The 56575-nt window shown below is 54.2% G+C and overlaps 2 protein-coding genes across 2 annotated transcripts; both read left to right on the forward strand.

Moving 5' to 3' along the window:
• The first annotated feature begins 11947 nt into the window (after positions 1–11947).
• Positions 11948–14430, forward strand: RHEBL1 (RHEB like 1). The gene is made up of 8 exons (XM_065887990.1): positions 11948–11999; positions 12614–12685; positions 13017–13084; positions 13361–13443; positions 13533–13589; positions 13791–13838; positions 14101–14182; positions 14341–14430. The coding sequence occupies exons 1-8, from the start codon at positions 11948–11950 to the stop codon at positions 14428–14430; spliced, it is 552 nt and encodes a 183-aa protein (XP_065744062.1).
• Positions 14431–23467: 9037 nt separating this feature from the next.
• On the forward strand, positions 23468–54724 carry KMT2D (lysine methyltransferase 2D). The gene is made up of 54 exons (XM_065886570.1): positions 23468–23516; positions 23777–23903; positions 24084–24307; positions 24422–24531; positions 24707–24869; positions 25208–25373; positions 25473–25587; positions 25734–25891; positions 26098–26243; positions 26382–27785; positions 27880–28988; positions 29702–29815; positions 30166–30276; positions 30811–30915; positions 31662–31843; positions 31993–32157; positions 32253–32362; positions 32461–32508; positions 33174–33395; positions 33625–33744; positions 33834–33938; positions 34168–34298; positions 34383–34530; positions 34730–34795; positions 34974–35084; positions 35286–35423; positions 35528–35612; positions 35843–36084; positions 36183–36256; positions 36466–36516; positions 36643–38454; positions 38563–38742; positions 38821–38957; positions 39195–41053; positions 42584–42707; positions 42854–42938; positions 43048–43114; positions 43215–43447; positions 43548–46211; positions 46345–46485; positions 46609–46776; positions 46936–47095; positions 47757–47832; positions 48004–48179; positions 48288–48418; positions 49107–49239; positions 49318–49445; positions 49594–50734; positions 51601–51737; positions 51837–51967; positions 53655–53940; positions 54183–54256; positions 54384–54492; positions 54632–54724. The coding sequence occupies exons 1-54, from the start codon at positions 23468–23470 to the stop codon at positions 54722–54724; spliced, it is 16344 nt and encodes a 5447-aa protein (XP_065742642.1).
• Positions 54725–56575: the final 1851 nt, after the last annotated feature.

A 56575-nucleotide genomic window follows, 5' to 3' on the forward strand; every position in this document is an offset into this window, starting at 1 on the left:
GAGAAAGCGGTATCTTTAATAAGGGTTTACTGAGTGGCTACTATGTGTCAAATATTGTGTTGTGCCTTGGGCATAGGACAATGAAGTCAGGCATCGCTCTTACAGGTCATCTGGTGAGACAGGCATAAGTGGTTAGAAGGTTGTTGAGTGTGGTAAAGAGATGAGAAGTGGCATTTAAGCTGAGACCTGTACGATAGGTAAGAGTTGTTCAAGCCGAGGGAACAGCATGTGCAAAGGCCTGGAGTTGGGGAGCAACAGTAAGATGAATCTGAGGAGCATCGACAAGTTCAGTATAGTGAGCGGGAGATGGGGTCGACTTTAAGGATTTTCAATCCTGTCTGGAAGTTGAAAGCAATTGCAGGATTTGAAGCAGGTGAGGGGAGAAGTCAGACTTGCATTTTAAAAAAAGGAAATTGGGGCTTCCCTGATTTCGCAGTGGTTGAGAGTCCACCTGCCGATGCAGGGGACACGGGTTTGTGCCCCGGTCCGGGAAGATCCCACATGCCGCGGAGCTGCTGGGCCCGTGAGCCATGGCTGCTGATCCTGCGCATCCAGAGCCTGTGCTCTGCAAAGGGAGAGGCCGCAGCCGTGAGAGGCCCGCGTACTGCAAAAAAAAAAAAAAAAAAAAAAAAGGAAATTGCCAGGACTTCCCTGGTGGCCCAGCGGTTAGGACTCCTCACTTCCACGGCAGAGGGCAAGGGTTCCATCCATGGTCGGGGAACTAAGATCCCACATGCCATAAATAAATAAAAAAGGAAATTGCCAATTGGATGGGTTTTTTGGGTCGTCTTTATCCCTAAGTAGGTTGGTTCTCATCTGAGCATATGAGTATCTCTAATTCTGACCACAAGTAGGAAATGCCCCCGTCCCTACAGAGAGCGTGTTATGGGAACAGATGGAGGTGGGGGCAGCGTAGGGAAACTGGAGCAGGACAGGATAAGATAGAAACAGAACTGAAGGTGGTACCTCAAGCCCTGGCTTTGCTTCTCTCTGAAACCTGAACCCCAACTGTCTCTCAACTTCCCTCCTTGAGACCACATAACCTAAGAACACAGTGGTCTGCTTTCAAACCACATGGTGTCAAAAAAGGATTTATTGGAACTAGGGACTCTTTTTCTGCTATTCTCTTTTGCTTTCCAGCGATTCTTTCCACGGAGCCTTGACTTTACTTGGAGCTGATGGCCCTAAGCTGAGACAGAGCTGCCACCCTGAGAGCCAGGTCTGGGCTGAACATTGCAGCTGCCCAGGGAACAGCTGGTTAAGCCCTCAGCAGCTGCAGCAGCTGGGATTCCACCCAACATGTGAGCTGGGATTAATCCCATTTCCTCCACACACATCCTTTCCTTGTTCTAGTCCCTGGCTAGGCTATAGTAGCTCGTAGAATCTTTGAGGCTAGATATCATGAATCTCTCCCTGAACTAAGCTGGAGTCAAAGTCACCCACCTTCCTCTTCTCTTGGAGGCAGCTGGCCCAAAGCACCTTAGCACCACCACATGAGGGAGGATGTGGGTCTCTCTCTCACACACAACCTCCTTTCCTTCCTTATCTCTATCCTTTGATAAACTGGCTAGGTTGGATTATTCTCTGAAAAGTCTCATTTTCAATAACTTGTAAAATTGTCTAAAGATGAAGGGGCTTCTTTGGTGGGGTAAGAAGGTGGATTTCCTTTATCTTTGAAAGACTCTATACCGAGGCCTGGAAACTTGGTGGGAGTGTTGCAGGAGGATCAAGCATCCTACTGGTGGTTGTCACTTTTCAACTGTGATTGCTTCTCACATAATGGTGGCTCCACAGTGAAGAATAATAGGGCTGTATATTCTATTTGGTGCCTATGCACCAGCTGTGTGACCTTGAGGAAAATCACTTTGTAAGAGATGCCAGAGGCTACTACAATGAGGTGTTTCCAAGAGGTTGGAAACAGGGAGGTACTCTGAGATTTAAACAAGTCAAATTAACACACAAAGGGACAAGGCAGTTCCTCTCAGGTCCAGAGACTTGACTCCCTCCCTTCAACAAATATTTATTAAAGCCCCTGCAAATACTATTAGGCATTGTACTATGCTGGGGATTTTTGACAGTTTTCTAGAGAAACAGGCAGTCATTTTAATGGATTAAGTTAATTAGGTTTTAGCTTAGAGGAGTGGCCTGATCAAATTTGGGTTTTAAAAAGATCACTCTAGCTCCTAAGTGGAGAATGGAGTTAGAAGGGAGTGGGCCCAGGGAGGAGAGCAAGCAAAAAGGATAATGAGATAATGAGAGATGATGTTGGTTGAGATAAAGAGGTGGCAATGGAGATGGAAAGGACAGTTTCAGGAAATATTTGTATTTGTGGGATTGATAGGACTTGGTGGTTGATTGGACAAAGAGGAAGTGAAGATTAAGGTAGAAGAAGAAAAACATTTCTTTCAACTTTATTGGCTTGATATTAATGTATCTAAAATGAAAGAAAAAGTCATTGATCAACCAATATCAATCTATTGATCCAAAATGGAATGTGGCAAATGGGAAACTCAGTCAATCAGAATTGTTACCATGTGCCCAGAATTATCTTGGGGAGAGAAGTGCCGAAATGTGGCAGGGATGGTTCTTTGGGCCTCCACGTGTCCTGGCCAAAATACCTTCACAGAGTCAGTCCTCTTCTTTTATTCTAATGTTCTGCTCATCAGACACCAAATTGATACCTCGCTGAAAAGGGAGTGCCCTAGATAGAGGATGCGCAGACTTCCTCGGTAGTGGAAAGGGAAAGCAACAAATACATACATTGGCGAATTGGTTCCCTGATTTGGGAACCCAAATCAGGCGTTCATGAATTATTGTGAGGCTTCCCTAGCACGTGAGCATTTGGAGGTCCTGAGCAAGTCCAGTTCCCAAGTTGTCTAGACTGAGTGCTCTTCCCAGCGGCATCTTTCCCAGTGATGTCCAGGGAGGGATCCAGACCATCTGCCTCTGGGCATACCTCTCTGGCCAAACTGCGAATTCATTTTCAAACTAATAACGATAATTACTATGATGGCTTCAATGTAATGAGTACCAACTATTTTTTAACAGAGTGATAGGGATATCACATACATTATCTCATTTACTTCTCACAACAGTTGTGCAAAATAAGTATTTGATTCCAGAAAGATTTAAGCAGGTCACAGGAGGGCTGGGGTTCTGGGTTCTAAGGTTGTACAGCCAGAAACAATGCCTCAAATCATAGAACCAAGCCAACAGGGGCACTGTGGCAACTGCCACTAAACACTAGACAGTGCAATTTGCAGACCAATGCCCTGACTGGGTGCTGGAAGGCACTGCTGACACCATGGCCAGTATCCACCCTGGAACTCGATCTTTCTGTGGCAGCCGGAAAGAATGACAAACATCTACTATCTTGTTGTTCTAACCATTTCATAGAAGAGAAACTGAGGCTCAGAGCAGTTAAGTACCTGCCTGAGATCACACAGTGAGTCAGCCAGGATTTGAAACCGGGTCTGATTGACTGCAAAGTCCATGTTCTTTCCAATATGTTTTGCTGCTATGATGCACTTTACCTCTCCAGGCTGCAGTTTCTCAGCCTGTAGTCTGGAGAAGTTGTGTTACATCAGTGGTTCTCAGAGTGTAGTCCCCAGACCAGCAACCTCAGTATCACCTGGAAACCTCCTCAAAATGCAAATTCTTGGGCCCTACCCAGACCTACTGAATCAAAAACTCAGGTGTAGGTCCCAGCAATCTGTGCATTAACAAACCCTCCAGGTGACTCTTATGTGTCCTCACCCTTCAGAATAACTGTACCAGATGATCACTAAGGTCCTCCAGCTCTAATATGTTATAATTCACTTATTTTGGAAGTTGCTGGTTGTGATCTGTGGATCGAGAAAGGTCCCCTGAGAGGAGCTAAGTACTTCTCATTTTCCTGAAATGGGTTGGTGTTTATCAAACTCCATGATAACAGAATTCAAGAATAGGTGTAAGAGTGAGGAAAGAACCACACATATGGAACATGTAGGGAACATGCCTGCACGTGTATCCTGGCTATTTTTCTGGGCAGTGCCTAGAGACACATATCCTTAAGTGGCCCATCGACATGTGAACATCTGGGAGGTGCCCCCAAATCCACATGTCAAAAATAAGTGCATTGGGCTTCCCTGGTGGCGCAGTGGTTGGGAGTCAGCCTGCCGATGCAGGGGACATGGGTTCGCGCCCCGGTCTGGGAAGATCCCACATGCTGCAGAGCGGCTGGGCCCGTGAGCCATGGCTGCTGAGCCTGTGCGTCTGGAGCCTGTGCTCCGTGGTAGGAGAGGCCACAACAGTGAGAGGCCCGCGTACCACAAAAAAAAAAAAAAAAAAAAGCATTAATTCAATACTCTCCCCATGTCCCCACTAAGCAATTCTCGTTCTTCCCCTGTCCTCTAAATCTATAAATGGAATTTTGTCTCTATTAATCAGGTCATCAACTTTTTAACTTGAATCTGGAGTGCACTTTGTGTGAGTCCTCACCATCCTCTCTCTTGCTACTGTGGTCCAGGCCCTCATCTTTCTCCTCCTGGGTATCAGCTTCCTAACAGTGCTCCTGCCTCCAGCACCAGTCTCTCTCGGTACATCCTCCTCCACAGGTTCGCCAGCATGATCCTTACAAAGCACAGCTGTCTTCACGGTACTGCCCTCCCCATAACACTCCCACCAAGGCAACATCAAAGGTCCCTTTGCTCATTGCAGTGCTTCCCAAACCTTGTACTATTTTCATGACTATGTCCATAGACCCATTCCACCCATATAATTGTTGAATATTTTTCTCTAATTTCACTGGCTTCTCTTTCTACCAATTTCAACCTCTTCTAAGCAACAATATTTGTGAAGTCAGAGTTTTGGCATTATAGCTCTTGTTTTTCCTACCACACATTAAAATTTACATAACAAAAAAAATTTCTTTTGTGTATTACCTAAGTCATCTTACATAGCACTAGTTGTATATTTGGAAAACCCTGGGGTACAGAATAAAAACCAAATTCTTTTTTTTTTTATTTTAAATTATTTATTTATTTATTTTTGGCTTTGTCGGGTCTTCATTGCTGCACGCGGGCTTTCTCTAGTCGCGGTGAGTGCGGGCTACTCTTCGTTGCAGTGCGTGGGCTTCTCATTGTGGTGGCTTCTCTTGTTGTGGAGCACGGGCTCTAGGCACGCGGGCTTCAGTAGTTGTGGCATGCGGGCTCAGTAGTTGTAGTTCGTGGGCTCCAGAGCACACAGGCTCAGTAGTTGTGACACACGGACTTAGCCGCTCCTCGGCCTGTGGGATCTTCCTGGACCAGGGCTCGAACCTGTGTTCCCTGCACTGGCAGGCAGATTCTTAACCACTTCGCCACCAGGGAAGTCCCAAGACCAAATTCTTAAAGCTGGCATTCATAGCCCTCCCTGATCTGATCCCAGTCAAATTTCCAGCCTGAATTTCCACACGTAGCTCCCCCTCACAGAATGCTCCAGGGACAGGGTCCACTCTGTATTTCCAGACACACTGTGCTTTCACCCTTCTCTGAGCATTTTGCCTTAAAAAAATTTTTTTTATTGAAGTATAGTTGATTTACAATGTTGTGTTAGTTTCAGGAAATCACAGCAAAGTGATTCAGTTGTGTATGTATATACATACATATATATATACATATATATATATATATATATATATATATATATACTGATTCACATTTTCAGATTCTTTTCCATTATAGGTTACTACAAGATATTGAGTGTCGGGACTTCCCTGGTGGCACAGTGGTTAAGAATCCCCCTGCCAATGCAGGGGACACGGGCTCGAGCCCTGGTCCGGGAAGATCCCACATGCTGCAGAGCAACTAAGCCCGTGCGCCACAACTACTGAGCCTGCGCTCTAGAGCCCACGAGCGACAACTACTGAGCCCACGCACCACAACTACTGAAACCCACGCGCCTAGAGCCCGTGCTCCGCCACAAGAGAAGCCACCACAATGAGAAGCCCGTGCACCACAAGGAAGAGTAGCCCCCGCTCGCCACAAATAGAGAAAGCCCGCAGGCAGCAGTGAAGACCCAACACAGCCAAAAAATAAATAAATAAATTTATAAAAAGAAATACACAAGTTATTGAGTATAGCTCCCTGTGCTATACTGTAGGTCCTTGTTGGTTATCTATTTTATATATAGTAGTGTGTATATTTTAATCCCAAACTCCTAATCTATTCCTCACCATCCCAGCATTTTGCCTTTGTGCTTAGGGCCTTCTTGAGCTTTAAGGCTCAGCTCAGTTATCATGTGGAATCTCTGATCCTTCCAGACAGAATCAATCAACTTTTCTTTTCTTTCTTCCTTCCTTCCTCCCTCTCTCTTCTTTCTTGAAGAAAAATTTCTTCCATGCTTCTAGCTACTTATACTGTAATGTGAGATGATATAATTTTGCCTTCTAATCTTTTTTTTTTTTTTTTTTTTTGCGCGGTACGCGAGCCTCTCACTGCCGTGGCCTCTCCCGTTGCGGAGCGCAGGCTCCGGACGTGCAGGCTCAGCGGCCATGGCTCATGGGCCCAGCCGCTCCGCGGCATCGGCAGGTGGACTTCCAACCACCGCGCCACCAGGAAGCCCTGCCTTCTAATCTTTTGCCTGATAATTTTCCCTACTATAACATTCAGAGGTGTATCATTCAGAATCCTTGGAGGAAAGAGATTGCATACTCAAATGGGAAACTGAAGATAATATAATGAAAGGGATATTCATAAAGGTGTGGACAGAGTAATGAAGTATCTACAAGCGTGGTGAAGCATTCAGTCTGGCATCAGTGGGGAGTCATCAGAGGTGCTAACCCCTAGGCCTGAAGGGGCAAGGGAAGGAAGGATTACAAGAATTCAAGGGAGCTGCAACTGTGTCTAGTTGAAAGAGAGGGCTACCCAACAGGGTCTGTGGCCTCTGGTAGCCCCATGAGTGAGTCCAAGAGAGATGACAGAAGAACTGCCAATTTAATCCACAAAATCATGAGAAGTAATATATTGTTTTTGTTTTAAACCACCAAGTTTTGATATAGTTTGTTATGCAACAGTCGATAACATACATCAGCAGGGAGGTGAAGCCTTTCTCTACCAAAACTGTGGAAAACCAAGAAACCCTGAAGACCTGTAAAATGGAACCCATCATTTCAATGGAAGCATAGCAAAAATGTTTTCACTTTTCATAGAGATAATTAAAACAGTTTTCTGGGAGCATTTCATCTTTATTTTATCTCAGTTGTTTGAGACAGAGCAATGTATGATGCTGTCACTAGAAATTTTATTCTAAGCTTATTTACCTAACAGGATAGTTTGCTTCCTTTATTTTATCCTATATTGGTGATCTTTGCATATCTGTGATTTTTAAAAATTAATTTATTATTTATTTATTTTTGGCTGCGTTGGGTCTTCGTTGCTGCATGCAGGCTTTCTCTAGTTGTGGCTAACGGGGGCTACTCTTTGTTGCAGTGCACGGGCTTCTCATTGCGGTGGCTTCTCTTGCTGTGGAGCATGGCCTCTAGGCTCATAGGCTTCATTAGTTGTGGTACACGGGCTCAGTAGTTGTGGCTCACGGGCTTAGTTGCTCTGTGGCATGTGGGATCTTCCCAGGCCAGGGCTCCAACCCGTGTCCCTTGCATTGACAGGGGGATTCTTAACCACTGCACCATCAGGGAAGTCCCTACCTCTGATCTTTACAAAGTAACCGTTTATGCCCTACCTTTCACGGTGACATATTTAACAAGCAAATATCTTGGTCCCAAGATATGCAGGTCTTGTAGAATGGCTCTGTAAAAATTTGTTCCTATTCTCTTTTACCTTTCTATACTATAGAGGGTGGAAAAGAAAATGCTAAAATTTCCAGGCTCTTTTGCAGGTAGAGATGGCCACATGATACAGTTCTGTTCAAGAAGACACAGGTGAAAATCTTCTGTGAGATCTTCTCATCCAGAAAAAACTACAAGAGAAAGCCCTTTGCCTTAGTCCTTTTGCCTTCTTCTTGATTGGAAACAAGAGAGTTTGAGGATGATTTAATAAAGAGATTATTTACAAAGGTGTGGGCAAGGTGTAGGGAAGCAAAAGGGATAGAATAACACCTCCGGGTGAGTATCAGAGAGGCTGTTATTACTGTAGGCCTGAAGGGTAAGGGGAGGGAATTACTGGAAACAGAACACTGAGAGCTGTCTGTGTTAGGGTTGGGGGAGTGCTTTGAGAGGTGCTGTGACCTTCAGTGTGGGAATAGAACTTCTCTTCCTTCCATTTGATCTTCTGTGAGTACTCCTCTTTGGCTGAACCCCACTGGAATCCAAGGGGCAAGGTCTACCTCCTGGACACAGATCTGGGTGGAAAAGAGTAGAGAGTTAATGTGGAAAGACAAACAGCATAAAAGGCATCTATCAATATTATTTATCTTTATATCCCTAGTGTGCAAAACATGGTAAGACTGCCTGGTACAAAGTAGGAGATGAATAAACTTTTATTGAGTTGAATCCAGTTCTTTGTTTTATCCTACAGTGCTTACAACCTAACCTGGAACTACCGCCAACCTCATTCAAGCCCAATAATCCAGCATAAAATTGCTGGTCTGCAAGGAGCTTCCTTTAGCCAGTAGAAAAGGTATTTGGGTTCCTTTCTGAGGCCAGATTAAGAAGTGGCTCTTTGGGGCTTCCCTGGTGGCGCAGTGGTTGAGAATCTGCCTGCTAATGCAGGGGACACGGGTTCAAGCCCTGGTCTGGGAGGATCCCACATGCCGCGGAGCAACTAGGCCTGTGAGCCACAACTACTTAGCCTGCGCGTCTGGAGCCTGTGCTCCGCAACGAGAGGCCGCGATAGTGAGAGGCCCGCGCACCACAAAGAGTGGCCCCCGCTTGCCATGACTAGAGAAAGCCCTCACACAGAAACGAAGACCCAACACAGCAAAAATAAATAAACAAATTAATAAACTCCTACCCCCAACATCTAAAAAAAAAAAAAAGAAGAAGAAGTGGCTCTTTGGGGACTTCATTGGTGGCACAGTGATTAAGAATCTACCTGCCAATGCAGGGGACATGAGTTCGAGCCCTGGTCTGGGAAGATCCCCCGTGCCGCGGAGCAAATAAGGTGTGAGCCACAACTACTGATCCTGTGAGCCACAACTACTGAAGCCTGTGTGCCTAGAGCCTGATTCCGCAGCAAGAGAAGCCTCCGCAATTAGAAGCCCACGCACCAAGGAAGAGTAGCCCCAGCTTGCCGCAACTAGAGAAAGCCTGCGCGCAGCAAGGAAGACCCAATGCAACCAAAAATAAATAACTAAAAAAAATTTTATTTAAAAGGTGGCTCTTTGAAACAACTTTTGTAGATCTGGACATTTTTAAAGAATTAATTTTATTTTGGCTGCGTTGGGTCTTCGTTGCTGTGCGTGGGCTTTCTCTAGCTGCGACAAGCAGGGGCTACTCTTCGTTGTCGTGCGCAGGCTTCTCATTATGGTGGCTTCTCTTGTTGTGGAGCATGGGCTGTAAACGCACGGGCTTCAGTAGTTGTGGCACGTGGGCTCAGTAGTTGTGGCTCACGGGCTCTAGAGCGCAGGCTCTGTAGTTGTGGCGCCCGGGCTTAGTTGCTCTACAGCATGTGGGATCTTCCCGGACCAGGGCTCCAACCTGTGTCCCCTGCAATGGCAGGCAGATTCTCAACCACTGCGCCACCAGGGAAGCCCCAATCTGGACATTTTAAAGAATGAGATGGTTCTATAGTTTTATAAAGCCTGTCCTCTAATCCAGTCTAACTCCTACACACCCACCTCATCAGGGCCTTGCAAAAGAAACAACTTCTGTGTGCTACCTGTATGACTCTCAGTTTCTACAACTGAGAGAACAGTGATAATAGCTACCCATTACTCAAGTCTCAGGCACAAATGTTACCTCCTCAGCTTCCTAGGATATCATATAAAAAAAGAGGAGTAACACCCCAGGTTACTCTCAGTGGGTTAGCCCACTAATGTCTTGTTTATTTTTTCTCATTGCAGTAATTACTTTTTTCTTTCTTTCTCTCTCTCTTTCCCTACTTCGGGTCTTAGTTGCAGCATGCAGGATCTTCATTGCGGCACATGGGGTCTTTTTTAGTTGCGGCATGAGGGATCTAGTTCCCTGACCAGGGATCAAACTGGGGCCCCCTGCATTGGGAGCATGGAGTCTTAACCACTGGACCACCAGGGAGGTCCCTGCAGTTATTACTTTTTAACTGTAACTCATTTATTGTTTGCTTGTAGATTGTTGGTCTTCTCCCCAAAAATACTTGCTCCTTGTAAGCAAAGACCTTGTCCCTGTTGTTCATGGCTCTATTTTAAGCACCTGGAAGGGTGCCTGGGACGTGGTGGTTGTGCGATAAATATTTGTTCATGAATGAATGAATAATGCAAATTAACAACCTCAGGCTGTGGAGAATATTAAATGAGATGACAATGAAATACACCTGGCACAAAGTAGCACTCTAAATCTAGGTCTTTCCTCTTTATCTTCCCTCACCTCCTGTATCCAATCCTTCAGCAAGCAAGCCAGCTTAACCTCAGCCTCAAAACATAAACTGAATTCTCAGCTTTATTCATCTCTACTACTCTAGTCAAGCCACCCTCACCTCTCACCTGGACTACAAGTAACAGTCTCCTAGCTGATCTTCCTACTTGCTCCACTTGCTCCTGTTTCTCTCAAACCCCGATCCATTCTCTACAGCCAGGGAGATCTTTTAGAAACACAATTCAGATCATGTCATGACCCAACTTACTTAGTAACATAATCAATAGCTTTCTAGGTACTTAGAATTAGTCCAAACTACTCTACATAGCCTGGCCCCTGCCATCCTCTTAGATTTCATCTGCTTTAGGCTAACTGGCTTTCTCTCTCTCTCTCTCTTTTCTGGATTTTAACAAATTTATTTCCACCGTAGCGCCATAGCACGGATGGATTCTTCTGTCTGAATCTTTTGCTAGCTGACTCCTTACTGTCATTCAGACTTCAGCTTAAATGGGGCTTCTTTTGAAAGGAAGTGTCACTGATCTAAACTGGTTATTTCTTCTCACACTGCTCTATATAGCACTTAATACTATCTAATGCTTACTTGTTTGTTTCTTCCCAACTAGGTTTTAAGCTTTGTGAGTTCCGAGACCTCACCTGTCATGTTCTTCGCTCTATCTTCAAAGCTAGAGAAATGCCTAAAACATATAGTATACGCTTAATAAATATTTGTTGAATAAATAAAACACTGTGATAATGATGACAGCTAAACCTCAGAGGACTTGGCCACAAATTCTAACAATTTTCCCAGGAATAAGATTTGCAGTTCCGAAGTTAAATCCTGGAAGACTGTGGAAACCCGACAATACAATATCTGGGGCTGAAGTCTGGGGGAATCGGAGGGAATATATTGCAACTTTGGCCTTTTTTAACCTACCCAAGGACGCCGGAGACCTTGCAAAAGGGAGGCCTAGAATCTTTTGACCAGAAAATCCAGCCCAGCCACAACGGGTATTATCCATCCATGATTCTTTGCAGCCGCTTTTACTGGGTTGCAAAGGCGCAAACACCTCTAGGACCCCGGGTTCCTTTCTGTTTCTTTATGAATGAACCGGGTCTAGTCTGCGCACGCGCAGCTCCTGGTTCTCCCGCTCCACGTGAGGCCCGCCCTTTGCTTCTGCCAACGGCTCCGCCCCTATCCTTTCTAGTGGACCAATGGCGAGCGGCCTGGGGGGCGGAGCCCTGAGCGGCGCGGCAGTGTAGTTCCCCGGTCGCCCGGCTCCCTCGCCTTAGTCTTGCTGTGTTGTGATCACGTGGCCAGCTCCGGGCGCGGCGCTTGTTTTGGTTTCCCTCTATCTTGCCCCTGGCAGCTTCAGGGTGAGCGGCTTTCCTGTGCCGGTTGCTACACCTGCCTGCCCTCGACTTTCTCTTCTTGGGGCTCTCTCAGCCCCAAGTTCTGCAAGCCCCTCGGGGCCGGTTCCTGCCATGCCGTTAGTTCGCTACAGGAAGGTGGTCATCCTCGGATACCGCTCCGTAGGTGAGTCTCGGTCTTGGGTAGAGCACGGATGCACCGCTGCTTTTTGGCCAGAGGAGGCGCACTGCCGCGGGTACGCGACCCAGGGAGAAATGGTGGCATCCTTAGAACCAGCTTGTAGAGCGAGGATTGAAAGGTTGGAGTTGAAAAGGCTGGGGTGGTGGTAGTGTAGAAGGCTGCAGGAAGCTGGAGCATGTAAGAGTTAACGTGGGCTTTACTGCTGGATCACCGCGGCGGTCCTCAGCGTTACTCTGGGGGGATGGAGGTGGGGTCAGGATTTGATGGCGGGGGCGCGGTCTGGGTGGGGCAAGTCTCAGGTGTCCGGTGCGGGACTGACTGGGTCCTAAGGAATCCCGGATCTTCCCAGGGGTGGGGTGGGGTGGGGAAAGGCGGCGGGAAAGGCTTCCTGCGGCGCTACTGTATGCATCCGGTGGCCAAGGTGCAGCGACCTAGGGCGAAAAGAGGGTGAAGGTAGCCTAAGGGAAAGCATTGCATGGGGCATTCCCAGGCTAGGATGCTAATTTGGGGTCCCCTTTAGTCCAGGGCCACAGCCCGAAAGGACAGAGGATGTGAATATGGATGGGTGATTTGGATAAAATTACCTCTGCTTCCCACAGGGAAGACATCTTTAGCACATCAATTTGTGGAGGGCGAGTTCCTGGAAGGCTATGATCCTACTGTGGAGAATAGTGAGTAGACTTCTCCCCTAGGGATTGGGTAGGGAAGGCTTGGGTGCCCCGTCCAAGTCCATAGTTTGGGATTTTCCTGGTGCCAGAGGGATGATTTAATTAGACATTAAATCTAATCTCCTCTAGCAATCCTGTTCTGAGTGGAGCTAGAGTGTGCATTTCCCAAGATACTGCGTCCAGGATGGTGTATATGTAGACAATAAGAAGCCTAACATTGTCTCTCCAGGTTCCTGGAGAGCTCTCTAGACCTGGCCCATCTATGTCAATATATAGGGGCACAGATTGCTAGTCCTACAAGGCACCTCACAGTCAAGTTTTCTTTTCTTTTCAGCTTACAGCAAGATAGTGACTCTTGGCAAAGATGAGTTTCACCTACACCTGGTGGACACAGCAGGGCAGGTACCAGTTTGGGGTAGGGTATCTAAATGTGGCAGTTCAGTCCTGGGAGATGAATTCTGGTAGCCTCTGAGGCTCATCTGTAAAGTAGGATTAAAAGAAAAGCATTTTAGCAGCATTTCAGTGTGCAGCGCTGATTGGAGCTACTCTATTAATACTTGTTGAACAGAAGTGACTGGAGTAGGGAGTGCCACAGGGAGGGTCCCCAGGATACAGCCCACCAACCTTGGCTATCTGAGTGCTGTGGATCTAGGTATTGATGTTTCTATTTCTTGTCAGGATGAGTACAGCATTCTGCCCTATTCATTCATCATTGGGGTCCATGGTTATGTGCTTGTGTATTCTGTCACCTCTCTGCATAGGTAAGTGACCAAGGTTGTGAGTGGGAGACTTGGGAGGATCTGAGGGCTGTCCCAGAATAAAGTTATAGATTCATTTCTTGTGTTTAAAGTTTCCAAGTCATTGAGAGTCTGTACCAAAAGCTACATGAAGGCCACGGGAAAACCCGGTATGTGGCTCTGGGGGATAAAGACATAGTGTGGACCCGAGGGGAGAGGGAGGACAGAGGGGCATATTGATCCAAATTAAGGAGGAAGTCAGGACATAGATCGTGTCTGGTTTGATGGGGAGTTGTCCTGCTCTGATTTGAAGGAGGTTGGGGTCCGTGGGGAACAGAGGGGCTCCTGTAGTAACTGCTGTTTCCTCCCAGGCTGCCAGTGGTGCTGGTGGGGAACAAGGCAGATCTCTCTCCAGACAGGTATGGAAATCTCTGTAGCTTAAGGCAAAGGAAAGTGAGCTGGACTAGGAATGAGCCAGGGTCTTGTCGTGGCTCTGCCACTGATTCGAACCAGTCATTTTACCTCTTCATTTCTAACTTGAAGGGTAAGACAAAACAACCCTTCTATTTCAAAAACTATCATTTCATATTTCAAGCCTCAGTCCTAGGCTCCTGTAAAGATTTTGCAGAGAACATGGGGCCATTGCTGTCCTTCATTTTCATGTCCCAAATTTGCTTCTAGGGAGGTCCAGGCTGTTGAGGGGAAGAAGCTGGCAGAGTCCTGGGGTGCGACATTTATGGAGTCATCTGCTCGAGATAAGCAGGTGCTGGGCCTGAAGATTAGGAAGGTGGTGGCGGTAGCAGTGTTATGGCACTGCTTGGTGGTGGGGATGGTGGGGGAATGGGGTATTCACCTCAGAGTTGGGTGGTATTGGCAGTGAACTAAACGATTTTTTTTGCCCTGAATCCTTATCTCTTGCAGCTGACTCAAGGCATCTTCACCAAAGTCATCCAGGAGATTGCTCGGGTAGAGAATTCATATGGGCAAGAGCGCCGCTGCCATCTCATGTGAGCCCTTGAGCATGGGGTAGCTGCCTTGATTCTGCCCCTGGCACTTGCCAGGCTCCAGTGGGGGCTTGGGGGGGGCAGGCCCTCAGGACTTCACGGGTTTGTTCGGTTGCCAGCTGTGTCCCTTGCCCTCTGGGCACACAGTGTGGTACCCTCATGTTTGCACACTTACCTGGGCTCCAGTGGCCTGGTTGTCGATGTTTACAAAGAGGCAAGGATGTCTCATGGGCACTGTCCTCTAGCTCTGTTTTTGCTAAATAAATGAATTGTTATAACCTATGGAGTTGGGATATGAGTCCTGGGCATTGTTTATTCAGGACCCAGTCTCCTATGTAGGTTTTGGGTATTGGCTGGGTGAGGGGAGATGGGGACTCCTGAAGTGGAGCTGGCTCCCTGGAGTGACAATGTATATATGCAAATAAACTGATTAATCTTTTTGTAGTTGACTTCTCTGTATCTGGGGAGAGCTCAGGGCCAATGTCTCCTTTTCTAAGGAGTGATGACTATGGCCTTTGGTAGAGAATCTTTCCTCCCACCTTGTTCCTATTCCTTACCCCTCACTCATTCAGGACCATTACCCTAAGACTTACTACTTATCTTTCCCACCTTTCTTTTCGACTCTCCTCCTATACAGGTAACCTATTGACTGCCACTCCCATCCAAATTTGTAGGCTCTCACAACCTCCTTAACTACAGAAACACTACCCTCTAGTGGCCAGCTGCCACATGCTGACATAGCTTCCCTTGCGGGGCCTTGGCATTTGCTGGAACTCAGAGAGGATAGGGTTTGGGTGGAGGAAGAAAGACCCTTGTTCCTAATGATGTAAGAATTGTGAAGTAGTGTGAAGGCAGGGACCAAAGTGTTATGATGATTTCAGCTTTTTAAGAGTTGAATAAAGTAAGAAATAATGCCCCTGCTCAATCCCCACTCTCCCCTCTCCATCTCCTCAAGTACCTTTCATTAAAATGGATGTTCTTTGCTCCTTTCATACCTTTCACACCTTTGGAGTTGTGCTACCTTTTTTGGTGTCAAAGCCTATTGCTTCTGCTCTTTCTTATTGACCGGCCAACTCGGTAGGAGGATGGGTTTGGCTAGGAAAATTTGGTCCTACCTGCCTCTACCCCCCACTCCTCCCCAGCAGCCCTAGGGCCTAACTGGCCTAATACCTCCTCCAAGGACTTATAAGGGTTACCTGAATGGTATCCTTCACAGGAAGGGCATAGAGTTCTCCTGCCAGCTGGGGATGCACTCCTGCCAACTCTGTCAATGCACTTAGTTGGGGAAAATGGACAAAATTTAGGTGTGATATTTAGCTGTGACCTTGTTATTGCCTGGCTCCAGGCTAGTTGGGCTTACAGTTGGGGATGACGGTTTGTCATGCTGGTTTTCAAAAGTCCTGCCAGCTGCTTTTGCATCTCTGATCTAGAATCTAAAAAGAATTAAGGGCTGCAGGAAGGAGCATATTCCAAAGAGCAATCTCTCGGGGGGCTTAGGAGTCTCTTTAGGGTTGTAAACACCCTCTCTCCCTACACTAAAATTAGGTCCTTTTATACATCTGACTTGGAATTCTCATTAAGGGTACCTACACTCCTGTTATTTCCATGAGGTCTGAGATAGAATAACAAATGTCTGAGGTTTTCTAGAAGTGTATCAAACAATCTCAAGGCCTGATAGTAGTAAAGAATAGTGGTTAATGGCTGGGTTAAAAGAGTTACTCTTCCACTTAGCTGTGTGACCTTGGGCAGACACTTAACCTCTCTGAGCCTCTGAACCTCTCTCAGTTTCTCATTTATGAAGTGTAGTTAAACCTTCCTCATAGGACTGATGTGAGAATTAAACTGAAGTGATTTATGAAATACTTAGCATAGATCCTCATACATAATAAACCCTTAAGAAATAGTGGCTATTGTGTTATTTGAGGTCTTTCTGGTGAGGGTCTGCCTCTGGGTGCAGAGTAGGGAGAGGCCTTCTATTTTCCAACTTCTGACTCTTGGTGAACTCATTCCACTATAGCTGGGACAGGTGTGGGGTCAGTGCTGGACTTTTTTGCTGAAATAGACCTGAATGGTCAGTGAAGAGCATATGTCAGTGTGTGGCTAGCACAGGACATATCTGATCCCTCCTATGACTCTGGCCAGTAGGGATTTAGGTCTCCTGCACTGTCCAATATGAAAGCCGAAGGTCACATATTACTATTTAATTTAGTTTTTAAATTAACTAAAATTAAAAGTTCCTCAGTTGCACCACCTACATTTCAAAGTGCTCAATAGCTACATGTGGCTAAACCGTATTAGATAGTGTGTAGTGCATTTCTATCATTGCAGAAAGTTCTATTGGGCAGCACTGTAAACCCTTTCCCACAAAACCAGCCCTGCACCTGATTTGCCTGCCTCTTTCTCCATATCTTAAAAATAATAATAATAAAATAAATATACATGAATACACACACATATCCCAGGAAGAACATGGCCATTGTTTTGCATCATGCATGGCTCAACTTCTCACTTCATGTGGTTTGTTGAGCAATTTTACCTATTTCAGTCTCAATCTCATCTGTAACATGGACATGATTACATGTAATTCATAACGAGGGCGAGGAATAACTAAGAATATATATAAAGTATCTAGCACATTTGTTAATTTGTCTCCTCCTGTCCATCCCGTGGATAGAGTTAATGCAGAGAAGTCATTTCCAATCCCTTCTCATCCAGACTAATGGGGGGGGGGGTGTCTGTATGCTGGGATCTTGTCCAGAATAACAGTACTCCGGCCAGGTAGCAGCAAGGCTACAAGTTACATGCTCTCTAAAAAGGGGTTACATGTTTATTAAGAAGGGGGACACAGGCCCTGAAGATTAGGAAAGAAGGGCTGGGGGTGGGAGCACCCGGCAAAGGAGGGGAAACTCTACATTTATGTTTTGATGGGGGAGGTGATTGTGGGGGCACTAACAGTCCTCTTTCCTCTCGAGGGGATTTGAGAGTCAGAAGGAACGACTAGAGACTCGTTCCGTTTTTCTTCAGGCCCCCGAACGTGGCAGGAACCCACCCTTTGCAGCGCCAGGCGCCGTGCCTCACTTTCTCCATTTGCGGACTCCAGTTCCCAGGATGCAGAGCAGCGGCCAACCTCCTGGCTCTTCTTCCATCCCCCTCCCGGGAAAGATTGCTCCTGGTCAAGGCAAGGGGCAGCTGGAGTTTCAGGGTCCGATAACTCCAGGGAAACGGAATTAGAAAGTGCACGGAGTCCTAGTTCTACTAGCCGGTTGGTAAAGGAGGCAGTTCTAGGGCCGGGGCGAAGAGGAAGGGGTCTTCTTTCCCACGTGTCTGCACAGCGGCTGGCCCGGCGCAGTCGGGGTTAACCCGTGGCGGAGGGATCCCTTAGCGTGTGCGTAGAACTGCAGAGTCACAGCCTTTCCTCCGAGAGGGCCGGATCCCTCCGCCGCTCCGCTCCAACACAAAATAGGGCCGCGTCTTCTCCTTTCTCCCCCTTCTGGAGTGGGGTTCACCAGGCAAAAGGGCCACCCGGATCTCGCGCCGGAGGCTTCCTGAATCTCCACGACCATTGCCGAGATCTCGGGCCAGGAAATAGCCCCTTCGCAGGAACCACCCTACCGGCCGAACAGGAGGCGGAGGGGGGGGAGGCGGAGCGGCGCCGCGCTGCACTACTTTCCTCTCCGGTTGCAAATGGCTGCCTCGTTCCCCACTTTCCGCTCAGTTTCCTGACCCCCCGGCGCCGGGAGCCGGGGTTGGGCCATGCACCTCTAGGCCCCCCGCGATCGCAGCCAGCCGGGGGTCGAGGGGGTGCCGCCGATCAGAGCCGGCCAGGCCGGGGGCGGGGCAGCTCCTGAGGCCAGAGGGGAAGGGAGGCGAGCGCAGGGCCCGGAGCGGCCGGAGGGGAGCGGGCAGAGGGCTCGCACCGCCCGCCCCTTCCTCTTCCTCGCCCACCTACCCTCCTCCCTTCCCCGGGGGGAGCAGAAGGTGGGGGGCTCGAAGCCGCCGAGGGCGAGCGCTCGGGGTCGAGGAGCCCGGCGCTGGGGTGTGTGTCAGGTTCAGCTCCGCGGCCCCGCCGGCTCCGTGTCGCCGTAGCTCGCGCGGCCCCGGGGCGCCGGCCCGAGCGGGGAGAGGGGCTCGGCGCTCCTGCGAGGGTCTCACGTTCCATCCGGGCCCGGCGCGAGGCGGCGCGGCATTCCTTCCGGGCTGCTGGGGAGGCGCCTCGACGTTCCATCTGGAGAGCCTCGACGTTCCGCCCGAGCCCGGTGCGGGCGGCCGGGGCGCTGGCCCAGCCCTAGGACTGAGAGGCCGCCCGGCGACGCGGATGCGGATCCTGCTCGCCCAAGATCAAAGCCACCGGTGCTCTCTTTGTGTCCGCTCGGGATTCGCCGCCCAGGGGCTGTCCATGGAAACCTAAACTGCTGGAACCCGAGGCAGAGAACCCTTCTTTGGCTTCTTGCTCTTTTGGGGCGGGGGAGGGTGGCCACTCCGACCTGGATTTACCGTTCTTGGCCCCCCTAAGCCCCCCCGTGCGGGGGGCGGCTGTGATCGCTCTGGCGGTTGGAGGTCGGGGAGCGGCCCGGGCTCTGGCCATGTTCTCGGATGAGGATTTCTGGATCGCCCTGTGAAGAGGTGAGTGAAGTCCGCCCGGCCAGGGCCCAGAAAGGGTTGGACTGGGGGCATAGCCAGATGGACTATCTTGGCCGGAGCTGGCCTGTAGGTTGGAGAAAGGGGTGCCAGAGCTGAAGAGGGTTCCTTTGGCAGGGTCTGTCAAGGGAACCCGAGCCAGTCGCCAGAGCACAACCGAGGCCTGGTGTCCTGGGGTGTGCCTCTTTAAAGACTGGGGGGTTCAGGGAACCACGGGAGTTTGGGAACCTGGCCAGAAAGCCTCTCTGCCTGTTTATTTTTGTGTTGGGGGGAGCTCTACCAAACTAGGACCCAAGCCCTGATGCCAGCACCAATCCCAGTCAGCTGCTTCTCCTTCAGGGTTCCTTGTGGGCCTTGGGAATAGAACAACTTGGGAGCGGGGGTAGGGTGGCACTGCCAGGTCCGATTTACTGCCAGGTTGGACTTTAAGGTTGCTCTTGCCCATCCGGGCACCCAGAGCAGTCTTTGGGAGACTCAGGGAGCCCTAGATCCTTCACTAGGCCTTATTTCACTGTGCAAAGGGGAGAGTGTGTGGAAACTGACCATTGTGATGAAGGGGTGGCTGGGGCAAGAAGGAGGCGGGGCTGGGGGCAGCTGTGGCCTTGCTGTTCAACTTTCAACTACCCCTGTCTGGCAGAGTGACCCTAGCGAGGCCTAGTGCTGTCTTAGCCTGCTTTGCCTCCCCTCCTCTCCGGATGGACATAATCTCTAGGGGATTATAGAGGAGGCCGTTGAGATTTGCTCCCTGCGAATGTGGGCTGCAAAAAAATGGCTTTTGTCTCCCGCTTTCTCTGGGCCTGGTGTGGAGAGCTGGTTGCCCATAAGTCCCTGGCCGATCTTGCAGGCTCCTCCCAGACCTCTCCAACCTTTTTAAATCAGGGAATGTTAACTGGTCCTCTGATCCTGTCCCAACTCTGCAGAATAGGGGGGCCTATATCTCTTTGGAGGAGAAGTGACCTGAGCAGAGCTGTGTCTGCTGAAGCCAATGTTTTCAGCCCTGGCAGGAGGTGTTGGGGAGAAGTGGTGTGTATGTGACTGCACGAAGGGTGCAGCATGAACCTCATGCCTCTGACCCTGGGCTGGGACAGCCCCTCTCACAGCTGTCATGCTGCCCAGCAGGGATTTGGCTGGTGTATTTTGCTCCCTCACTCTACTCCCTCCACCATATGAGGGCTAGACCTCTTTGAGCCTGGTCTTGGAAAGGAGAAAATAGGGATTTGCCCTTGAAAGATTTCTGGGTGGTAATCCTGAGGTGAGAGGTGGCACAGGGGTGCTGGAATGAGGCTAGCTGTCGCCCATGCTGTCTGCCCTTGCCTCCTGTGGAGGGCCTCTCCTGTTGTCTGTCCCTGAAGAACTTCCTTAGATACCTCTCCTTGTTAGCTGTGGCTGACCCTAGGATGACCCAGGGAGTAGTCCGGAGGGTCTACAGGGCCACTGTTGCCATTTGGATTCTTCCCTGGAGGGCCAACCCAAAATGGGGGTGGGGAGAGGTGTGGTTTGAGTTTCAGGCTGGGAACCAGGAAGTCCTGAGTCCTAGAGAAGAGCTGTTCACTCAAGGGCCTGCTTCAGCCTTTCACCTCTCCAAGCCTCCATTTCCCCTTTGGCTGGGAAAATGGAGTTAAAGCTTTTGGTCTGGGATGGAGGCAGGGAGGAAAGTGGGTTGAGATGGATCCCTGCTTTTTTCCTTGCTGTTCTGGGCCTCTTTGGCCTAGGATTAAGGGGACCCACCACGGTTTTACTCCCTAGATCTGTATTTCTCTGGGATCCCTAGTTCCCCTGAGGAAGCCTGGCCGGGCATTACCCCAGTTTAGATCCAGGGAAAAAACCCTTGGTGTGGATGTGTGGTTTCTGGCTGTGAATGATGGGACAGGGGAACCTATGGTCTTTATTTGTTTAGATCTGTTTAAGGAGGGGCCTGACAACTGGTACTCAGCATTGGGGTGCAGGCGCTAGACTGCAGGGTCGTGAAATAGGGCTTCTTGGAAGTGCCTCTAGATTCTTTTTCCTCAGCTTGGAGGACACTCAACCCTTTGCTTATCTCTCATCTTCCATGGTGCCGTGAATGAGGCTGCCGCTTTGGAGGATGTTGGTACTGATTCCCAAGGCTAGACGAAGGTGGTTTCTGTAGCTCCCCAAGCAGTGCCAGCATTACCAGCTTGAGAGGGCTGCGCTTGGGGGAGGGCGGAGGAATTTGTCCCTCTGGCCTTGTGTGAGGCAGTCCTCCTCCCACCCACTGTACTATCACTGTTGCTTTTCATTTCTTGATGTTTGTGACTCCTTTAGCCTTAACTTTGAGAGCACAACAGTTGGAAGATCTTGGCGGCATTTAGTGGTAAGGTACAGCAAAAGTTGCACACATTTAGGAAGCTTTGAAGCCTTCCGGGTGTGGTCAGGCCTTGGATAACTGAATAGGAAGAGGAGCCTGGCTGGTGCCCTGACCTCCAACCCCTAATTCACATAGGAGGCTTCTAGGCGGCCCCTTGAAGTTCCAGACCAGCTTTTCTGTGGGCTGGCTAGATGACCACTCTGCTTTCCTTTCAGGTGTGATTGTGTGGGTGGCAGCTTTTCTGTGGGCTGGCTAGATGACCACCCTGCTTTCCTTTCAGGTGTGATTGTGTGGGTGTGATTGTGTGGGTGATTGTGTGGGATGCTATTGTCCTGGGAACTCTTAGACAGGAGGTGGGAAGTGGGAAAGGGCACTGGATCCTCTCTTTACCTCTTTGGTAAAGAGGTGATCTGGGAATAGAGGTAACAGGTATCAGGTGATATTTCACTTTCCCAATCTAGTAGAATCTAATAGTGTGAGGGGAAAAAAGTAAAGTAAAATTTCCCTTCCTGTGACATGCTACATGAGGCCCACTGCCAGTGTCTGGAAATGGAGTGTTAGCTCAGGGAAAGAGGACTGATAATGTGGTTCTTAGGTAATTGATTTATGGATCCTGGGCACCTTTGAGGGTTCCCCACTGTCTCATCTGCCCCAGTCACTCAACCCCCAGTGGCTGACTGGGGTATTTGGTTTGGGAAGAGAGGCTTGTCCTTACTAAGGTTGGTGTGGTTCTTCTGGTTAAACAAGAGGAGTGGAGAAGGTGAGAGATACAGTTCTCAAACTTTTATTTAGAGTTTTGTTTTAGGGATTCCCCTCTACCTTCTGTAGGAAAACTATACTCTCTTTCTCTGCTTAAGCCCCTACCCTTCCCACTAAGAGCTGTTTATACCTGTCCTTTTCTCCCTTCTTCTATAGGACCTCTTTCCTCTTCCTCAGCTCTGTAATTCTTATTCTTTACTTCTCTCTTTTTGGTACTGTGTTTAGTTTTATCTGAGGTTTAGGAAAATATACCCAAAGGTGTGGGTCTTGACCTTCTTAGGTATAACTTTAACGTGTTTCATTTGGCTCTGGGATAGGCAGGCATATCTTAGAAGAGGGGACCGTTACCCGCCACCCCCATAGTGTGTGTTGAAACCCTGCTTGATGGAAGAGGAAGGAAGCTACTTTGCTCTGTCCTGCCCCGTTTAGAACAGCTCCAAGTGGTGGTGTGCTTCCTGAGACTACAACTCCCAGCATGCCTAGCCTCAGGCCTGGCTACACATGCTCAGTAACTCTTAAGGCCCACTTCTGTTAACTACTAGGGACATCTGAGGAGGAAGGGCTGTTGGTGTTGCTAAGGGCAACGACCTGAGGCCTTCAGGCTGGATGAGATCCTGAGCTCAGTCATGGCAAGGGCCAGGGGGTGGGCCTGGGTTGGATTTAGATGGGCAGTGGTGGAAATTGGGGAGTTTCTTCTGTTGTGATTGGGATGTTCTGGTTGAAACCAGTGGAGATGGGGGAGATCCATTCAGAGATGCGCTTTAGTTCCAGTAATGTGTTCTACGTCCTGCAAGACCCCAGGGAGAGGGACTTCGGCTGGACTCAGACTTCTTGTTATGACTGCCCCTGGGTTGGCACTGAAAGGCCTCTAGGATGGTAGCTGACTTAAGACCTGAGGAAAAAGTCCAAGGGATAGGGCCCACCAGAAGCCAGGAACTCAGTCATGAGGCAAAGAGTGATACTGGATGTAGATTGTATGTGCTTCTAGTTGGAGGCTGTTGTCCTAGGAACTCTTAGGAGGTGGGAAGTGGGAAAGGGGACTGCATCCTCTCAGAATTCAGCGTAGGAGAAGATGGTATGTGTTTATCTGGGGAGGAGGTAGGCAGTGGGACAACAGTTGGGGAGAGGGACTTTCCTTGTCATTAGTGCAGGAATTTGTAGGTATGTCTTTGCTCTGATTTCTGTAGGGTCTAGATAACATTAGATGCCTTCTCCCTAGGATTTGGGGGAAAGTGTTTAGTGGGAAGACTTACTAGACAAATAGATATCTCTTGGGTCTGACAGGTCTCCCCGAGAGGGCCCTGCCCAGTCGGAGAGAGGGATGGACAGCCCGAAGCCGCCTGGTGAGGATAAAGATTCAGAACCAGCAGGTGAGTAGGGCACATTCTGGGTTTGCTTGGCAGCTTTCTGTTCTACCCAGACAATCTTAGATTTCTGGTCCTAGCACAAGGACAGGAGCTAAGTCCCTCTAATAGACAGGTAATTGAAGGACTTTGTTCTTTGGGACAAAAGTTGAAATGCCATCACTGTTATCCACCAAGGGTTTTGGATAATCTCACGGGTCTGAAGAGTGGACTAGTGCTAAATGGAGGATAATGGCTGATGCGCACTTCTCTGTCTGTTCATTCAGCTGATGGACCTGCAGCCTCCGAGGAGTCAGGTGCCACTGAGCCAGACCTCCCCAAACCACATGTGGGGGAGGGCTCTGTGCCCAGTTCTGGGGGTCCCAGGCTTCAGGAGCCTCCCCAGGACTGCAGGTAACTAGTTTGGGGAAATGAGGATGTAAGGACATACGAGGATTTGATTTGAGAGTCTGGGGCTTTCAAGGTGGAAAATTTAGGAAAATGAGTGGGAAGCATAGGTGAGCAAGTCATGGGGTTGTTTAGGGGTACCTGTGGGCAGGGGGCAGCGTGGTGCTGATGCTTGTGTGTTCACAGTGGGGGTCCAATGCGGCGTTGTGCTCTCTGTAACTGCGGGGAGCCCAGTCTACATGGGCAGCGGGAGCTACGGCGCTTTGAGTTGCCATTTGACTGGCCCCGGTGTTCAGTGGTGTCCCCTGGGGGGAACCCAGGGCCCAGTGAGGCAGCGCTGCTCAGTGAGGACCTATCACAGATTGGTTTCCCTGAGGGCCTGACACCTGCCCACCTAGGAGAACCTGGAGGTAAGTGGAGGGAAGTGGGGTAGCTGACTTGGGCAGGAAACAGGGAAGGGGCTGAGTGGCCCTGAAGCAGTGACGACGTTCTTGTTAACTCTTTCCCCCTTTCCCCCTGTGAAGGGTCCTGCTGGGCTCACCACTGGTGTGCTGCGTGGTCGGCAGGCGTGTGGGGGCAGGAGGGCCCAGAACTATGTGGTGTGGACAAGGCCATCTTCTCAGGGATCTCACAGGTGGGGCCGGGCCAGGGGATTGTGTAGGCCCAGGGCAGGGTGGGCAGGGCTGGTGGGCTTCCGAGAGTCAGGGTGGAATGAGGAGGGCAGGGGGCATACTGGGACAGAGCCAGTGCCTGACGTGTTGATCTGGAGAGAGCTGGCTAGCACTGAGGCTTTGTCTCCACCCTGGCAGCGCTGTTCCCACTGCACCAGACTCGGTGCCTCCATCCCTTGCCGCTCGCCTGGATGTCCACGTCTTTACCACTTCCCCTGTGCAGCTGCCAGCGGTTCCTTCTTATCCATGAAAACACTGCAGCTGCTTTGCCCGGAGCACAGTGAGGGGGCCGCACATCTGGGTGAGAAGTCCTGCCCTTTGGACGGAGGGCAGATGAGGGTCCAAGGGCGCTGGGGGCTCCGTACTCTGCAGAGCACTCAGAAGTCTACAGTTACATACTGTCTGTCTGCCCCACTAAAATACGTGTGGCCTTTGTGAGTGCAGGGGCTTTGCCTGTCTCGTTTAGCATGGTGTCTGCAGTGCCTAGAGCAGTGCCTGGCATATATTAGGCAGACACTTAGTAACTTTTTGTTATTCGTCATTCTGTGTCTGTGGAATGCCTGTTATGTAGACAGCACCGTACCGAGTCCTGTAAGGAATCCATAGCTGACCCGTGTCCTCTGTCCCTTCCCACTGCAGAGGAGGCTCGCTGTGCCGTATGTGAGGGGCCAGGGGAATTGTGTGACTTGTTCTTCTGTACCAGCTGTGGGCATCACTATCACGGGGCCTGCCTGGACACGGCTCTGACTGCCCGCAAGCGTGCTGGCTGGCAGTGCCCTGAATGCAAAGTGTGCCAAGCTTGCAGGTAAGAGTGGGAGGGCAGGAGAGAACCTTAGGCGGGGCACAGGTTAAGGTTGAAAATGAGGGCAAGGAGGACCCTGTTATGTGCCCTGTGCCCCTGCAGGAAACCTGGGAATGACTCTAAGATGTTGGTCTGTGAGACATGTGACAAAGGATACCATACCTTCTGCCTGAAACCACCTATGGAGGAGCTGCCTGCTCACTCTTGGAAGTGCAAGGTGAGTGTCCCCTGATCCTCCTGCCTTACTCTCCCTAAGTCTGCCTCCTACAGCATCCCGGGTTTCTCTGTTGTGACGAGTCCCGTGTTCTCCTCCAGTCTCTGGCTGTCTGACAAGTGCCCGTTTTGCCCGTTCCCTTCCCCTAGGCGTGCCGGGTATGCCGGGCCTGTGGGGCAGGCTCAGCAGAGCTGAACCCCAACTCTGAGTGGTTTGAGAACTACTCGCTCTGTCACCGCTGTCACAAAGCCCAGGGAGGACAGCCTGTCAGTTCTGTTGTTGAGCAGCACCCCCCGGTCTGTAGCAGGTAAGTGGTGTGGACTGGCAGAGATCAGGCTGGGGGATTGGAAGGGCTGAGATTGGCAGGGCTCGTGTTAAAGCAAGCTGACTTTGAGAGGAGGGCCCTCAGGGGGCAGTACAGTCCGTAGCACTCGTGCCTCGCCCCAGTGTGCTCTCGTGAGGAGCTGATAGCTGATGAGAGCCATGGTGCCTGCTCCCCTGTACCCTCTGCAGATTCTCACCCCCAGAGCCTGGCGATACCCCCACTGATGAGCCCGCTGCTCTGTACGTTGCATGCCAAGGGCAGCCAAAGGGTGGGCACGTGACCTCTATGCAACCCAAGGAACCGGGGCCCCTGCAATGTGAAGCCAAACCACTAGGTGAGTAGGGTTTGAGGGTCCCTGAAAGTAATCCCCTTCTGTCGTGTGGCAAGGGACAGTTTCTGCTTTGCCCCAGACCCTGTACTTTCCGTGGAGTACAGCTGAACTAGGTAGGAACATAGTGTGTTATGTCTGCAGGTAGAGAAGGGGCCCAACTTGAGCCCCAGTTGGAGGCCTCCCTCAATGAGGAGATGCCGCTGCTGCCCCCACCTGAGGAGTCGCCCCTGTCCCCACCACCTGAGGAATCACCCACATCCCCGCCGCCTGAGGCATCGCGCCTGTCCCCACCGCCTGAGGACTCACCCCTCTCTCCACCGCCTGAGGAGTCTCCTCTGTCTCCCCCACCTGAGGCATCACCTTTTTCTCCACTGGAGGAGTCACCCTTCTCTCCCCCAGAGGAGTCCCCCCCATCTCCCCTGCTTGAGACACCCTTATCCCCACCGCCTGAAGCATCACCTCTGTCACCACCATTTGAGGAGTCTCCCCTGTCCCCCCCACCGGAGGAATTGCCTACCTCCCCACCACCCGAAGCATCGCGCCTGTTCCCACCACCTGAGGAGTCACCCATGTCCCCTCCACCTGAAGAGTCACCCATGTCTCCACCACCTGAGGCATCCTGTCTATTCCCACCATTTGAAGAATCGCCCCTGTCCCCTCCACCGGAGGAGTCTCCTCTCTCCCCACCACCTGAGGCATCACGCCTGTCGCCGCCACCTGAGGACTCACCCATGTCCCCGCCACCTGAAGACTCGCCTATGTCCCCCCCGCCTGAGGTGTCACGCCTGTCTCCCCTGCCTGAGGTGTCACGCCTGTCCCCACCACCCGAGGAATCTCCTCTGTCCCCACCACCGGAGGAGTCTCCCACATCCCCGCCACCTGAGGCTTCACGCCTGTCCCCACCGCCTGAGGACTCACCTGCTTCCCCGCCACCGGAGGACTTGCTCACGTCCCTACCCCTGGAGGAGTCACCCCTGTTGCCACTGCCTGAGGAACTGCGACTCTGCCCCCGGCCTGGGGAGCCGCGCCCGTCCCCTGCGCCCGAGGAGCCTCGTCTGTCCCCTGCGCCCCAGGAGCCGCGCCCGTCCCCTGCGTCCGAGGAGCCGCGTCTGTCCCCTGCGCCCCAGGAGCCGCGTCTGTCCCCTGCGCCCCAGGAGCCGCGCCCGTCCCCTGCGTCCGAGGAGCCGCGTCTGTCCCCTGCACCTGAGGAGCTGCATCTGTCCTCCCAGCCTGAGGAGCCGCGCCTGTCCCCTCGCCCTGAGGAGCTGTGCCTGTCCCCCACGCCCGAGGAGCCGCAGTTGTCCCCAGTGCCCGAGGAGCCGCGCCTGTCCCCTCGACCTGAAGAGCCCCCTGAGGAGCCAGGCCTATGCCCTGCACCTGAGGAATTGCCCTCGTTCCTCCCACCTGGGGAGCCACCCTTATCCCCTTTGCTTGGAGAGCCGGCCCTGTCTGAGCCTGGGGAGCCACCTCTGTCCCCTCTGCCTGAGGAGCTGCCGTTGTCCCCATCTGGGGAGCCATCTTTGTCACCTCAGCTGATGCCACCAGGTACGGGGATGTTAGTACCCTCTTGCTCTGGGACAGTCTTAACTCTTTATGGCACATCTAATCTAAGAGCCTCTCTTTTCTTCTTTCTCTCCAGATCCTCTTCCTCCTCCGCTCTCACCCATTATCACAGCTGTGGCCCCGCCGGCCCTGTCTCCTTTGGGAGAGTTAGAGTACCCCTTTGGTGCCAAAGGGGACAGTGACCCTGAGTCGCCATTGGCTGCCCCCATCCTAGAGACACCGATCAGCCCTCCGCCAGAAGCTAACTGCACTGACCCTGAGCCTGTACCCCCTATGATCCTTCCCCCATCTCCAGGCTCCCCGGTAGGACCGGCCTCTCCCATGCTGATGGAGCCCCTTCCCCCTCGTTGTTCCCCACTCCTCCAGCATTCCCTGCCTCCCCCAAACTCCCCTCCTTCCCAGTGCTCTCCCCCTGCTCTGCCACTGTCTGTTCCTTCCCCACTGAGTCCCATACAGAAGGCAGTGCAGGTCTCAGATGAGGCTGAGCCACATGAGATGGAGACTGAGAAAGCCCCAGAACCTGAGTGCCCAGCCTTGGAACCCAGCCCTACTAGTCCGCTCCCCTCTCCCATGGGGAACCTTTCCTGCCCTGCCCCCAGCCCTGCCCCAGCCCTGGATGACTTCTCTGGCCTGGGGGAAGATACAGCCCCTCTCGATGGGACTGACACTCCTGGATCACATCCAGAGGCCGGACAGACCCCCGGCAGTTTGGCTAGTGAACTTAAGGGTTCCCCTGTGCTCCTGGACCCCGAGGAGCTGGCCCCTGTGACCCCTATGGAGGTCTATGGCCCAGAATGCAAGCAGGCAGGGCAGGGCTCACCCTGTGAAGAGCAAGAGGAGCCACGTGCACCAGTGGCCCCCACCCCACCTACTCTCATCAAATCTGACATCGTTAATGAGATCTCCAATCTGAGCCAGGGCGATGCCAGTGCCAGTTTTCCTGGCTCAGAGCCCCTGCTGGGCTCTCCCGACCCCGAGGGCGGTGGCTCCTTGTCCATGGAGCTGGGGGTATCTACAGACGTTAGTCCAGCCCGAGATGAGGGCTCCCTGCGACTTTGTACGGATTCGCTGCCAGAGACTGATGACTCGCTGTTGTGTGATGCTGGGACAGCTATCGGAGGAGGCAAAGCGGAGGGGGACAAGGGGAGGCGGCGCAGCTCCCCGGCTCGTTCCCGCATCAAACAGGTAAGGGGCTATCCAGCCACTGATGTGCTTGGTGTCATGCCACTGTCAGAGGTGTAGTCCTGTGTCGCTGATGCCTTCCTGCCTGGCTTATTGCTTTTTTTTTTTTTTTTTTTTTTTTTTTTTTGCGGTACGCGGGCCTCTCACTGTTGTGGCCTCTCCCGTTGCCGGAGCACAGGCTCCGGACGCGCAGGCTCAGCGGCCACGGCTCACGGACCCAGCCGCTCCGCGGCATGTGGGATCTTCCCGGACCGGGGCACGAACCCGTGTCCCCTGCATCGGCAGGCGGACTCTCAACCACTGCGCCACCAGGGAAGCCCCCTGCCTGGCTTATTGAATCCTGGACTGTCAGAGGTCCTTGAGTGCGCCTTCTTATTTTATCAGGGGGAATACTGATACACAGGGGGACGCGACTTGCCCAGGTTCATGGTAACTCGGCCATAGAATCGGGACTAGAAACTCAGGTCTCTCAGGCCGGTATTGTTTCTTGTTGTACCACGTTGACCACTCTTCTTGGAAGATGTGGAGTGGTTTGGACCAGAGTTACCTACCTGTTGCTATCTGAGAGCTTGGCTTTTTCCCTGGCCCTGACTGGGACTTTTGGGCCTTGTTACCTGCCGTACTCTGTCCCTTCGTCTCTTCTCTTCCCTCCAAGCCTGTGGATGCAGCATATTAGCCCTCGACTTTTCCTGTAATCGTCCCCTTACCTCACTCAGGGTCGCAGCAGTAGTTTCCCAGGAAGACGCCGGCCACGTGGAGGAGCACATGGAGGACGTGGGAGAGGACGGGCCCGGCTAAAATCAACTACTTCTTCCATTGAGACTCTGGTAGTAAGGAGAGGCCTCCCATCCCCCAAACATGCTTCAGCTGGCCCCTTCAAGATTAAACACCCTTTAAATCTTGCCAGTCCCCTGCACGCTCACCTGCCTGCCTGCTAGCCTAGGGCCCGTCCAGCTATGTCTGTGCTCCTTCTGTGCTCTTGGCCCCCAGGCTTCTCTGAAATCTGATGTTGGGCTGAGGCCCAGTTTGGGAGCTGGGGTGTTCTTCTGCTTCTTAGTCCTGGCTCCTGGCTTTCATCTTAGCCAGGGGTTTATGCCGCCTTGCCCCAACACCAAAGAGGAAAGCAGCTTAGTTGGGGCGGATTTAGCTGCCTCACTTTCCACAACTCTCTGCCTATAAGGTTGCTGATATCGATAGCTCTCCCAGCAAGGAGGAAGAAGATGATGATGATGACACCATGCAAAATACTGTGGTTCTCTTCTCCAACACAGACAAGTTTGTCCTAATGCAGGTACCGTACTTGACTTTTGTAGTCCCGTCTTCAGCAGTGAGACCGGGCAGCCTGAACAGTTGGATATGTGTGTTTAGGTGGGAGGGTAAATGGGGAGAACCAGGGACCTACTCCTGGCATTCCAGAGAATGAGCTTGACACTGAGCTAGCAGCTAGGAATGTAGCAGTGAAAAAGGCAGAAATGGTTTCTGCTCTGTTGAAGCTTAGAGTCTAGGGAACACGAGTAATCTCGAAGCTGTAGGATTTTGTCGCATATATTACTGTCTCATCCTGACCAGTCTTTACCCACCTTATCTTTCACTTCTCCTTAGCGTTACCCATGTCAGGCTGTATCATTTCAAATTACCTGATCAGATGGGCAAGGCATGCTAGGAAGGAACGGGGTCCCGTGATGGCTCACCGTGTCCTAATGCTGGGGATGGGCTTCTGGTTCTTTGACTCCTCCTTCTCAGATTAGTGGTGTCGTCAGTTACTGGGACTGAGTGGTACTGAGGATGTGAGGTTGGACATTTGGGTTTCTGTGTGTTTCCCCAGGACATGTGTGTGGTATGTGGCAGCTTTGGCCGGGGGGCAGAGGGCCACCTTCTTGCCTGTTCCCAGTGCTCTCAGTGCTATCACCCTTACTGTGTCAACAGCAAGGTGAGTTCAGGGCCCAAGAGGTCTGGCCTGAGGGATGGGGTTGTTACTGCTTATCCTAGTCCCCTGTCTTGGCCACTCGACTTAAAGTGGCCATTGGTCATGGAAGTTGTCCATCAGTTTCCAGTGGTTGTCAAATTCATCTTGGGAAAAAATACTTCGGAAACCGTAGTGGTCTTTACGAGTTTCTTTGTGGTAGACCATGACTTGCTGGTATAATTCAGTCCATCATGTAAACTGTGAGAACTTTACTGGTAGAAAACATGATATGGTCTGGATATAAAATGTAAAATCAGAATCAAACACATGTCCACAAAGAGAAAGCAGTGTTTTTGACTCAAGTATGATCAGTCATTTTGGGGTTTTCACTAATGTTAATTTAGAACTTGTCCACTGCTAACAGTCACTAACTTGTAGCAGTAGCAGGCTCTACATGTTCAAGAAAAACTGGGGGAAATACAACCTAATTCTATCCACAGTCTTTTTGGAGACTTCGCTAGTGAAAGATCCTAATGAGGCAGTGGCCGGGTGAGGCTGTTCTCTGATCAGCAGAGACCCCTGGAAGCCTAAGTTTAAGATCCACTGTTTTTGGGGTGAGGGTGCTCTGTGTAGATTCCCTGTGCTCAAATGGAGGTCTGGCCTGGGTACTGGGGTCCTCCAGCCTCACCTGTGTAAGTCCCCCCGCTCCCCTGAGAGGTCTGCCCTGCCCTCCGCATCACCTCCTGAGGAATTGCCGTCTTCTGCACCAGATCACCAAGGTGATGCTGCTGAAGGGCTGGCGTTGCGTGGAGTGCATCGTGTGTGAGGTATGCGGCCAGGCCTCAGACCCCTCCCGCCTGCTGCTCTGTGATGACTGTGACATCAGCTACCACACGTACTGCCTGGACCCGCCACTGCTCACCGTGCCCAAGGGTGGCTGGAAGTGCAAGTGGTAAGGAGACTGGGATCTTCAGAGGGGCCTGAAATGTTTGAGTGGGTGTGATGTTGAATACATGGCAGAGGCGGGGTTTAGAAGGCCGGGCGGCTTTGGGTGCTTTGGGTGGGTTAGGTGCTGAGGGTCTGTCTTTCTGCCCCCACCAGGTGTGTGTCCTGTATGCAGTGTGGGGCCGCCTCCCCTGGCTTCCACTGTGAATGGCAGAATAGTTACACGCACTGCGGGCCCTGCGCCAGCCTGGTGACCTGCCCGATCTGTCATGCCCCGTATGTGGAAGAGGACCTCCTGATCCAGTGCCGTCACTGTGAACGGTGAGGGTGCCCCTTTCTCCTCATATAAGCCCCCTCTTCCCTGTTCTCAGCCTGGCGTTGTCTCAGTTTATCCCCTCCTGTCTCCCTTCTCCCAGGTGGATGCATGCTGGTTGCGAGAGCCTCTTCACAGAGGATGACGTGGAGCAGGCGGCCGATGAGGGCTTTGACTGTGTCTCTTGCCAGCCTTACGTGGTAAAGCCTGCTGGTGAGTACCAGGGGCGGGGGAGAGGGGAGGAGGGGTCGGGCAGGGGTGCCTTGCTTTGGGACAGGGCCTCTAGCTGCCTTGCTTTGTCCTCTCCACAGTGCCTGTTGCGCCTCCAGAGCTGGTGCCTATGAAGGTGAAAGAGCCGGGTGAGTCACAGAAATTCTGAATGCCAAAGCCAGAGGAGACCTTAGGCACTTAGTCTGGCTCCAGCCCCCCAACTTTATCTCGTTATTTTCGGAGAAGGAAACTAAGACCCAGGGGGGTTGAGTGGCCTGCCCAAGGTCACCCCATAGGTCAGTGGTGAAGTTATGACGAGAACCAAGGCATCCAGTTTCCCAGGCAGAGTTCCTTCCACCAGGCAACGCGGCCTTTGTACGGCTAGAATCTCACCTCCAGAGAGCACGGAACACAGCTTTCTCCTTAATGAAGGAGCTGGGGCTCTCCCACCTCCATCGTGATGTGGGCACTGCTCCTGGCATCTGGGGCACTGTGAGCTGGCATTCGGCAAGGAGGGGCCCTCCTGGCCTCAGACAGCTAGAGAATATATTGGGTGAACTGGGGGTGAACCATGAGCAAAGTCCGGCTTCAGCAGGAGCGGTCTCTCTGATCCCCCTGGTTACCTGAGGGAGCACTCGGGCCTCAGCTGGCGCCCGCTGGTGGTCTCTCCTCTCCAGCCCTCAGACCCCAGTCTGGAGTTCAGTCTGTCTCTCTCTCGCTGCTTTTGTCCCAGCTAGGGACTTAGGCCGAAACTTGGAGTTCTGCGCTCCTTGGGGCCTCCATCGGGGGTCACACGCTCTTCCCCCTTGTGCAGAGCCCCAGTACTTCCGCTTCGAGGGTGTGTGGCTGACAGAAACTGGCATGGCTGTGCTGCGTAACCTGACCATGTCGCCCCTGCACAAGCGGCGCCAGCGGCGAGGACGGCTTGGCCTCCCAGGCGAGGCAGGGCTGGAGGGTTCTGAGCCTTCAGATGCCCTTGGCCCTGATGACAAGAAGGATGGAGACCTGGACACTGATGAGCTGCTCAAGGGTGAAGGTCAGGCTGAGGAGTCTCAGGGAGTGCCAAAGTAATGGGAGCATGCCTGTGAGAGTTGAGTGTTGGGTAGGAGCTGCATTATGACTCCCAGTCACCCTCAAGGCACTGTTGGTCTTGTCCAGATGGCTCTGTGGCAGGGCACTCAGCTCTGTTCTTAGGTGGCAGGATGACAGGGTTAAAAGGGTCCATGCCTCTGACCTGCTTCCGTCTCGTCTGTCCCCGTACACAGGTGGTGTGGAACACATGGAATGCGAAATTAAACTAGAGGGCCCCGTCAGCCCTGATGGAGAGCCTGGCAAAGAGGAGACCGAGGAAAGCAAAAAACGCAAACGCAAACCCTATCGGCCTGGTGAGGCCCTGGGATGCAGAGGTGGGGTGGTGAGTGGCAGCTCACCAGGTCCCCAGCGGCTTCTCAGCCTCAGCTCTGTCTCCTTATAGGCATCGGTGGTTTCATGGTGCGACAGCGGAAATCCCACACACGTGTGAAAAAGGGGCCTGCTGCACAGGCGGAGGTGTTGAGTGGGGATGGGCAGCCCGACGAGGGTGAGACGGGTGAGGGCTCCAGTGGGGCCTGGGAGAAGGTGGGGATCACAGGACCTGTGGGACACTGCCAGGGAGGCCTGGGGCAGGGGAGTCCACTCAGAGGGCCAGGGGAGTAGTGGGCCCACTACTGGTGCTGGGGAGAGAGTAGGCAGAAAGCGTCCCCAGGCCAAGTTGGGAGCAGCATGCCCGCTGGCCCCAGAGAGGCAGACACCTCCCATTCGGTCCCCAGTGTTGCCTGCCGACCTGCCTGCAGAGGGCTCTGTGGACCAGAGCTTAGCTGATGGGGATGAGAAGAAGAAGCAGCAGCGGCGAGGGCGCAAGAAGAGCAAACTAGAGGACATGTTCCCTGCTTATCTGCAGGTGGGTCTTAGGCTCCGAGGGGCAAGGGCAGTGTCGGTCCTGCAGGGCATGAAGAAGCCTGTTTCTCCCTGACTCCTCCCACAGGAAGCCTTCTTTGGGAAGGAGCTGCTGGACCTGAGCCGGAAGGCCCTTTTTGCAGTTGGGGTGGGCCGGCCAAGCTTTGGACTAGGAACCCCAAAAGCCAAGGGGGATGGAGGCTCAGATAGGAAGGAGCTCCCGACCTCACAGAAAGGTCAGTCGTGTGGGGGTAAGGTGGTCTGAAGGGGTCCAGTTTCGCTCTGTGCTTAGAAGCTGGTAAGAGATTTTAGTGGGAAATGGGCTGGTCTCCAGGAGTTGAGGGTGGGCCGAGGGCCCTGGCCTTGGAGCTGGGGTCCTATTCGGAGCATCACATGTAGGGCATCTCTGATTGGAATGGCGACTGTTGCTTATAGGAGATGACGGTCCGGATGTTGCAGATGAAGAATCCCGTGGTCCTGAGGGCAAGGCTGACACATCAGGTGAGGGCTGCTGGGAGGACTGTGTGCCATCTTGGTTTTGCTTCTGTGAATCTGTTCTGCCCCTGAGCACTATCAGGGATGGAGGCTGGAGAGTGTTCCGTGCCTTCTGTGGTTCAGGGTGGCCAGTGTGGTACCTCCATACTGGCCTTGGCTGATGGGTTTCTCCTGGCAATTGCAGGACCTGAGGATGGCGGCGTAAAGGCATCCCCAGTGCCTAGTGACCCTGAGAAGCCAGGCACCCCGGGGGAAGGGATGCTTAGCTCTGACTTAGACAGGATTCCCACAGAAGGTGAGGCTGTGACCCACACTCCTTGCCTATAAGGGTCCTCTGTGGGAGAAGGAGAGCATCCTACCTGTGAGACTCTCATCTCTACAGCTTCTCTAGTGGGGAGTCGTGGGCACCTTCCCTGGCCGTGACCATTTGTAGCCCTGTGGTGTCCCTTCAACTCCCCAGTCTTCCTCAGCAGCATCCTTCATCGATCCCTCACAGAACTGCCCAAGATGGAATCCAAGGACCTGCAGCAGCTTTTCAAGGATGTTCTGGGTTCTGAACGAGAGCAACATCTGGGTTGTGGAACCCCTGGCCTCGACGGCAGCCGTACACCGCTACAGAGGCCCTTTCTTCAAGGTGATCCGGATAGGAGTGGTTTGAAAACTGGGTGGGCAGGTATGGCCAAGCCTGCCTCCAGGATGGGCCACTTACTCCTTTCGCTGATCCTGTGCCTCTTGTAGGTGGACTCCCTTTGGGCAACCTCCCCTCCAGCAGCCCAATGGACTCCTACCCGGGCCTTTGCCAGTCCCCATTCCTGGATTCTAGGTTGGTATTTATGCTTAACCCCCGTGGGCAGTCTCTTCCTTCCAACTGGGGCCATGCCAAGGGAGGGAACCTTGGACTCTTGGGTGCTGCTGTAGCAACACCTCTCTCTGCTCCTTTGTTAGTGACTGTCCTCTGTTGGGGCAGGGCAGTGGCCTGGGGACTCTGGGCAGTTTGTCTGGGGTGGGACTTGGCGTCCCTGCCCTCTGTGACTCTCCGCCCCTGCGCCCCAGGGAGCGCGGGGGCTTCTTTAGCCCGGAGCCCGGTGAGCCAGACAGCCCCTGGACAGGCTCGGGGGGCACCACGCCCTCCACCCCGACCACGCCCACCACAGAGGGTGAGGGCGACGGGCTCTCCTACAACCAGCGGAGTCTTCAGCGCTGGGAGAAGGACGAGGAGTTGGGCCAGCTCTCTACCATCTCACCTGTGCTCTATGCCAACATTAACTTTCCCAATCTCAAGCAAGATTACCCAGGTACCCGTGGGATGAGGGCAAGGGAGACAACCTGTAACATGGCACGTGCAGGGGGTCACCTGCCAGGTCTCCCCTAACACATTCTGTCTGCCCTCCAGACTGGTCTAGCCGCTGCAAACAAATCATGAAGCTCTGGAGAAAAGTTCCAGCTGCTGATAAAGCCCCCTACCTGGTGAGACAGAGGGAGCCTGGGTCAGCGTGGGAACTGAGGGTGTGGGGTGACTTTGGGAAGGTCGCCTCAGTTCTTGCCATTCCCCATTCCCAAAGCAGCTGGGCCAGTAGGGATCAGCTTCTGGGTAGGCAGTGTGAGTGACATTGCGAGGGCTGGGGGCTGAGCGTGAGATTGCGTCCTAGCCTAAGGTTGTGTCCTCTATTCCTCAGCAAAAGGCCAAAGATAACCGGGCAGCTCACCGCATCAACAAGGTGCAAAAGGTGAGTGGGGGCCAGGCTGGGCCGTGCCATCCAAGGCCTGTAGTGGGGCGGGCTCTCTAAGGGTAGGGGGGACGTAGGGCCTGCCTACAGCAGCCTGACTGCTCTGTGCCTGGTCTCCCCCTGTAGCAGGCTGAGAGCCAGATCAACAAGCAGACCAAGGTGGGCGACATGGCCCGTAAGACTGACCGACCGGCCCTGCATCTCCGCATTCCCCCCCAGCCAGGGGCACTGGGCAGCCCGCCTCCTGCTGCTGCCCCCACCATTTTCATTGGCAGCCCCACTCCCCCCGCCGGCTTGTCTACCTCTGCGGATGGGTTTCTGAAGCCGCCGGCGGGCACGGTGCCCGGCCCTGACTCGCCCGGTGAGCTCTTCCTCAAGCTCCCACCCCAGGTGCCCGCCCAAGTGCCTTCGCAGGACCCCTTTGGACTGGCCCCCGCCTACGCTCTGGAGCCCCGCTTCCCCACGGCACCACCCACCTATCCTCCCTATCCTAGTCCGACCGGGGCCCCCGCGCAGCCCGCGACGCTGGGCGCCTCATCTCGTCCTGGGACCGGCCAGCCAGGGGAGTTCCACACCACCCCACCTGGCACCCCCCGACACCAGCCCTCCACACCTGACCCCTTCCTCAAACCCCGCTGCCCCTCACTGGACAACCTGGCTGTGACTGAGAGCCCAGGGGTAGGGGGAGGCAAGGCTTCTGAGCCTCTGCTGTCACCCCTGCCTTTCGTGGAGTCTCGGAAGGCCCTAGAGGTGAAGAAGGAAGAGCTTGGGGCGTCGTCTCCCAGCTATGGGCCCCCAAACCTGGGCTTTGTTGACTCACCCTCCTCAGGCCCCCATCTGGGTGGCCTGGAGTTAAAGGCACCCGATGTCTTCAAAGCCCCCCTGACCCCTCGGGCATCTCAGGTAGAGCCCCAGAGCCCAGGCTTGGGCCTAAGGCCCCAGGAGCCGCCCCCTGCCCAGGCTTTGGCCCCTTCTCCTCCCAGCCACTCGGACATCTTTCGCCCTGGCCCCTACCCTGACCCCTATGCCCAACCCCCGTTGACCCCTCGGCCCCCACCCCCACCCCCTGAGAGCTGCTGTGCCCTGCCTCCTCGCTCACTGCCCTCTGACCCTTTCTCCCGAGTGCCCGCCAGTCCCCAGTCCCAGTCCAGCTCCCAGTCCCCATTGACACCCCGTCCTCTGTCTGCTGAGGCTTTCTGCCCATCCCCTGTTACCCCTCGCTTCCAGTCCCCTGACCCTTATTCCCGCCCGCCCTCACGCCCTCAGTCCCGGGACCCGTTTGCCCCACTGCATAAGCCACCCCGCCCACAGCCCCCTGAAGTTGCCTTCAAGGCTGGGCCTCTAGCCCACACTCCGTTGGGGGCTGGGGGTTTCCCAGCAGCCCTGCCCTCAGGGCCGGCAGGTGAGCTCCACGCCAAGGTCCCAAGTGTGCAGCCCCCCAATTTTGCCCGGTCCCCTGGGACTGGTGCATTTGTAGGCACCCCTTCTCCCATGCGTTTCACTTTCCCTCAGGCAGTAGGGGAGCCTTCGCTAAAGCCCCCTGTCCCTCAGCCTGGTCTCCCTCCACCCCATGGGATCAACAGCCATTTTGGGCCCGGCCCTACCTTGGGCAAGCCTCAAAGCACAAACTACGCAGTAGCCACAGGGAACTTCCACCCATCGGGCAGCCCTCTGGGACCCAGCAGTGGGTCCACAGGAGAGGGCTATGGGCTGTCCCCACTACGCCCCCCATCAGTCCTTCCACCACCTGCACCCGATGGATCCCTCCCCTACCTGTCCCATGGAGCCTCCCAGCGGGCAGGCATCACCTCTCCAGTTGAGAAGCGAGAAGACCCAGGGGCTGGGATGGGCAGCTCTTTGGCGGCACCTGAACTTCCGGGTACCCAGGACCCAGGCATGTCCAGCCTCAGTCAGACCGAGCTGGAGAAGCAACGACAGGTGAGTCGACATCCTGGACCTGAGCACCCTCCACGTCTCCCCTGTTTCTGCGCCAGCCCTTTGGTTTGAGTAGAATGGACTCACCCCTCTTCTCTGTTCTCTGCGCAGCGCCAACGACTACGGGAGCTGCTGATTCGGCAGCAGATCCAGCGCAACACCCTTCGGCAGGAGAAGGAAACCGCGGCAGCTGCCGGAGCAGTGGGGCCCCCGGGCAGCTGGGGTGCTGAGCCTAGTAGCCCTGCCTTTGAGCAGCTAGGTCGAGGCCAGACCCCCTTTGCCGGCACCCAGGTAGGTAGAGTGGCAAGGGGTAGTGGATCCAAGATACTGAAGGTGGCCCCCACCTTCATCTACCCTCATCTCTCCTAGGACAAGAGCAGCCTTGTGGGGCTGCCCCCGAGCAAGCTGGGTGGCCCCATCCTGGGGCCAGGGGCTTTCCCTAGTGATGACCGACTCTCCCGGCCACCTCCACCAGCCACCCCTTCCTCTATGGATGTGAACAGCCGGTGAGGCTCCAGGGGGTGCCCTGGGGGGAAATCAAGGGAACATATTGTACCTCCATTGTGTGCTGCCTCTGATTTTCCTGTCTCTCTAATCCTTCTTCAGCATCACTTAACTTCTCTTCCTCATTCCATTCCTTCCCCCTCACTGCATTAACTCCATCCTTCCTTCCTCGGGGCAGCCCGTGTTCTAGCTCTTTTTCATCCTGCTTCCGTCTCACTGACTACTGCATATTCTTCCAGGCAATTGGTGGGAGGCTCCCAAGCCTTCTATCAGCGAGCACCGTATCCTGGGTCCCTGCCCTTGCAGCAGCAGCAGCAGCAGCAGCTGTGGCAGCAGCAACAGGCAACAGCAGCAACTTCCATGCGACTTGCCATGTCGACACGCTTTCCGTCAACTCCTGGGCCTGAACTTGGCCGCCAAGCCATAGGTTCCCCCTTGGCGGGAATTCCCACCCGCCTGCCTGGCCCTGGTGAGCCAGTGCCTGGTCCAGCTGGTCCTGCCCAGTTCATTGAGTTGCGGCACAATGTACAGAAGGGACTGGGACCGGGGGTGCCTCCGTTTCCTGGTCAGGGCCCCCCTCAGAGACCCCGTTTTTTCCCTGTAACTGAGGATTCTCACCGACTGGCCCCTGAAGGGCTTCGTGGCCTAGCAGTGTCAGGCCTTCCTCCTCAGAAACCCTCAGCCCCGCCGGCCCCTGAACTGAACAACGGCCTCCATCCAACGCCCCATACCAAGGGTCCCAACGCGCCCGCTGGCTTGGAGCTAGTCAGCCGGCCCCCCTCAGGCACTGAGCTTGGCCGCCCTCCTCTGGCCCTGGAAGCTGGGAAGTTACCCTGTGAGGATCCTGAGCTGGATGATGACTTTGATGCCCACAAGGCCCTGGAGGATGATGAGGAGCTTGCTCACCTGGGCCTGGGTGTGGACGTGGCCAAGGGAGATGATGAGCTGGGCACCCTGGAGAACCTGGAGACCAATGATCCCCACCTGGATGACCTGCTCAACGGGGATGAGTTTGACCTGTTGGCCTATACTGACCCTGAGCTGGACACCGGGGACAAGAAGGACATCTTCAATGAGCATCTGAGGCTGGTGGAGTCGGCCAATGAAAAGGCTGAGCGGGAGGCTCTGTTGCGGGGGGTGGAGCCAGGACCCTTGGGCCCTGAGGAGCGCCCTCCCCCCGCTGCTGATGCCTCTGAGCCCCGTCTGGCGTCAGTGCTCCCCGAGGTGAAGCCCAAGTTGGAGGAGGGTGGGCGCCACCCTTCCCCTTGCCAGTTTACCATTACCGCCCCCAAGGTAGAGCCATCTCCAGCCACCACTTCCCTAGGCCTGGGGCTGAAGCCAGGACAGAGTGTGGTGGGCAGCCGGGACACTCGAATGGGCACGGGACCTTTTTCCAGTAGTGGGCACCCAGCTGAGAAGGTCCCCTTTGGGACCACAGGAGGACCACCAGCTCACCTGCTGACCCCCAGCCCACTGAGTGGCCCAGGAGGGTCCTCCCTGCTGGAGAAGTTTGAGCTAGAGAGTGGGGCCCTGACCTTGCCCGGTGGACATGCATCTGGGGATGAGCTGGACAAGATGGAGAGCTCACTGGTAGCCAGTGAGTTGCCCCTGCTCATCGAGGACCTGTTGGAACACGAGAAGAAGGAGCTGCAGAAGAAGCAGCAGCTCTCGGCACAGCTGCAGCCTGCCCAGCAGCAGCAGCAGCAGCAGCAGCATTCCCTACTGTCCACCCCGGGCCCTGCCCAGGCTGTGTCCTTGCCGCACGAGGGCTCTTCTCCCAGTTTGGCTGGCGCCCAGCAGCAGCTTGCCCTGGGACTTGGAGGTTCCCGACAGCCGGGCTTGGCCCAGCCACTGATGCCCACCCAGCCACCAGCTCACGCCCTCCAGCAGCGCCTGGCCCCGTCCATGACCATGGTGTCCAACCAAGGGCATATGCTAAGTGGGCAGCATGGGGGACAGGCAGGCTTGGTGCCCCAGCAGAGCCCACAGCCAGTGCTGGCACAGAAGCCCATGGGTACTATGCCACCTTCCATGTGCATGAAACCGCAGCAGCTGGCAATGCAGCAGCAGCTGGCTAACAGCTTCTTCCCGGATACAGGTAACCTCATCTGGGGGCGCTGGCTTATCACCGTTACCACTAAATGCTCGCTGAGGCTGCAGACCCAAGATCCTCCCTAGTTAAAAGGGGATGGGACGCAAAGAGCTTTGGCCAAATCCCATACGAGTGGTGTAAGCAGAAGCACTGTAGCTTTTGAGGGAGAATAGTGCCCGGCGTACAGCGGGCATTCAGATGTGGAACGAATGAATGGAACAGACACATGGCTTCTGATTAGCAAAGGCTTTGCAGCTGGGGTGAGACCCAAAGATCAGGACTTGGAGAGGAGCGGTGCAAGAAAAAGCAACCGGGTTGGCGAAAAGACTTAGTGAGACTTAGCAGCAGGAAAGCCGATGGGGTATATTTGGAGACAACGAGTGGAGACGATGGTTAGCCTGGAGCAGGTTTTGCGGAGGGCAGTGAGGGGGCGCTACCGTAGCTATGGAGAGGTAAGAAGAGGGCCCAGATTGAAGAAGACCTCAAATTATAATAGTATCTATTGAATAATGGTGGTTTGCCATGCCAAACCCTGTGCTGGGCGCTTTACATTCATCGTATAATTTAATCATCACAGCAGACACATCAAGAAGGTACTATTATTACCTTGGATTATGGAAAAGGAAACTGAGGCAGAGAGGTTAAGTTAACTTGCCCAAGGGCACACAACTAACAGAACTGGAATTTGAACCCTGGCCCTCATATGCTCTTAACTGTTTTACTGCCTCAAAATAACCAGGAGAGGGAGTTGTGTTAGTCCTCTTAAAAGTAGGGGGTCAGGGGACTTCCCTGGCAGTCCAGTGGTTAAGACTGTGCTTCCAATACAGGGCACGAGGGTTCGATCCCTGATTGGGGAACTAAGACCCCCCCCATGCCGCTCGGCGGGGCCAAAAACAGAAAAAGTAGGGAGTCAATTAAGCTTTCTGAGCAGTGGAGAAATATATAATGTACAGGATTTTAGGAAGATTTAAGTTTTTGGTGGCTGCTGGTTTCTCTTTTCCTGCCCAGCATCCTGGACAGGCAGAAGAGTGGTCTGTAGGTGGCGGGTGTTGTGCCCAAAACAGCTCTGGCGTTGGGCTTTGGCACAGTGCCCGCATCTTGGGTTCTTGGGCTGCGCTTAGTTGCCCTAAGAACACTACTTTTGAAGAATGCTTTCTAGGTCATAAAGTGTACTCGTATTCTGGTCACATTTGATCCTCTCAGTGGCTCTATGAGGTGAGCAGAGTAATGAATCATGATCTCTACAAAATAGAAGAGTAAACTGAGGCCCAAAGAGGTGAAATGACATTGATATATCGGCTCAACAGATATTTACCGAGTACCTTTTCCTAGCACTGTGCGAGTAAGAACGGAGCCACATGTTCTGTGAATAATAGAACTGAGTCACCTGTGCTGTCGGGCTCCTAGTCCAGTGGTCTTCCCACCATGCCATGCCGTTGTTCTGCTTGGCTTAGTGGAGGTCAAGGTGTTGGAACAGCAGTCATGGAATGGGGCATTGAGCTCAGTGCCCAGCTCACTTGGCTCCTCCCTCTCCAGACCTGGACAAATTTGCTGCAGAAGATATCATTGATCCTATTGCAAAGGCCAAGATGGTTGCTTTGAAAGGCATCAAGAAGGTGATGGCTCAGGGCAGCATTGGAGTGGCACCTGGTATGAACAGGTAAGACTTGCAGGGTGGGAGGGTTGGCCCTTCCTTTTTCCAGTCCTTCCCCTGTTCTTCCTGATCCTGCTTCCTTCTTGTCCCACCTCTTTGCCCTTCAACTTTCCCCATCACCGACACATCCTCTTTGCTTTGGCGGACTCCAGGCAGCAAGTGTCCCTGCTAGCCCAGAGACTCTCAGGGGGGCCCGGCAGTGACCTGCAGAACCACGTGGCAGCTGGGAGTGGCCAGGTAAATAAATGGTCAGGTGGGAGTGGGAGCTTGGGTCCTATGCCATCAGGCCACCCTTCTTAGGGCCTGGTACAGAACAGTGACCCTTTAGCTGTCCCTCTCGTCACAGGAGCGGAGTGCCGGTGACCCCTCCCAGCCTCGTCCCAATCCACCCACTTTTGCCCAGGGAGTGATCAGTGAGTATGGGGCTGGGGAGGAGAGTGCAAGGAAGGGGCTTGGGGTATGTGGGGAAAGAGGGATTTGGATCGCCTGACACCCGCCCGCTTCCTTTCCCAGATGAGGCTGACCAGCGGCAGTATGAGGAGTGGCTGTTCCATACCCAGCAGCTCCTACAGATGCAACTGAAGGTGCTAGAGGAGCAGATTGGGGTGCACCGCAAGTCCCGGAAAGCTCTGTGCGCCAAGCAGCGCACTGCCAAGAAGGCCGGCCGTGAGTTCCCAGAGGCTGATGCTGAGAAGCTCAAGCTGGTTACAGAACAACAGAGCAAGATCCAGAAACAGCTGGATCAGGTGGGGAAGGCAGACTTCAGCCTAGCAGCCGGGAGCCTGGGAAGAGGGATGGCATGGGTGGGCAGGCTCCAGGCTGACCTTCCTGACCCTCCCACGTCAGGTCCGGAAGCAGCAGAAGGAGCACACTAACCTCATGGCGGAGTATCGGAACAAGCAGCAGCAGCAGCAGCAGCAGCAGCACTCGGCCGTGCTGGCCCTCAGCCCTTCCCAGAGTCCCCGGCTGCTCACCAAGCTTCCTGCTCAGCTGCTCCCTGGCCATGGGCTGCAGCCACCGCAGGGGCCCCCCGGGGGGCAAGCTGCAGGTCTTCGCCTGCCCCCCGGGGGCATGGCGCTACCTGGACAGCCTGGCGGCCCCTTCCTCAACACCACCCTGGCCCAGCAGCAGCAACAGCAACATTCTGGTGGGGCCGGGGCCCTCGCCGGCCCCTCGGGGGGCTTTTTCCCTGGCAACCTTGCTCTTCGAGGCCTAGGACCCGACTCGAGGCTTTTACAGGAGAGGCAGCTGCAGCTACAGCAGCAACGCCTGCAGCTTGCCCAGAAACTGCAACAGCAGCAGCAGCATCTCTTAGGACAGGTGGCGATCCAGCAGCAACAGCAGCAGGGCCCGGGGGTACCGGCAAACCAGGGTCTGGGTCCCAAGCCCCAAGGGCTTCTGCCTCCCAGCAGCCATCAGGGCCTCCTGGTCCAGCAGCTATCCCCCCAGCCACCCCAGGGGCCCCAGGGCATGCTGGGCCCTGCGCAGGTGGCAGTGTTGCAGCAGCAGCAGCAGCAGCAGCAGCAGCAACAGCACCAGCACCCTGGAGCTCTGGGCCCCCAGGGCCCTCACAGACAGGTGATCCTGACCCAGCCGCGGGTGCTAAGTTCCCCCCAGCTGGCACAGCAGGGTCAGGGCCTTATGGGACACCGGCTGGTCACATCGCAGCAGCAGCAGCAGCAGCAGCAGCAGCAGCAGCACCAACAGCAGGGATCTGTGGCGGGGCTTTCCCATCTTCAGCAGGGTCTGATGCCACACAGCGGGCAGCCCAAACTGAGTGCTCAGCCCGTGGCCTCCTTGCAGCAGCAACAGCTGCAGCAGCAGCAGCTACAACAGCAGCAGCAGCAGCAGCAGCAGCAGCAGCAGCAGCAGCAGCAGCAGCAGCAGATGGGCCTCTTGAGCCAGAGTCGAACTTTACTGTCTCCTCAGCAGCCGCCGCCGCCGCCGCCGCAGCCAGTGACGCTCGGCCCGGGCCTGCCAGCCAAGCCTCTGCAACACTTTTCTAGCCCCGGAGCCCTGGGCCCAACCCTCATCCTAACGGGCAAGGAACAAAACATTGTAGAGGCGGCTCTTCCTCCGGAGGCCACTGAGGGGCCCTCCACGCAGCAGGGAGGGCCGTTAGCAGTAGGGACTGGACCGGAGTCAGTGGCCGCTGAACCAGGGGAGGTAAAGCCCTCACTCTCCGGGGACTCACAACTCCTCCTTGTCCAACCCCAGGCCCAGCCTCAGCCCAGCGCTGTGCAGCTGCAGCCGCCTCTGAGGCTCCCGGGACAACAGCAGCAGCAAGTGAACTTGCTCCACACGGCGGGTGTGGGAAGCCACGGGCAACCAGGCAGCGGATCATCTTCTGAGGCCTCATCTGTGCCCCACGTGCTGGCCCCATCCTCTGTTTCCGTAGGGGAACAGCCTGGACCCATGACCCAGAACCTTCTGAGCTCCCAGCAGCCCCTTGGACTAGAGCGGCCCATGCAAAATAATGCAGGGCCACAGCCTGCCAAACCAGGATCTGTCCCCCAGTCTGGGCAGAGCCTGCCTGGGGCTGGGGTCATGCCTACAGTGGGTCAGCTTCGAGCGCAGCTTCAAGGAGTCCTGGCCAAAAACCCACAGCTGCGGCACTTGAGTCCTCAGCAGCAGCAGCAGCTACAGGCGCTCCTCATGCAGCGGCAGCTACAGCAGGGTCAGGCAGCGCGCCAGGCCCTGCCCTACCAGGAGCCTGGGGCCCAGCCCTCTCCCCTCCAGGGCCTCCTGGGCCGCCAGCCCCAACTCGGGGGCTTCCCTGGATCCCAGACAGGCCCTCTTCAGGAGCTGGGGGCAGGGCTTCGACCTCAGGGCCCACCCCGGCTCCCCGCCCCACAAGGAGCCTTATCCACAGGACCAGTCCTTGGCCCTGTCCTTCCCACGCCTCCACCATCCAGCCCCCAAGAGCCAAAGAGACCTTCCTCACAGTTACCTTCCCCCAGCTCCCAGCTTCCCTCTGAGGCCCAGCTCCCTACCACCCAACCAGGAACCCCAAAACCCCAGGGGCCACCCTTGGAGCTGCCTCCTGGGAGAGTCTCACCTGCTGCTGCCCCGCTTGCAGATACCTTCTTTGGCAAGGGGCTGGGACCTTGGGACCCCCCAGACAGCCTAGCGGAAGCCCAGAAGCCGGACCAAAGCGGCCTGGTACCTGGGCATCTGGAGCAGGTGAATGGGCAGGTGGTACCCGAGCCACCCCATCTCAGCATCAAGCAGGAGCCTCGGGAAGAGCCATGTGCCCTGGGAGCCCAGGCAGTGAAGAGGGAGGCCAACGGAGAGCCAATAGGGGCACCAGGTACCAGCAACCACCTCCTGCTGGCAGGCCCTCGCTCAGAGGCCGGGCATCTGCTCTTGCAGAAGCTTCTACGAGCAAAGAATGTGCAACTCAGCACTGGGCGGGGGCCCGAGGGGCTGCGAGCTGAGATCAACGGGCACATTGACAGCAAGCTGGCTGGGCTGGAGCAGAAACTACAGGGTACCCCCAGCAACAAGGAGGTGAGTACTCTAGCTGGAGTGGAGCAGACGGTGCGGGGCCTGGAGCCCGGGGGCAGAGTGAACAGGTCTGGGTGAAATGAGGTGAGGGCTCCGAGGGGGACGGCGGCCTTCACCGTGGGTTTATCTGGCTTAGGATACAGCAGCAAGGAAGCCTTTGACACCGAAGCCCAAGAGGGTACAGAAGGCAAGCGACAGGTTGGTGAGCTCCCGAAAGAAGCTGCGGAAGGAGGACGGGGTCAGGGCCAGCGAGGCCCTGCTGAAACAGCTGAAACAGGTGACCCCCAGGAGCCAGTCCCCTGGTCCCGTCCCAGGATAGGGGGCAGCCTGGCCCCCACCTGTGCAGTAGCAGAGATGTACACGCTGCAGGTTTCCAACCTTGTCATCTCGCCCCTCCTAGGAGCTGTCCCTGCTGCCCCTCACGGAGCCTACCATCACCGCCAATTTTAGCCTCTTTGCTCCCTTTGGCAGCGGCTGCCCAGTCAATGGGCAGTGCCAGCTGAGGGGGGCCTTTGGAAGTGGGACGCTGCCCACAGGCCCTGACTACTATTCCCAGCTGCTTACCAAGGTCAGAAAAATGGCAATACCTTTTGGGGACGATGAGGTTCCTGGGGAGGTGGAGATGGGGATGGCAGGCGTGCGGAAATTGCCGGTATCGTGTAGGGCCAGGAGATCATGTCAGTCTCCCTATGCCATCTTGCACACAACACCCCACCCCCACCCCCAGAATAACCTGAGTAACCCGCCGACACCACCCTCGTCGCTGCCCCCCACCCCACCCCCATCGGTGCAGCAGAAGATGGTGAATGGCGTCACTCCATCGGAAGAGCTGGGGGAGCACCGCAAGGACGCCACCTCTGCCCGGGACGCTGAAGGGACGCTGAGGGGTAAGTCAGGAACGGAGTGAGCTTCTCCTCTGCTAGGTCTGGGTGGGTAAGTCAGGAACGGAGTGAGCTTCTCCTTCTCTGCTAGGTCTGGGTGGCTGGGGTCGTGTGGTACAGTTTAAGATAGGAGCGGGCTCTGTGTGCATACGCTGCAGGGTCCTTGAGATCAGAAGGGCCTCTTCAGGACTGATTTGTTGGAGGCAGTGGTTGGTTTCTGGAGTCTAGAGCAAAGGCAACAGGACAGGGAGCGTATTTATGAGGCTTTCACTTACAGGGAATAGCCCAGCTTCCTTACCCAGCGGGTACGAACTACAGTCAGATCTGGGTTTGAATCCTGGCTCCTGCATTGATTTAGCTGTGTTACTGCAGCCAAATTGATTGACTTGTGTGAGCCTCAGTTTTCTCGCTGTGGAATAAAAATAGTGCTCGCCTAATGGAGTCGCTAAAAGACTATAAACAAAGAAGGTACTTACAGAGTACCTCTTTAGAAAGGCTCAGTAAATATAGGTCGTCTGCCCTAAACTGGTAGGTGGGTGGATGGGTAGACAGTGGTCATGATAGCTAAGCTAGGTCTTGTGCTAGTTAGGCCTGAAACATGTGGGAGAAAGCGCCATGGGCCCTGGCCACCCTCAGCCTGACTTTTCTTCTCCCACCTACCCCTCAGATGCTTCAGAGGTGAAGAGTCTAGACCTGCTGGCCGCCTTGCCTACGCCCCCTCACAATCAGACTGAGGATGTCAGGTGCGGGCGGGACCAGAAATGGGGATGAGGAATTGGGGTGCGGGCGGGTCGCCTTATTCTTCCCTTGGACAGTGGCAGATTTCAAGCAGGGCTGTGACATCTACTAATCTCTAGATTTGGGAGGTGGCATCTGTAGGGCCTTAGCAATGGATGTCTGCTTTTGGCCCACAGGATGGAGAGTGACGAGGACAGCGATTCTCCTGACAGCATTGTGCCAGCTTCGTCCCCCGAGAGCATCCTGGGGGAGGAAGCCCCTCGTTTCCCTCAGCTGGGCTCAGGCCGGTGGGAGCAGGACGACCGGGCTCTCTCCCCCGTCATCCCCATCATTCCTCGGGCCAGCATCCCAGGTAGAGGTTGCTCCGGGCACGGACCGGTCCTGGCCGGGCCGGGCTGCATTGTCAGAGGTTGGGGAGAGAGGCAGCAGGAGCTTACACAGGTCCCTCTTTCTCCTTCAGTCTTCCCAGACAGCAAACCTTATGGGGCCCTGGACCTGGAGGTCCCTGGGAAGCTGCCTGCCACAACTTGGGAGAAGGGCAAAGGGAGCGAGGTGTCGGTCATGCTGACGGTTTCTGCCGCTGCTGCCAAGGTATGTTCCTGGGGGTGCCTCGGAGGCCAAGGGGATGCTGGTCAGTGGGCAGTCCCGGGAGCTTCTCTGGATAAATACAATCATTTAAAACTATGTATTGAGAACCTACAGTGTATGAAAGCCTGAGCTGGACTGTGGGATTAGGAAAAATGTGGCACAAGGGGTCCCTGCCCTCAAGGGGCTCACAGTTCAGTGGTAAAGACAGAAGTCAACAAATAGGAGAGTGTGTATAATGCGACGAGTGCTACAAAACGGCATGTCCCCAGTCACACTGGGTGGAATTCTGGTTTTTTGAAAATGTTATCAGGGTTTTGTGGTCAAAGGAAACTGGAAATCCCAGTTAAAATAGCAAAACAGCTTTCTTTATTACAAGACTCTTCAGATCCTTTACTTTGCTAATGTGTATCGTGAATTTCCAGGTAGTGGATGTAGTGTGTGTCATTTCCCAAACCCAGCAGACACAGGTCTCTTTCTGTGGAGCTCCCGTTAGTACCCACAGCGGTTAGGGAGAGGCTGCCCGTAAAGGAAACGTATGAGAAGAGCTGGATGGCACAGGGGCAAGACTGATGGCACATGGCCACCTGGGGAGTTGCCTCCTGAGTGTCCTTGTCCCTACCAAGCTGGTGGTAGTTCTCACTCCACACACTCTGCTGACGCGGCTGTCCCATCCCCTTTCCTGCCCTGGCAGAACCTGAATGGTGTGATGGTGGCAGTGGCAGAGCTACTGAGCATGAAGATCCCCAACTCCTATGAGGTGCTGTTCCCAGAGAGCCCTGCCCGCGCAGGCACTGAGCCTAAGAAGGGGGAAGCTGAGGGCCCTGGTGAGTTTGGCAGGAAAACTCCTTGGGACCTGCAGGGAATGATTCTGGTGGGAGGCTCTGACCCCTTCCTTCCTGCAGGTGGGAAAGAAAAGGGTCTGGGAGGCAAGAGCCCAGAAGCTGGCCCTGATTGGCTGAAGCAGTTTGATGCTGTGTTGCCCGGCTATACCCTCAAGAGCCAGTTAGACATCTTGAGCCTCCTCAAACAGGTGGGTCTGTTGACGGGAAAGGGGTGGGTGTCTGGCTAGGACCGAGAAGGCACAGGGCTTTTGGGCGAGTGGAATCTGGGTGGGAGGAGAGAGGTGACTAGTTCAGCGAGGAGCTGGCACTAATGGTACAGGGTGTCTTCCCATATAGGAGAGCCCTGCCCCAGAGCCACCCACCCAGCACAGCTACACCTACAACGTCTCCAACCTGGACGTGCGGCAGCTCTCGGCCCCGCCTCCTGAAGCACCCTCCCCACCCCCTTCCCCTTTGGCACCCTCTCCTGCCAGCCCCCCTGCTGAACCCTTGGCTGAACTTCCAGCTGAACCCTCAGCTGAGCCACCAGTCCCCTCGCCTCTGCCACTTGCCTCGTCCCCTGAATCAGCCCGGCCCAAGCCCCGAGCCCGGCCTTCTGAGGAAGGCGAAGATTCCCGGCCCCCTCGCCTCAAGAAGTGGAAGGGGGTGCGCTGGAAGCGTCTCCGGCTGCTGCTGACCATCCAGAAGGGTGGTGTGCGGCAGGAGGATGAGCGGGAAGTGGCAGAGTTTATGGAGCAGCTTGGCACAGCCCTGCGACCTGACAAGGTGCCTCGAGACATGCGGCGCTGCTGCTTCTGTCATGAGGAGGGGGATGGGGCCACGGATGGGCCCGCTCGCCTGCTGAACCTGGACCTGGACTTGTGGGTGCACCTCAACTGTGCCCTGTGGTCCACGGAGGTATATGAGACCCAGGGTGGGGCGCTGATGAACGTGGAGGTTGCCCTGCACCGAGGACTGCTCACCAAGTGCTCCCTGTGCCAGCGCACTGGTGCCACCAGCAGCTGCAATCGCATGCGTTGCCCCAGCGTCTACCACTTTGCCTGCGCCATCCGCGCCAAGTGCATGTTCTTCAAGGACAAGACCATGCTGTGTCCGATGCATAAGATCAAGGGGCCCTGCGAGCAGGAGCTGAGCTCTTTTGCTGTCTTCCGGCGGGTCTACATTGAGCGAGATGAGGTGAAGCAAATCGCCAGCATCATCCAGCGGGGGGAGCGGCTGCACATGTTCCGTGTAGGGGGCCTTGTGTTCCACGCCATCGGACAGCTGCTGCCCCACCAGATGGCCGACTTCCACAGTGCCACCGCCCTCTATCCCGTGGGCTACGAGGCCACGCGCATCTACTGGAGCCTCCGTACTAACAACCGCCGCTGCTGTTACCGCTGCTCCATCGGCGAGAACAACGGGCGGCCGGAGTTTGTGATCAAAGTCATGGAGCAGGGCCTGGAGGACCTGGTCTTCACTGACGCCTCTCCCCAGGGTGAGCACGGGGCCCTTGAAGTGGTAATACGGAATTGGGCAAGTGTCTCCCAGCGTCCCCTTTACGGTGTTGAGAAGAGACCTGCAGGCTCCTCATGAGTGATCTTTCTCCCCCACTTAGGGCAGGCAGAGGTCTCTTGGAGATCTCCAGAGAAAGTGTTTTGACCGCTCAGTCACCTTGAATTCCCTTGTGATTGAGGGTATTTTGCTTGTCTGGCTACACGTATGTCAGCTCCTTCTCCTAACTCAGTGGATCTAAAGGATACAGTTCTGAGACTCCGTCTAACAGCTCACCCAATCTGATTCTAGCCTTGAGTTCCTTATGGTTGCTTTTCCCTGGATAAGATCTTGATCTTAGTTTCAGTGTTGCTGATAAAAGTAACAGTAAGAGTTACATTGTAGTGAGCATGTGCTGTGTGCCATAAACTAAGCTGAGTGACTTATACAGGTTATTTTGTTCACACAAAACCCTGCAAGCCGAGTACTCTTACTGTGCCAAGTTTTACACACAGAGAAACTGAGTAGTGGAGAGATTTAAGTATTGGCCTTAAGGTCCCATGGCCAGTATTAGAACTTGAACCCAAGTCTTCTCAACTCCAAGACATGCCTGTGCTGGGTATCCTGGGCCCTGGGTTCACGTTTCTGTGTCACAAGGCTCTCTGATGCCCCTCCAGGGTGGGAAGCCTCCTGGCTTGTTGAGGGAGACTGAGATTGGGAGGCCAAGAGGGGCTCCTGAAGAACCACACACCCTTCTGACAGCAAGGTGGGCAGGCTACAGAAAACAAATGTAGCTTCAGGTGGAGGTTAGGGCCGAGGTCAGTGAGCAGAAGTTGCCTCTGAGGGCTGCTCTCTTTCCTTGCCTCTTAGCTGTGTGGAATCGCATCATTGAGCCTGTGGCTGCCATGAGAAAAGAGGCTGACATGCTGCGGCTCTTCCCTGAGTACCTGAAAGGCGAGGAGCTCTTTGGGCTGACCGTGCACGCCGTGCTGCGCATAGCTGAATCAGTAAGGAAGGGGCCAGGGGTGGGGGCAGGTGGGCGGGGGGGAAGGTTGGTTCTGCCCCAGAAGTGCTCAGGCTAAAGTGAGCATGACCTGTGCCCACAGCTGCCTGGAGTGGAAAGCTGTCAAAATTATTTATTCCGCTATGGACGCCACCCCCTGATGGAGCTGCCACTCATGATCAACCCCACTGGTTGTGCTCGATCAGAGCCTAAAATTCTCACACACTACAAACGGTGAGCTTGGGGGGGGTTGGTAGGGACCCTCTGGCCAATTACAAGTGTTTGGGGTTACAGATCAGAGTTCCCTTGGAGAGACTGGGGGTTCACTCTAGGCCTCCTGATTAGAGGGTGCGCAGGTATCACTAGGGTATCCCTTTCCTCCCCGAGCCTGCTCAGGTATTCTGGGTTGACCTGCAGTCTAGACATAGACTTATCTTGGGCACTCTGGGAATGGCCGTTGGGGAGGTTCTGGGTAGACAGTGGTGAAATCATATGAAATGTATAAACGACCCAGTCACCACCTTCCTTTCCTGTTTTGCTTCCAGGGGGCCTGTGATTCTCCCAAACCTCAGACAGATGCCCCCTGAGTGCTAGGTTCGCCTTCCCTTCCCCAGACTGAGTTGGTGTCGAAAATAAATAATTAGGAATATAATAGGAAAAATAATAAAACCTTACATTTGTATAGCACTTTATACTTTTTTTTTCAAAGCGTTTTCACATCCATTATCTCATTTGATCCTCACAACAACCTTATGAGGTAGGTAGGGCAGGTGGTATGATCCCCATTTTACAGCTGAGAAAACTGAGACCCAGAAAGATTAAGTGACTAGACAAAGGTCACAGCTGGGACCAGAGCCGTATCTCTTGACTTGTGGTCCACTGTTCTTGCTGTGTACCGCAGTAGGCTGACCTTGGTCCCTGGGTAGAGGGAGGCAAAATCCACGCTAGGAGGGCTTTCTTGAAGGCCTTCGGTTGCTCCTCAGGCTGTCGTAGAGCGTCAAACTCTACCGCAGCCAGCCCTGGTCCTTGATGCTCTACAACAGTGGTTTTCAAACTGTGCGTGTTCCAGAAAGCCCTGGAACACATAAACTGAGTAGGCAGAACTTAGCCCTCTCCGTGCATAATAACTCCCCCTTCCCCAAATTGGATGCAACCAGAAGAGTTCCTTTTCCATCTAGTTTATGTATGGGAGTTCCGGTAATGTTTTGTTAAAGAAAAAAACCAAAAAGATTTCTTCTGTATAAAAAAAAGAACCAGTTTGAAAACCACTGCTCTGGGGTGGGCAAGACTCTGGCTGGTGCCCTAGGGTGGTGAACAGGCATCCTCCTAGGCAGCATCATTCCCCTGCACTGAGCCATCCGCACAGAGCCCAGCGTTACGTCAGAGAAGAGGACAGTCTAAAGAAAGGAGAGGATGCTACCTTTTGGCTATGAATTCAGAGCCAATTTTAATTAAAATCCAGCCCAATGTGGTAGACATGGCCCCCATTTTCAGAGCTTCCAGTATGAGCAGGAAGTAGGACTCAGATATTTGAACAAATGATGAGCTTAAATTCCAGGCCTGGGCTGCTTGGGGAAGACCTCCCAGAGGTCTTGAGCGTGGCCTTGAGTCTGGTTTGGCAGGAGGGTGGTAGAAGGTGGGGAGATGGGAGAGCGGGCTCAGTGTAGGGGAATCAGTGCCCCTTCCCTTCCTCCATGCCCCACCCCACCCCCCATCCTGGGCTTTCTTTGCCACCCAGGCTGTTGGAAGGGTCCCCATAGCTAGTTGCTGCCTCACCAAGGCCAAGACTCAGATGCCTCTACTCCATTCCCAAGGCAGCAACTGCCCCTAACTGGAGCGTTGCACATCCCAGGGAGGAAGCGGGTGGCGTGTGCCTGGTCTGGGGGAGAGCTGTCTTGTCATGGACTATATCACCTCCCAGGCCCCACACTCTGAACAGCACCAGCATGTCCAAGGCATATCAGAGCACCTTCACAGGCGAGACCAACACCCCGTACAGCAAACAGTTTGTGCACTCGAAGTCATCTCAGTACCGGCGGCTCCGCACTGAGTGGAAGAACAATGTATATCTGGCTCGCTCCCGTATCCAGGGCCTGGGGCTCTATGCGGCCAAGGACCTAGAAAAGCACACAATGGTCATTGAGTACATTGGCACCATCATTCGCAATGAGGTGGCCAACCGGCGGGAGAAAATCTATGAGGAGCAGGTATGGGCTGGCAGAGGGGCCATCATGGTGTGTGGTGGTCCACACTTAGCCAAGGGGCAAGGGGCAGGATTGGGGCCAGAGGAGCAGGTGGAAAGCTGTGGGAAGAGGAGGGGAGAGGCAGGAGACCGGAAGAATAGGAAATGAAGAGAAGCCCACTGCCCAAGTCCACTCCTTGATCTCGCCACCGCCGCTGCCATTCTCTGATGTTCTTGCCCCTTCCTCTGCAACCTCTGCCTTTCTAGAATCGAGGCATCTACATGTTTCGAATAAACAACGAACATGTCATTGATGCTACGTTGACCGGAGGCCCTGCCAGGTGAGAGAGGGATGAGTAAGAAGGGATTTAAGAGTCCCCAAGGGTGGCATCCTGGGGGTGGGCCAACAGGGAACCAGAGCCATCCAACCCAGTTGCTCGGCGTCTCTGACTTTGTCCCACTGCCTAGGTACATTAACCATTCCTGTGCCCCTAACTGTGTGGCGGAAGTTGTGACATTTGACAAGGAGGACAAAATCATCATCATCTCCAGCCGGCGAATCCCCAAAGGAGAGGAGGTAAGAGGAAGCATCCCTCAGTGAGTGACAAAGCAGCTCCCTCTTCTCTGCCATTTGCCGCAAGTCAAAATCCAAGGCCACGGCCCTCCCGCACTTCCTCTGGGGGACTGGCATTGATTCTGCCCTCTTCTCTTTCCAGCTGACATATGACTATCAGTTTGATTTTGAGGACGATCAGCACAAGATCCCCTGCCACTGTGGAGCCTGGAATTGTCGGAAATGGATGAACTAAGAAGCTTTGAGGCTACCAGGCAGGGGAGTCCCCCACCCCAACCTCTTCCCTGAAAGGGATGAGGGGGAAGAGAGGTAGCAGCCAGAGCCAGGACCCAGGGCTGGGGCTGCCGGCTGACCGGAGCCCCTGGAGCAGGAGGCTGGGGCAGAGGGCCCTAGGCCACGCCCACCCTGGGCACCAGGGATGACCCTCTTCCCCGCCACTGGCCCCCAGGCTGGCATCTCTGCCCCCAGCTCCAGGAGGGGTCAGACAGAAGCAGCCATTGGGCATCTCAGGTTTGAGGGGGATATGGGCTGGGAACTACCCAGAAGCATCTGGGAGGCAGCAGGGAGGGGGGAGGAGGATGTGTGGCCGGGCCTCACAGCCCTGCTGCTCCCACCGACCTCTCTGGCCCAACTCGAGGCTGCAAAGAGACTTGACTAAGCTTGACAATCCCAAAGGCCGGGTCCCACACCTGGCCCTGCCTGCCGGGTCCTGCCCCCACCCTCACCCCCATCCCCTTCCCTCTCAATCTGTCTCTGTCTCCCTCTTCTCCTCTGTGTTTCTGTCTCTCTATGGGTTGTGTTTCCTTGTTTTCCACTCTGACAAATGCAACATGAACGGGAAAGAGGCGCCCCGCTGCCCAGGAGGGCAAGCCGGGCAAGCCGGGCAAGGAGACCCCGCACCCACACCTACCTCATTTAAGTGTTGGATTTTTTGCTGTTTTGAAATGTGAGACCCTCTCCAAGCCCCCTACTGCCCCAACCCTCTCCCCCACCTCACTGCCCTCTTCTGAGTGGGTGGAAGGGGGGTAGGAGGAAGAAGAAAAAACAACAACAAAAAATCCATCTTTGTTTTTAATTACGGGCATGGGATGGTGGTTGAGACTAATGATGATGAAGATTGGGGATGACTGGCCCCTAGTTGCTCTAGGACTTCCTTCTCCATCTGGACATGGGGGCAGGAGGGGTGTGCTAAACTTAGGACCAGGATATCTCCCTCCGGTTTTCCCAACCCCATCATGAGCCCATTTGCCCTCCAGCCCCTGGATAGGGTGGGTGGGTGGTAGGGTGAGGGCTATCCCTGAGTGGCATGCCCATACCCAGTGAGGCAGGGTGTGGCCCGGAGCTCCCACTTTCCCCCCGTCACCAAACTGCTGCTGGTCTGGTGGGAAGGGGTGGTGATGTGGGGCTGGGGGAGCTTAGTGTCAGCGCGGGGAGGGTGGGGGGTATTTATCTATTTATACATGGGATTGTACATAGTCTTGTGGGGCATGGGGGAGCCGGCTGGAGGTGAGAACCCTCCCCTCTCCCCCCACCCCCGGGGAGAGCAAATGTAAAACTACTAATTTTTGTGCTTTATATATTCTATATAAATATATCTATTTTCTTTTTACAAAACCAGTTTATAAATGGTAGGGGGGCGTGGGGCGGACACATGGAGCTCCCCTTGTGGGGGAGCCCCCTCCATTACCCAACCTACCGCCCTTTTCCTCACCCCCTCCTCCCCACCCCCTGGCTGTGACTGCTGTAAGGGGGGGGTATAGAGGCTGGGCGATTCCCACCCCCTTTTGTATAGTTGGACTATGTTATAACGCACAAAAGTGAGCTGGCCCCAGGGGGAGCCAGAGGGTAATGGGTTCCCCTGCCTCCTCCCTTGTCCTTCCCCTTTCTGCCCAAGCTTGTGCTGCAGTTGAACCTCTTCCTGGGGGTAGGGTTAGGTCAGGGGGTGGGTGAGGCCCCAGACCCCTCTCTGGTAGGGAGCCATGGGGATGAAGATGAAGCTTATATGCAGTTCTCTCCTAGGGGCTGTGGGCAAAGGGCATTTTGTAATTAATATTTTCAAGAATCAAACGTCTGGAGTGTAGGGGTG

This window comes from Phocoena phocoena, chromosome 11 (assembly GCF_963924675.1).
Source record: "Phocoena phocoena chromosome 11, mPhoPho1.1, whole genome shotgun sequence".
Taxonomy (NCBI): Eukaryota; Metazoa; Chordata; class Mammalia; order Artiodactyla; family Phocoenidae; genus Phocoena; species Phocoena phocoena.

Excerpts from the sequence above, each read along its gene's own strand:
- RHEBL1 (XM_065887990.1), top strand. The coding sequence starts at position 11,948 with ATGCCGTTAGTTCGCTACAGGAAGGTGGTCATCCTCGGATACCGCTCC. Across the intron at positions 12,000-12,613 it reads CCTCGGATACCGCTCCGTAG|GGAAGACATCTTTAGCACAT; the intron begins GTGAGTCTCGGT and ends TGCTTCCCACAG. Across the intron at positions 13,444-13,532 it reads TCTGTCACCTCTCTGCATAG|TTTCCAAGTCATTGAGAGTC; the intron begins GTAAGTGACCAA and ends TTGTGTTTAAAG.
- KMT2D (XM_065886570.1), top strand. The coding sequence starts at position 23,468 with ATGGACAGCCCGAAGCCGCCTGGTGAGGATAAAGATTCAGAACCAGCA. Across the intron at positions 32,158-32,252 it reads CAGTGCCGTCACTGTGAACG|GTGGATGCATGCTGGTTGCG; the intron begins GTGAGGGTGCCC and ends CCCTTCTCCCAG. Across the intron at positions 48,180-48,287 it reads TCCTCGGGCCAGCATCCCAG|TCTTCCCAGACAGCAAACCT; the intron begins GTAGAGGTTGCT and ends TTTCTCCTTCAG.